At 36.4% G+C, this 72,089-nt stretch overlaps 1 protein-coding gene and 5 long non-coding RNA genes across 8 annotated transcripts; 1 reads left to right on the top strand and 5 right to left on the bottom strand.

The window, feature by feature from the left end:
• Positions 1-4,078: 4,078 nt before the first annotated feature.
• LOC106180407 (putative DMBT1-like protein) lies at positions 4,079-9,831 on the bottom strand. The gene is made up of 3 exons (XM_087003424.1): positions 9,251-9,831; positions 8,729-8,944; positions 4,079-5,810 (listed from the first exon to the last, which is right to left on the bottom strand). The coding sequence occupies exons 1-3, from the start codon at positions 9,660-9,662 to the stop codon at positions 5,767-5,769; spliced, it is 672 nt and encodes a 223-aa protein (XP_086859550.1). The 5' UTR covers positions 9,663-9,831; the 3' UTR covers positions 4,079-5,766.
• A 5,979-nt stretch (positions 9,832-15,810) lies between these two features.
• Positions 15,811-16,685, top strand: LOC106177188 (uncharacterized). 2 transcript variants are annotated; one of them, XR_015332706.1, is made up of 3 exons: positions 15,811-15,969; positions 16,150-16,254; positions 16,425-16,685. It is a non-coding gene; the product is annotated as an uncharacterized LOC106177188 (long non-coding RNA). The 2 variants fall into 2 exon arrangements; XR_015332705.1 differs by having other exon boundaries at positions 15,819-15,969; positions 16,150-16,246.
• A 10,261-nt stretch (positions 16,686-26,946) lies between these two features.
• Positions 26,947-27,990, bottom strand: LOC147763561 (uncharacterized). Its single transcript, XR_015333203.1, has 2 exons — positions 27,716-27,990; positions 26,947-27,216 (listed from the first exon to the last, which is right to left on the bottom strand). It is a non-coding gene; the product is annotated as an uncharacterized LOC147763561 (long non-coding RNA).
• A 4,847-nt stretch (positions 27,991-32,837) lies between these two features.
• Positions 32,838-57,343, bottom strand: LOC147763559 (uncharacterized). 2 transcript variants are annotated; one of them, XR_015333047.1, is made up of 5 exons: positions 57,091-57,343; positions 44,281-44,497; positions 39,330-39,468; positions 35,170-35,329; positions 32,838-34,920 (listed from the first exon to the last, which is right to left on the bottom strand). It is a non-coding gene; the product is annotated as an uncharacterized LOC147763559 (long non-coding RNA). The 2 variants fall into 2 exon arrangements; XR_015333048.1 differs by lacking the exon at positions 39,330-39,468 and having other exon boundaries at positions 32,839-34,920.
• LOC147763560 (uncharacterized) lies at positions 40,746-43,112 on the bottom strand. The gene is made up of 3 exons (XR_015333046.1): positions 42,967-43,112; positions 42,160-42,234; positions 40,746-41,456 (listed from the first exon to the last, which is right to left on the bottom strand). It is a non-coding gene; the product is annotated as an uncharacterized LOC147763560 (long non-coding RNA).
• Positions 57,344-68,239: 10,896 nt separating the features above from the next.
• Positions 68,240-69,370, bottom strand: LOC147763558 (uncharacterized). Its single transcript, XR_015333176.1, has 2 exons — positions 69,162-69,370; positions 68,240-68,844 (listed from the first exon to the last, which is right to left on the bottom strand). It is a non-coding gene; the product is annotated as an uncharacterized LOC147763558 (long non-coding RNA).
• Between the last annotated feature and the right edge of the window lie 2,719 nt (positions 69,371-72,089).

Raw genomic sequence — 72,089 nt, 5'->3', positions numbered from 1 at the left:
CCAAAATAGGTTTTTTTCAAATTTTGATGCAATATTACATAATGTTTAACAGCATAATGACCATCAATTTTTAATAATAAAATATTAGTATCATGGATATTCAGAAAATGTGACTAGCAAAGGTCTTCAGGCCCATGGAACTTCAAAGTCACAACTTGAAAATGCCAAAATGTAAACAAGACAGCACTGTTTTGAAATGTTTTTATTTTTCCATTTTTAACACTTTTTTAACATAAAACAAAATTAACAGTTTACTGCCATTTTTATATGATCAACTAAGAAAATTGATGAGATGTGAAAAATATCAATAGAGCAGTGTTAAATGTCCAATTTCTTCCATTCTGAGATTCAGAACATAGTGAATGATTGAATCTGACAAATTGCAATGATATGAGTTTATTTCCATTTTTGAAACTTTATTACACAATACACGATAACATGTTTACCATCATTTTTACAAAATCAACTAACAATGTTGTAAAGATGCAGGAAATGTCAAACAAACACTTTCACGTATCTTATTAGTTTAATAATGAGACTGTTAACATGCCTAAAAATTGAATCTGAGGAAATGTGAAAAAACAGCATACCTTCTAAAATAATGGCACGATTATGCTGATTTACGAACTCATCCTGCATTTTAGTAAAATTGACCACTCCTGTGACTTTCATGACAATTGGCCCATCTGTTTTTCTTATATTGTGTTAGCAGTGTTGCATATATGCTGAAAAGTGTAAAAAACAGCATAACTAGTAAAATGGTGGCCCGATCATGCCGATTTTCGAACTTGATCTGCGTTTTAGTAAGACTGATTACTCCTGTGAGTTTCATGACAACAGGCCTATCGGTTTTCCTTGAAATGTGTTAACAGTGTTGCATATATGCTAAAAAGTGAAAAAACAGCATATATTCTACAATAATGGCCCGATCATGCTGATTTGCGAACTTAACCTGCGTTTTATGAATATTAGTCAGCTCTGTAAATATAAAGCCAAAAAGTAAAACTGTCTTCCACTTATGGTGTTAACGCTGAAAGTGAACGGCGACGGCGATGGCGACGGCGACGGCGACATGATCGGCGATGGCGACGGCGACGACAGACACAGGTGATGGCAATATGTACAGACACATCTGTGTCTGTACATAAAAAATGGGAAGGACCTAAGTGCAAGTGTAATCTCTGCAACGTCATGGAATGATGTCTCAATGTAAACTTAATTAATTACCCACTATAATTATGTATCATACTATGTCAGCTGCTTGGCCTTATTTTCCTGTTGTAATTTCAATCAACAGAAGTAGTTAGAAACAATAGTAGTAAACACTGTATCATTATTTAATTTATTCTGTCCGTGAATAGCTACTCAGCTAATGTTTGTACATTTATTCTTTCCGACATGATATAAACTGTATTGTATTGTATTGTATTGTATTGGAATGGGGGATGTATAAAAACACTATATCAGTAATTAAAGCTAAACATTGTAAAGCATAACTGGGGCAACAAGCAAAATAAAACAAATGTCAATTCTATGTATCTTTTTTATAAGTTTCAAAATGAGTCACACTGTTTTCCTTTTATTGCATTTATGGTGACAAGCTGTATTTCAGTCCTACCATTCTTTTCTGTAGGTTTGAGAATTGTAAGTATCTGGTTTACTTTAAATTACTGCAGCAGTGCCCAAAATAGGGTTTTCTTCAAGTTTGATGCAATACTACATACATAATGCTTATAATCACCACCAATTTTAATGTTGTACTGCAGATGATAGGTAATTAGAAATGAGACTAGCAAAAGTCTTCAGGCCCATTGAAGTTCAAAGGCATACTTTGAAAATATCATGATGAAAAAAAATTGAATTTTCCACACACATACACACAAACTCTTTAATTACAACAACAAAAAAAGTACTGGTATACGATCAGACTGGTTTTAAAATGCCAGTTGTATCTAAGTCATATTTTTCAGTCCTGAAAGTTTGAAGACAGGCAATTTTTTTCCATGAAATAGGATATCTGCATTGCATATTACGTATATACGTATATTGGTAAGAATAATACATACTGAAAAAAAGTCCCATCAAGCCAGACTCATCCTGAATATTGATACTATTGATCAGTCCTTCAGTCCTGCAGGTTTGAAGGCAACAAACCTGCCAATTTTCCTTGAAATGTGTTATCTGTATAGCATATATTACAGTGGCAGATTTAGAGGGAGAGGTCATGGGGGGTCCTGACCACTCCCCCCCCCCCCCTTCGATTTCTGGTCCCCTCTTGAAATTAGAATTTTGACTAGCTGAATCATAGTTCTAAACTGTACCAAATGCATGGGACTGTTCGCCCTCTAAAATACCAGAATTTTTCAGGGCCCGCTGAAGGGCCCCAAACCCCGCACCAAGTGTGTGTGTGTGTATATATATATTTTTTTTTTGGGAGGGGGGGGGGGGGGGAAGGTCAACATTACATCTGCAGACACCCCTTCAAATAATCTTGGATCTGCCCATGTATAATAATACATGCCAATAAACAAACAAACAAAACCAACCAACCAACCAACAAAAAAAAAAACACACATATCAATAATACTGATCACTCTTGAAGGTTTGAAAACAAAAAGCCTATTGGTTTTCCTTGAAATGTGTTGCCTGTATTGCATACATGCTGATAAAAGTGAAAAAAAAAAAAAAAAGATTAACCTTTGAGAAAGAAATTGGTGGGATCATGCCAATTTTTGAATTTTGCCAGTATATCATGAATGTTCATCAGTTCTGCCAGTTTGAAGACAACAGATCTACCAGTTTTCAACTTATTAACAATGAAAGTGCACAGCGACAACAGAAATGTTGGGGACAACAACAACAGCAACAACAGATGCAGGTGATGGCTACATATACAGGCACAGTGTGTCTGTACATAAAACAGTAAAAATAATAAATTCAAAGAAACAATATGATTGAATAATATAATATAATATAATATAATATAATATAATATAATATAATATAATAAGCAAGTGAAAAAAGCAATGTATTCTCAATAATCTAACACCACTTGCTGATGTCACAACGTTCAATCTCTTACCAAAATACAGCAGCAGCTGTTGATGTTAAAATGCTCAATGTATTCCCATAATGCAGTTGCAATTGTTGATGTCACAATGTTCAATGTAATTTCCATAATGCAGTTGCAATTGTTGATGTCACAATCCTTAATGTATTACCATAATGCAACTGCAATTGTTGATGTCACAATACTCAATGTATTCCCATAATACAACAGCAATTGTTGATGTCACAATGCTCAATGTATTCCAATAATGTAACCACAATTGTTGATGTCACAATGTTCAATGTATTCCAATAATGTAACCACAATTGTTGATGTCACAATGTTGATGTCACAATGCTCAATGTATTCCCATAATGCAGTTGCAATTGTTGATGTCACAATGTTCAATGTATTCCCATAATGCAGTTGCAATTGTAGATGTCACAATGTTCAATGTATTCCAATAATGTAACCACAATTGTTGATGTCACAATGCTCAATGTATTCCCATAATGCAGTTGCAATTGTTGATGTCACAATGTTGATGTCACAATGCTCAATGTATTCCCATAATGCAGTTGCAATTGTTGATGTCACAATGTTCAATGTATTCCCATAATGCAGTTGCAATTGTTGATGTCACAATGTTCAATGTATTCCCATAATGCAGTTGCAATTGTTGATGTCACAATGTTCAATGTATTCCAATAATGTAACCACAATTGTTGATGTCACAATGTTCAATGTATTCCAATAATGTAACCACAATTGTTGATGTCACAATGTTGATGTCACAATGCTCAATGTATTCCCATAATGCAGTTGCAATTGTTGATGTCACAATGTTCAATGTATTCCCATAATGCAGTTGCAATTGTAGATGTCACAATGTTCAATGTATTCCAATAATGTAACCACAATTGTTGATGTCACAATGCTCAATGTATTCCCATAATGCAGTTGCAATTGTTGATGTCACAATGTTCAATGTGTTCCAATAATGTAACCACAATTGTTGATGTCACAATGTTCAATGTATTCCAATAATGTAACCACAATTGTTGATGTCACAATGTTGATGTCACAATGCTCAATGTATTCCCATAATGCAGTTGCAATTGTTGATGTCACAATGTTCAATGTATTCCCATAATGCAGTTGCAATTGTTGATGTCACAATGCTCAATGTATTCCCATAATGCAGTTGCAATTGTTGATGTCACAATGTTCAATGTATTCCCATAATGCAGTTGCAATTGTAGATGTCACAATGTTCAATGTAATTTCCATAATGCAGTTGCAATTGTTGATGTCACAATCCTTAATGTATTACCATAATGCAACTGCAATTGTTGATGTCACAATACTCAATGTATTCCCATAATACAACAGCAATTGTTGATGTCACAATGCTCAATGTATTCCAATAATGTAACCACAATTGTTGATGTCACAATGTTCAATGTATTCCAATAATGTAACCACAATTGTTGATGTCACAATGTTCAATGTATTCCAATAATGTAACCACAATTGTTGATGTCACAATGTTGATGTCACAATGCTCAATGTATTCCCATAATGCAGTTGCAATTGTTGATGTCACAATGTTCAATGTATTCCCATAATGCAGTTGCAATTGTTGATGTCACAATGTTCAATGTATTCCCATAATGCAGTTGCAATTGTTGATGTCACAATGTTCAATGTATTCCAATAATGTAACCACAATTGTTGATGTCACAATGTTCAATGTATTCCAATAATGTAACCACAATTGTTGATGTCACAATGTTGATGTCACAATGCTCAATGTATTCCCATAATGCAGTTGCAATTGTTGATGTCACAATGTTCAATGTATTCCCATAATGCAGTTGCAATTGTTGATGTCACAATGTTCAATGTATTCCCATAATGCAGTTGCAATTGTTGATGTCACAATGTTCAATGTATTCCAATAATGTAACCACAATTGTTGATGTCACAATGTTCAATGTATTCCAATAATGTAACCACAATTGTTGATGTCACAATGTTCAATGTATTCCAATAATGTAACCACAATTGTTGATGTCACAATGTTGATGTCACAATGCTCAATGTATTCCCATAATGCAGTTGCAATTGTTGATGTCACAATGTTCAATGTATTCCCATAATGCAGTTGCAATTGTTGATGTCACAATGCTCAATGTATTCCCATAATGCAGTTGCAATTGTTGATGTCACAATGCTCAATGTATTCCCATAATGCAGTTGCAATTGCTGATGTCACAATGCTCAATGTATTCCCATAATGCAGTTGCAATTGCTGATGTCACAATGCTCAATGTATTCCCATAATGCAGTTGCAATTGTTGATGTCACAATGCTCAATGTATTCCCATAATGCAGTTGCAATTGTTGACGTCACAATGCTCAATGTATTCCCATAATGCAAATGCAATTGTTGATGACACAATGCTCAATGTATTCCCATAATGCAACTGCAATTATTGATGTCACAATGTTCAATGTCTTCCCATAATGCAAATGCAATTGTTGATGACACAATGCTCAATGTATTCCCATAAAGCAACTGCAACTGGTTGAATTGAACCGAGATTAAATTACTGTGGCCCTGCTGAAACGATGTGTAGGGAGGCATTTAAGAGGTGGAGAGACTATAACAGGATGAAGCAGTCTTCCTTTCATGTAGGTCCGCCATATTTAGGTCATGGTCTGGCTAGCACTGGGCTCTTCTCGTTCTGAATGGTCCCTATGTATAATACAACATCAATTAAACTGTCATCAAGTAAGCAACAGTTGAAATCACAATTTCCAATGTCTTTCCATTAAAAACAGCAATTATTGTTATTTAAATGTTCATTCTTTTAACACAACAAGAGAAACCAATGTGAGGCAAAGTTCTATCTGGTGTTATGCGGTGGTAAAGTTACCAAAATGATTTTCTTCGATCCCTCATAACTTTGACCCATTCATTGTATGTATGTTGCATTATATGTTGTGTAATGTATGTATATGACAAACATTAAAATAGGATATATGAACTGCAGAGGTTTAATTAGCAAGAACCAAGTTCAAAGAAGAGATATTTGATTTTTGTTTGAGAAAGTATAACATTGCTTAACTGAATGACAAGCATTATGAAAACAAGGCAGCAAAGCTGTTAAATATACTGCCATAAAGCAGATAATAATAATAATTCAACAATGTACAAAACAGGTTTGTTGTCAATTTTCATGTAATATTACTTTGTTTGCCAGCAAAATCACAATCACTTTTCCACAATGTGCACAAGTAAATAAAGGGATAACCATGCTTATACCACACTAGACAATGGTTCACCTATCCTTTCCAACATGTAAAGTTACCTGGTGGTCCACTGACTAAGGTCATTAACAGCGTCAGTAATTGGAGTGGATACCACATTGGTGTCAAAACACCAATGATGGTCATCCACGAAAACCTGAACCAGATCAAATAAAGGATTAATCTGGGAACCACTTGACTATCATTTGATAGGGGGCACCTTAGGAACAATTTCAGGTTGCACAGTGAAATTGCCGATACACACAGAGCACTTTTAATAGCAGGTTACTTACAGAACCAAGGGGATGAGCAGCTACCTTGGTACATGTAATCAAAATCGCCATATTTGAACCACATAGACAATATGTGGGTAGGCCATTACTCGCCAAATCAATGGCCTACATGTCCTACCACAGATTGGACAGATTTTGACCGATGGCTGGAATGTTATTCCAGATTGAACTCTAAAAACCTAACCCAAGGAATGCCTTGCCACTTGAGTGCGCTGGTAGCAGACAGAAGAGGTCAAGCGTAACAGCGATCGTTACTGTGACTAGACACTGACATGGGGGTTCTTTGTGAGGCATGTTACTCTTTTACAGAAAAAATTTGGAAAATATGGAGATCCAAAATATCTCTTTTAATTGTTGTCGTATGACGTAGAATAGGCAATGTGTTTTTGTTTGCTTCTCTGGTGAATTCCATTAATGAACTGATGTCACAATGATATCAAAGAGATAATTAAAAGTTATTAAAACACGATTTTAATCCTTATTTTCATTTATCAGTCAGCAAAATAGGAAAAAACTGATGAAAAGTGATTTGGAAAAGAATATTCCATATTAAATGTCAAGTCTGTATTTAAAAGACGATAATTTGGAAAATGGGGAGATCTAAATTCTCGTTTTTAATGTTTGTCGTGTGACATAGAATAGGCAATGCATTTTTAATTGCTTCACTGGCAAATTCAATTAATGAACTGATGTCACAATGACATAAAAGATATTAAAAGTTATAAAAACAGATTTTAATCCTTGTTTCCATTTATCAGTCAGCAAAAATAGGAAAAAACTGTGTGGCAGGAATGGTGGTCCTATAGGAATGGAAGTCCATATTATTAGTACAGGTTATGGTTAGTCGTCGTATAAGGGTAAGTATATGGGACGAATGTCACCTGTACAAAATAACGGGGAGAGGACTACGGTTCCTAACGGACTTCCATTCCTGTCAGGCCGGTACAAACTGACATTCAGCTCCTCTATATTGTTCTAACTGTAAATTGATATTACATTATCTCCATTCCTTAACTATAGATTACTAACAACAGAAAGACAGACAATAACTGTATGATACTTTATCATTTTGGTTTCCATGCAAAGACATACCCAAGGACAGGGTCACCAGCAGCTAAGGTGAACAGGGCAGGCCTTTCTTAAAGCATGTTCCATATCTGCACGGTATATATGACAGTAATATTACCTCAACCTAACATTGAATATTGCCACGAGAAACCAGGCAGAATTTATTGATACTTGTGTTGACGCCCTCTCTGCTGTTAGCAACATCCTGGATCTGCCACTATACATATTATAACAGAGCAGTATAGAAATCATGATAACCTTTTACAAACTACCTGATAAAAAATCAAATGGTCAAACTCTTACATTTCACATCGGTATATAGCTTCATGTCCTCATTGTAAGTAATGTTTAAGAACGTACCAACAACAGCTATTTGAAACCAGAATGAGTGCATGTCGCACGTGGAGTAAATGGTCCAAATTCCATCATCGGTACAACACAATACTGGTAAAACAGAAAATGATTTGTGTTGTTTTCCTTTCTAGCAGACTTGTGACCACAGTTCACTTTTTGTCTTTTTTGGTAAAAAGTTCTGTCTGACTGTCTAACTAATTAAGTTTGTCTAACTTCCCCTAGTTGTCAAGAATGTATCAAATACTGCACAAAGAGAACTTTTGCAATCACTTAAAGACACTTGTACTAGTGATATTAATACCTGAACTTACATTATATTCCATCTAATACATGTGCAAACTTTCATGTTCGAAATAAAATTGACAAATAAACAAACAAAAAAATTAGGTTAAAATAAATGTTCACATGATGTAGACACAGTCGTCTGTAAAAGTGTCGAGTTTATCTTTTCTGTGGTTAGCAGTGAAAAAATGGACCTGATTATTATAAGTTTAATTTTTTCGTGATAGATCACTCTGACAATCACCAAACAAAGAAACATCCCTGACATTGGCCTTAGGCTATTATAAAAGATAACACAATTGCAATATCATGGTTCTCAAAAGTGGTAAATACATGAATAAAGATAACAGGTAAGTAAGATACTCACAACAATTGTGTACACGGACCCCATCGTGAGGACAGTCCCAGAGGGAGCTCTCATGTCCATTGCATCTCACGTTGTTCAGAAGAATACTTCCAGTGCCACTGCCTCTGTTATATACTTTGGTACACGTTTGATATCCCAACATCCTAGCAACAACTCTGTTGTTGTTGTTGTAGTAGGAACTACCCCAGCCATTTTGACAAACGGTGCCAAAACTACCTGAAAGGAAAAAATGTTACGTACTCTTTAACAAATTTTTGTGAAAATGAATATTCCGGTTAGTAGAAAGTCAGATGGGGGCTAATAATTCAAAAAGATTAAAGAATAACGCCTGTCTGTGGTCATGGGAGGAGGGAGGGTGAGACTCTTGCATTTATAACTGATGTATTTAAATATGTGAGAAGGGATAGTAATTTCGCTTTGGCCCCTTCCCATTAGGCTCCTATGATAATTACAAAAAGAAAAAAGAAAACAAGAAAGAAAGAAATGCTCCAAAAACACAAAGACTTTCTAGACTGCAGATACCTTGGTATAAAAGTTCCAGGCGTCCATGATGAGTTTCCGTGAAGTCCCCGGCCAATCGTGCACCATCGAACCAAACGGGTGACTGCTTATCATACCTTTCAACATTGCCTGGGTCTGCAGCCGTGAAAAGTATACGTTTGTCCGGTTGTCCCACTGCCAAAAACCGTCCCTCAACGCGCACACCGACAGCCGGGCCGAATTTAACGGTAACGCCAGGTTCTACATTCAGCGTTACCCCCTGTGGTACTGTGATGGAATTGTTGACGTGGAACGGTTGCTCTGATAAACGTAACGTCATATCCGTGGTAGGCGAGATGTCTATGACAGTATAAGCATTTGAAAGCGCCGAACGAGTCCCGAAAATTATGAAAAAGACGGAGAGTACTATCCCTCCAACTCCTGTCGATTCCATGTTTCACCTTCGAGTGAGGTTATTTAATCATGCATATAGTTTATCGTTAAGGGTATACTTCCAATGAAAAGCATATCTTATCAACAAGAAGAGTTTGAAGATCAACTCTTCTTTCTTGTTCAAACGTTGGCTGACTTAGGGATCGACGCTCTGCAAATATTTAGTCAAATTTGAAACGAGACATTTCAGGAGAGTAGTTTAAAATATAGCTTTACAAGCATTGTTTTTTCCTAATGCGAAAAGGACAAACCGTTCTCTTTCAATCAGTTTAGTTGTTTTCTTCCAACCAAATGTTTTTACTTTGCCATAGCGACCTTTATATGTGTTTGCAAATGTGCACAAAATACCAACTTCCTTCTCGTTGTGCTACTGGTGTGTGTATCAGTGTATGATTATAATTTTAATTTCAATCATCAACACTCACGCCACTTAGACTTTTCTTGGCCACCCTACTCGCCAGATCTCAAAAAAAAAATTGAAATTAAAATTAGAGTTTTCACACGTTTATTTTTAATGGGGGAGGGGTGGGGGGGTATTCAATCAATCCGGAAAAACCTCATTGTTGTCTCCAATTTTTTAGGGTGATCAAAGGAATTTTCTTCTCCCCTTCCTTCTCCGGTCCCGGTCCCTTAGTGATGTATTAATCTATACTTTATAACATAATGTCCTCGGTCTAGACCAGGAAACTTGGCAGGTTCATTACTCGGTGGTTTTGATTGATAACACTAATCTAAACATAATACCCTTAATGCACTTCACCCTCCTTAAAACAGAATGATATTACAGAGGTGAAGTGTATTGTTATGATATTCGTATGAAATCCTCCTTAACGAGTGCTCAAGAACCTTTAGAGATTACATATTGAGAAATTATATTTGTACTTTGGAAGCGTTGTTTTTTTTTTCAATAAGTACACACAAAGTCCATGTATTAGCATATATTTCACTCTATCAGCCCACATAAATGTACAAGCTACATGTAGCACTTTGAAATGGGCAGTAGAGAAGATGTGTTCACAAATGGAACAAAAGCTATCTAAAATCTATCCGGGAAAGATTATCCCAAGAGTGGCTGCACGCTTCTTGGTCCATGAAAAAAATTGCTGGTCGCTTCAATTGAAGAGATTTCTTGAATTGTGGTCGGGATTTTAGCAGTACTTTAATTGTATATGACGCTCGCTCTTCAACAGAACAGGGCCCCGTAACTCGAAAGCATTGCCACCGAGCGCAAGCGTCTAGATTCCATAACTCGCCCATACTCTCCCCCTATAATACAGTGTAGCCTCTATGTGATACATGTATCGCTATTCGCAATACGCGGTGCTTTCGAGTTACGGGGCCCAGAACAGCAACCCCTCAGACCCCCCCCCCCCCCCCCCCCCCCCCCCCCCCCCCCCCCCCCCCCAAGGATGAAATTCTTCTTTTCATAATACACGAAATATATGTTGCAGGACTAACAAAACATAAATAACAACACAAACACCCCCAAAATATTTTGACATGTGTCCGCCACAACTATTCATGATGTCCCTGATAAAAAGAAGTTAATCGATAATTGAACGACGCTGCGTCCCGTTTTCACAGAAATGGAAGTCCCGGATTCCCGTATGATAATTAGTACACGTTAGGGTTAGTTGAAGTATTGGGGTTAGTATATGGGACGAATGTCACCTGTACAAAGAAATGGGGAACGGACTACTGTTCCTAGCACACTACCCATCCTGTACACTGTCATCTTTAAATAGAAATTATTTGGAAACAAGCCACTCGCATATGTTGTGCGTATAATCTTTGTAAAATTTTGTTGTAGTTTAGCGACCTCTTGTTGTGTAGATATCTGCCAAAAACTGCTGCACACTCATTTACACCAGTACATGCTGACGTATTAGTTGTAATAGGTATTAAATTGTACATAACAGGTAATCTAACTGCAGAACGCCAACTGAAGTAAATGTTATTCGTTGCACATAATACAACATTAGTCAAAAAGGTTGTCCCACCTTCAGTATCATGTGCTTTTATTCATAAATGATCACATCATAGGTGAAGATTGTTATAAATAGTGATTTTCATTCCAAATACCATAACTAACATGATTAGTCAGACAGAAAACACAAACTAGTAGTGAAGATATCAATATTTAATACCATTTATTCACATTTATTACATGTACCCCTTCAAATTCGACGTTTCACTGTTATTTTCACAGAGGTAAAGAAATGTCCACTAAATTGAAATGACACCACCAAATGTCACCAAATTTACACACATTTACCATTAGGGTGTGCTCGTTAAAGGCTCATTATTTAATAGCGTTTGTGTTTATCGCGTACTTTAATTACCTCCTGTAGGTGGCGCGGCCTGCCTTCAACAAGGGTAACAATTCTGTTTTATGGGATATTGCCCCATTCTTCCTAAAGAGCTTGGGGGAGTTGGTCCAGATTATTAAGAGGTTGGTTCTCCTTTGCATTGCACACTTCAAGTCATGCCACAGATGTTTAATAAGGGTAATAACAAGGCTCAGAGGTGGTTGTTCTATCCTCTGAACATTGGGTTTCTGCAACAAATCACTCTGCAGACGAGAGTTGTGAGCAAGTGCATTTCTACGATGACGCCTGCAGTATCCCTGAAGTCACCTCTTGCAAATGGAGTGAGATATTTGTTGAGAATGTTTCAGTGAATTGCCCCAATAACGTTCTTTTCTGGAAAGAACAATGCACTAAAACCATGGGCTTGGAATTCTTGCCAAACGTGGACTGATCTGACACCTCAGTCGATATTATCGTGCTCAAACCTTCCAAAATGCATTCTGCAACATGTCTATGGACCCTAATTTGACCATCGATGGAATACAAGAAATACATTGATTCTTCAGCAAAACCAACTTGTTCCTAGTGATGATTGACCAAGTTCTGGTAGTTCTGGGGTCACTGAACCTACCTTTCTCAACTGATACCTCATTCCATCTGCAAGAGGGTACTTCGGGGGTGATCCAGGCTTCATCATGACAGCACACTTGCACACAGTTCTCATGTGGTGAGTGATCATGATTTGTTGCAGAAACCCAATGTTCTGAGGCTGGAGAAACAATCTTTGAATCATGATAATAAACCTACTGAGCACCCGTGGCATGAATTGAAGTGTGCAATCCAAAGGAGAACCAAATCACAAATAGTCCGGACCAATTCCGCCAAGCTTTTTTAGGAAACATGGGGCAATATCCCACAAAACAGAATTGCTGCCCTTGTTGAAGGCAGTGGCGCCGTCTACAGGAGATAATTACACATGTGGCCACACATGCTAATAGACACGTGACCTTTAACGAGCATACCCTAATGCTAAATGTGTGTAAATTTGGTGACTTTCGGTGGTGTCATTTCAATTAAATGGAAATTTCTTTACCTCCTTGGAAATGACACTGGAACTTCGGATTTGAGGGGGTACATGTAATAAATGTGAATAAATGGTATTAAATATGACACGGATATCTTAACTGGTAGTTTGTATTTTCTGTACCAATAATCATGTAACTAATGGTATCTGGAATGAAAATCACTATTCATAGCAATTAACTAATGTGGTATGATCGTTTATTAATAAAAACACATAAAACTGGGGGTGGGACAACCTTTTTGACCAATGTTGTTTAGTACTACGGACTAGGCCCGACTTAAAAAACTTTATTTATCTGGGGCCTACCAAAAGTCGCATGCAGTGTATATGTGTATATAAACATCGCCATCGCCTGCGTCCGTCGTCGTCACCGTGCATATTTCACTGTTATGGCACTAAATTGATGACCATGTTTTTTTTTTTCAATTCTCAAACTTACTGGGTTATATTATGATATATTATGAGTCGCTACGAGAGAAAATAATAAAGCTTGATAAAAGCATTGATCAAATAGACCGATGATCATTAATATAAAGCGTGTTATTATAAATAGGTAAAATTTTACAGATAATTAGCTTTAGTTGTTCGGCTTCTTGATCCTAGACAACGTCTCGACGTGAATTCCCAGAGTAAAAAAATCTATCGCATGCAGGGGCTTCAAGCACAGTTATCACTGTTACATGGTACTCTTTTCTCATATAAATGAAATACAAGAAATTTGGACAGTTTTGAAATAAGTGTAACTATTTAGTACAAAAAGTTTTTAGTATTTTAAAAATTTTCTTACTATACTCCGGAGAAATTATATGAAAATGATCATATCAGCGCCCTCTATCATTTATCGTTGTCTTCACTAGCACAATATGATGATTTTCATGGACACCGTCACAATCATGATGAGACAGACTATGAGGTCAAATACTGTAGCATTAACCCTGTTGTAACTCAACTTCCTATATTCTCCCGGACCATTACATACCTGTCAATATTGACAATTGCCAGAGAGGGAGATTCCCGCGCAAGACCTACGTCCCCCACGACACACACACACACACACACACACATACACACACACAATAGTGGAAAGAAACGCCTCGGTTATAAATGTGTTGTCAGCAGTTTGCTAAAATACTTTGACTATACAAAATGATATAGAAAAATTAAATAGGCAATTAAAAAATTTATTATATTCCAATTCAAGTCTTTCAATGTTTCAAGAGTTTTACCGGCTGTTTTACAACTTGGTTGTACTAACAGCCTGTTTTAATCAATAATTAAAACAAGTCAATTTTTGCGCCCCGATATTTCAGTCGGCGTTGAGTGGCTTATTGCACACCTCAGGTAGAGGTGACACTCAGTCGTTAGCCTAACTTTTTATGTTACTGGAACATTTTTGAAATATTGTTCAGATTTCTTTGTGAAGTCCCAAATATGTCACTTCGTAACAAATTCATTTTTAATTTAAAAATAAGATAAAATTATCTTTCTGCCCTTCAAACCGTACTATTTTAGTCCATTGCCAATGTTGACAGTTCGGCAATTCGGCTCATTCATTACCACTTCTGTTTTATGTTTTCTGATGTATATATTCTGGATTGTCACGCAAATAGGTCCCAGTGCATAAATGAAAATGTGAATATTTCGTGCAAGTCGGCAAACATACTTGATGTGAAAATTAAAGCTGACAGTTTGTGTAGTTCAAAAATAGCAAACTTTGACTCCAAGTAAATTCTGTCGGCAGTTTATGTTCCATTTTTAGCCCATTTTAATTTTAGTTCCTTTCGTATCGTTCACGCTTTGCCAGTTAATTTTCCAGGGCTGCGATTTTTGAAATGGCGCTCTTTCTAAATAGACGTCATGTATTTTAAGTTCACCTTTAGGAATTACTATAGCTGAAACATACGGTGGTTACATAAATTTAAAAAATAATCTTTACAGGGATTTTTAAAGACAAAAGCTGCAAAAGTTTGAATAAACTGGTGTGTTAAAGTTAAAAGACACCAGTAAACACCCGAACGCTCTCAAAACTCAATTTCCCCGACTCTCCCAAACCTTTTATACCATCATCATACCCTCCACCCATCATTTTAGTGCCGTTTTATTTCAACATATTTCCTTTTAATCCAACTTTCTCTGCTTAAAGATTCGTCGACATCTAATTTAGCATGTTTTCATTTCCATTGATTTATTAGGTAATTTCTTTATAACCATTTCATCCCCCTCCCCGTCTCGCGTTATGTCTTCACAAACACAATTGGCTGATATTTGTGGAGTCCGTCACAATAATGGTTGAGACAGCATCAAAATCAACACACCGCAGCCTCTGGCTACCCTCTACCAGGGCCATAGATTGATTTTTCACTAGATATTAAAAGATGCATCTCTGGTTAAACAGATGGCTTATCTCTGTACTGTAAAAGCAAATAATATCCACAGCATAATAACTGCGGCCTTGGTAGAGGGAAGCCTATGGCTCATTTCCCATATTTACTGAGATTGCTCATATGAAATGTCTTCACGGTGAAAGAGAACATATTTTATGTTAGCAACAAAGTTTGTGTAAATTGATGCTCCTCTTTTCTATGTAAACTTTAAAAATGACAGTAAGACGCATTGAGTTATTGAAAAGTTATTGATTAAGAGCCCCAAAAGTCATTTAAATTGCTTTTATGTTGCTGTATGGACCCTGAGCAGTAATCATGAATATCTTCATCATTGTATGACAATGTAGTTATTTCAGCATTCATATTTTCAGAAATGAAAACTTTTTGTATGATATTACACTAAAAGAATTCACTATCTTAAAATCACTATTTCTTTTCCAGATGCTATTAAAAGACAGGCTGTCTGAACAGCATATAAAAGCAAACAAAGTGGATGAGCTAAGGCAAAAAAAATTGGAAGAGAAGAATGGGGTATGTAATACAGGAGCCTATCTAAGTTCTGTGCAAGGCTCAATCAAGTTGCCTAGCAGTAATCATGAATGCATATTTTCATCATTACTTGTAGTTATGTCATTATTCATATTTCCCTAATTGAAAACTTTTTGCATGATATTACACTCAAATAGTTCACTCTTTTTATTTCTTTACTAGGTGCCATTAAAAGATACTACAGATCTGAAAAGTAGGAGGATGTTCTAAAACAAGCAAAAGGACTGGATGAGCTGAAACAAAAAATATGGAAAAAAAAGTAAGGAGGTAAAATCTCTTTTTTAAGCCGTTTGATGGCTTTAAGTCCATAATTTGAAAATACTTCTAACATCATTATTAGACATAAAAGTTGCCCTTGTTTTTATCATATTTGATTAGCATTAAAATGAACTGTTACCCAAAACAACATTTATCATTACATGCATCCTATTTTTCAGGAGGCAAAAGGCAAAGATTTGTGCAGGCAAAGTGTTCACTTGACAGACGATTCCAGGAATACTACTCCCACGAGAGTGGGAAGTTACGCATATATAGTAGGACTAATGGAACTGGCTGAAAGTACATTTAGAGAACATTTCCTGAGCCTTTCTTGGATTATCAAAACAAGAAAATTAAATTTCCTTGGATTATCAAAAACTTTCAAAAGACAAGCACAACCTGCACAAAAATGTTATAATGGAATAAATTATTAAAATTTATACCATGTGTTGTTCTGTTTATCAATATATTATTAAATTGCCGCAATAAATATTACATTAAAATACGTAACAAAAGAAGAAAAAATACAGTCTTTTCTTAAATAAAAAGGTTTGAAAAGGTTATCTTTTGTATCTGGAAAGTTGCACAAAAGGCATCTGAAAGTTGGACTTTTTGTCAGGAAAAGGTAGAGAAAAGTGGATCATTCATATGCCATTTAGCATGCAAAAAGCTGATGAATGATGAACTTGAGAATACCTTTTCTTCAAGCAAAAGATCGTCTTTTTACATCAAAAGGTTTATGAAAGTTAATCTTTTGTGTAGAGAAAAGGTAAAGAAAAGTGGGCCATTTGTATACCTTTTCGCTTATACAAAAGTCATTCAAAAGATCGTCTTTTACACCTTTCCTAAAAAAACGAAAGGTCTAGGAAAGGTGTGAGAAGGTGAATAACAGGAGGCCTTTTGATCATCTTTCAGGATATATAAAAGCTGATTTTTCATGCAGTGTAAGCTGAGACTTCTGTCGTCCAGACACTGTATGAGCTCTGCATACGCTGTCTCGTTTTTGGAGTGAAAATCCTCTGGCGTCTCCGCTCCCGGCAGAATCGTCTGCTTTAATCCTTGAAGATGCAGATATCCTAAAAATTTGGTTTCCCATAGTTCGTACTTCTTTTTGTCTCCATTGAATAAAAGGCGTCCTCGGGGCCCATAACCTGTTGCGCTACTGACGGATGTCATTTTAATAAAGTGGATTCAAGGAGATACGAACAAACACGCCTTTTCACTTCAAAACAGCAAACCGGAAGAACAGGGAATGCTGGGATTTATTTCAGCATAATTAATTATGATAATTATGTTATCATATTCCAACACTAGCTCATTGTTAAATCTTCCCCAGCACATTGCATCTAGCACGAAAATTCATGCGTTAGTACTCCTATTGACGATTCTGATATGTACTGGCTGTACTAACACAGTGTGCTAACACAAGGTCAATAGGAGTGCTAATGCGTTTCGTACTACATTGCATCGTGATGTGAACAGTGCACAACTAACACAGTCGATACCATGTGTGTTCTTCACTTCATATGTCTTATCCTGAACTCACCGATAAAGTTTGCCAACAGAATATATAACAAAACCATCTAAGAAAAGTGCCCTGATGGAAGATGACACTCAGTGTACAGAACGTTTGATGAAAAGTCCGGCTTTTCAGCGTCGCCATTTGCACGCGCCATATGTAAACATTGTTGAGTGTAGATGGCGCTGTGCAAGAGGTGACACATTGGATTTGTAATGGACTGCGACCAAGATACTTGTGCAAGGCGGGAGGGGGGTTTGGCATCGCAACAGATATGACCAAGGTCCAGCCACTGTGATATATAAAAAATTATTGTGATACTCCGGAGAAATTATAAAAAAAGATTATCACATCAGCGCCCTCTATGCTTTATCGCTGTCTTCACTAGCACAATATGATGAAATTCATGGGCACCGTCACAATCATGTTGAGACAGACTCTGAGAATAAATACTGTAGCATTAACCCTGTTGTAACTCAACTTCCTCAATATTCTCCCGTACCATTACGTACCCTGTCAACATTGACAATTGTCAGAGAGGAAGATTCCCGTGCAAGACCCATGCCCTCCACCCCGACGCGCGCGCGCACACACACACGCACGCATACACATAGGCCTACACACACACACACATACACACACACACACACCTATTTTTATGCTTTGGAAAGTAACGCGTCGGTTAGAATTGTGTTGTTAGCCGTTTACTATTATAAAATACTCTGACTTTACAAAATGATATAGAAAAATCAAATAAGCAATTAAGAAATTTATTAAATTCCATTTAGAGTCATTCAATATTTTAAGAATTTCTACTAACAGCCTATTTTTAATCAATAATTAAAACAAGTCATATTTTGCGCTCCGATATTTCAGTCTCCGTTGTGTGGCTTGTTCAAAAATAGCAAACTTTGACTCCACGTAGATTCTGTCGGCACTTTATGTTCCATTTGTAACGTAGCGTTGATGCTTTGCCAGTTAATTTTCCAGTGCTGCGTTTTTAGTAATGGCGCTCTTTCTAAATAGACGTCATCTTTAAAGTTCATCTTTGTGAAATACTATAGTAGAAACAAACGGTAGTTATATAAGTAAAAAAGATTAATCTGTACAGTTTTTTAGAGACAAAAGTTGTAAAAGTTTGTATAACCTGGTGTGTTAAAGTTAAAGGACATCAGTAGGCCTAAACACCCCAACGCACTCAAAACTCAATTTCCCCGACTCTCCCAAACCTTTTATACCATTATCATACCCTCCCCCTCCATCATTTTTGTGCCGCTTCAACATATTTCCTTTTAATCTAATTTTCTCTATTGAATGGTTCGTCGACATCTAATTTAAACTAAAATAGCATATTGTCATTTACTGAATGGTTCATCGACATCTAATTTAAACTAAAATAGCATACTGTCATTTCCAATGACTTATTAGGTAATTTCTTTGTAAACCTTTCATCCCCCTCCCCGTCTCGCGTTATGTCTTCACTAACACAATTGACTGATATTTGTGGAGTCCGTCACAATCATGGTTGAGACAGCATCAAAATCAACACACCGCAGCCTCTGGCTACCCTCTACCAGGGCCATAGATTGATTTTTTACTAGATATTAAAAGATGCGTCCCTGGTTAAATAGATGCCCAGACAGCCTCAGTGATCTGGCCCACGTCTGGCCCAGATCTGGCAACGTCTGGCAATGTCTGGCAAAAGGTATGGCCCACGTATGGCTTGCCACATGTGGGCCAGATGTGGCAATGTTTGGGCCAGATCTGGCCCAGACATTGCCACATCTGGCCCAGTCCACATTTGCTCATATGGCCAGATGTCGGCCCAGATCTGGCAATATCTGGCAAAGGTATGGCATGCCAGATGTGGACCAGATGTGGGCCAGATCATATTCAAATGGGCCAGATTAGGGCCAGACATGGACCACATATGGCCCAGATTGTTTTTTTTTTTTATTATTTCACATTTGCTCATGTGGCCAGATGTTGGCCCAGATCTGGCAATATCTGGCAAAGGTATGGCATGCCGGATGTGGACCAGATGTGGGCCAGATTAGGGCCGGACATGGACCACATATGGCCCAGATTGTTTTTTTTTTTTCTTTTTTTAAATTATTTTTAATTATTCAATAAGATTACTATAAAAAAAGACATACAAGATTCAAGATTCAAGTATTTATTCTGTGCTAAAACCCTAAAAAAAAATTATTACACATTATATAACCTTGCTGGCAACTAACATGTAACAAATAAAGGGTCACTCCTTGTCTTTTTGTACAAAACAATGTATGTTTGAAAAAAAAAACTACACTGCAAAAAGGCAAATATACAGACACTTAACAGGAGGAAATGTCACTTACATACATGTAAAGAAAACAGTTATAACAATTTTTTTCAACACAAAGCTGCTCATCGAATCTGAATTAACACAAATTACAAAAATTGTAATTAATTATGCATGTACATGGGGGGAGGGGTTTGAGGGGGAAATATTTTTGCACACCTCAACCTAAATAATATTATACATTGTCATTTTTAAACTAATTCAAACATATCATTAATAATAATAATCACTAATGAATATAGTTTTGTAATGAATAAATCTTGAAAAATGAATGAAAAAACATTGTTTTTTAGATGATGGAGAGTTATAACAAAATTATAAATAACCATGCAGTAACTGTTTCGATTCAACTTGCATGCTGGCTACAGTACTGTACATACATGTAAATTCTGAAAAAAAAATATGTATACTCCAGCACAGATATAGATGTACAATTAAAAGAGAATTACATGTGCACAAAAACAAACCCCAGTATCAATTTTTTAATTAAATCACATCACGAATCAAATCACTCAATGAATTGAACCAGTTTGCAATGCTTGCGCTTTTTTTCAAATCCATAACACTAAGAAATGATTCACCCGGCTCCTTGACAAGCTTATAATTATTAAAGGAATCAACAATTGAACAAGTAACTCTACCAAGTTAACAACAGTTCATTCAAATGTCAAGTCAAAACACAACATCCCTTCCTTTCTTGGAGAGAAACGGTCCTTTCAAAACATGTTAATTGACAGTTCAGTCTTTAAAATGTCTTTTCAAACATTTGCAGAATAGCATATGAACTCCAACTTTTATTCCTTAAACCACAGTGAAAATTCTCAAAACTAATCAACTCATATCAAATCCCATCAAATACTACTGGTCTCTTCCTTTGCTTGCCTTTACGTCACATTCAAATGTTCCCTTCACTTTTAAAGGTTTCTCAGACGTGTATGAATAATACTGTTTGTTTTCTGGTCCTCCACAAGAGCCACATTTATTTTTCTTGGATTTCAGCATTCTCCGTGTATTTTCATCAATGATATTACAATATTATATGCATCTGAATCTGGTAATACACTGAGATAAACACCTCCTCTATTTCCTCCATGTTTTCCGTGTATATTGCATTGGTTCCCACACCAAATGTATATGCACTCCTGGATTATCATGTTCAAAGCTGTCATTTACATGAATAATAGTTTCAGTTTTGCAGACTTTTGCAAAGTGATCCAACGTTCCATGTTTTCTCAGTCAGGGAGTTTCTACTTCGTTTTTCATGTCTAAACTCGTAATGTTTAGACTGGCTTGGTTTGTCAAATGACTTCGGTTTCATCATCCTCACAGTTTCTGGTGTTCCAATTTCATTCAAAGCGTTAACTGTTTTATGTATATTCATGTTTATAACCTGTGTTATGGAGAGTCCTGAAAATATCTTGTACACCTGTCCCTGCTGAATACAACGTAAGCGCGTCTCCTCTGTCATGTATTTTTAATTTTCTATCTTTGTTCATTATTCATGCCGTCCGTTGGTTTTGAAAAGATCAATCTTTTCCGTCAGCGAAGAGTTTAAACTGTCTAGCCATCGCGTCGAGCGTGACCCTAATGTCTCCGGACTTCTGTACGGTTCGAATTCCGTAATTTCACATTTTTCCTCCATTTTTTTCAAAGAAAGTTGGCTCACAGTTTTGCACTAGTGTTTATCCTCGTCGCCAGTGTTTATGTCTTCGAAATAAATCGCACCACGAATCAAATCACTCAACGAATTGTATCAGTTTAATACGCTTGTGCTTTTTTCATATCCATAACTCTAAGAAACGCTACATCCGGGTCCTTGACCGGCTTAGCATAAAAAGCGGAATCTTACAACAGCGGAACGAGTAGTCCAAAAAAGTTTTAGATCAGTGAATTCATTCAAATGTCAAGTCAAATTAAACAAATAGCACACTTATGAGGGGACTTTGAAGAAAAGAGAGAGAGATAAATTAAATCAAAATTTATCAAATGACGTCAGTTCAATGCATTCAGCTCAGTGGTCAATAAAAAATAAATAAATAGAAAATAAAAATTGAAAATGAAAGTACCATATCTGGCCCAAGTCTGGGCAGCATCTGGCAAAATGTGGCATAAATGCCAGACTTTGCCAGACTTGGCCCAGATCTGGCAAGTGTCTGGCAAAATGTGGCATAAATGCCAGACTTTGCCAGACTTGGCCCAGATCTGGCAAGTGTCTGGCAAAATCTGGCCCAGATATTGCCAGACGTTGCCAGATCTGGGCCAGACGTGGGCCAGATTACTGAGGCTGTCTGGGTGGCTAATCTATGTACTGTAAAACAGGGCCGTAGCCTCCGAGGGGGCAGGGGGGGGCAGCTGCCCAACCTGGGATTTGAGGTGCAAAAAAAAAATAATAATAATAAATAATCGCAAAGGTAAAAAGAAAATAATTGCAAAGTTGGTATCAATTCTGTGAGAAAATGCACTCATGGCCACTAGACAATCAATCAACAATCTGTTTACAAAGGTGTACTGATTTTAGCCAACTCAGTTCATGCCAAAAAGTCCAATTGGCGAGTTGTGTTGAAAAAATGACTGTACTTATGGCAAAGTGAACCCACAATTTCTGACTTCTGATTGAGCAATAAATAACAGTTAAAATGCACCAGAATGCAGTATTATACATACAGTTTTTTAAAATTTTCCACACCGTGGGAGGGGGACACCCCTTCCCACTCCCTCCCCCCTTGGGGGGTTCGCCCCCTCGTGTCCCCTCACTGCCCCCCTGACATTTTGCTCAGGCTACGGCCCTGTAAAAGCAAATAATACCCACAGCATAATAACTGCGGAATATGGCTCATTTGAAATATCCACTCATATTTTGGGTTACATGTAGCAAGAAAGATTAAGAGGTTTAAAACGCGTGCGAAAGAGGGAAAAAAGTTAAAATAGGTCTAATTGAGACATTTATAAAATCGAAAACCAAATTAATTCAAATACAAGCAGGAACATTTTGGTGGACCATATTAAATTACACACAAGCATCTAGAACTAAAGTCGGAAATCACCTCTGGAGAGATTATCATTATCAGCGTTCTTATCATTATCAGCCAAGGCTACATTTTTCACAGACGCAGTACGATGAAATCGAAATCAAATTTTTCGTATATTTTGTACTGTAGTTGTATATGGGCTAGCATGCTTACGTTCGGTACAGGCGACGTACAATTTTCCCCACATGACCTTGAAGTTAAGTGGCGGACGCTCCACGAGTAGGGGCATATGGGCAATACATGGACACCATAGGACATCGTATACGACAAGTGAAACCTAGGATCGGATATGTGGTAAATTTTTAATATATTTTGTTTGGAATTATGCGTACAATTTTTGAAATGTTTGCGTGCGCACCTGAAAGAAATTTCAGTCTCATATTTTTTTTTTATTATCAAAAGCTGTTTGTGCGCGCGCGTGTTTGCGTGTGTGGGGGGGGGGGGAAGAGGGGGTTTATAAGGATAATGAAACCAGATCCGCTCATTGCTCAATCGATTGGTTTCCTAGATTTAATTGTATTGTCATCACAGCCACGTGCAGTGAGTATTACTATCGTATTTACTATCGAATTTATTTGAAGAGAGGGTGTATATCGTAATGAAAATGATTAAAAGTACAGATACAAAGTTGTGATCGTAATGAATACATTGTACCTTTCATAACTGATACAATATACATTTGTTAAGAGGTTAAACAGTGTAAGTAAGAGAGTTAAAAGTGCATGTGTTGTTCAATAATAACAAAAGAATAAGGGAGTATAGTTATCATTCCTTCAGGATGATACAATGAAAAATCCGTAGAAATGGCGACCCAAGGTCAAGTAACATACCATTACCTAATAAGAGAATGATTATATTTTGGTAATGACGTAATGATGGAAAGTTACGGAAAAAGGGATAATCATAGACATTGTGTAAGAGCTGAGGAATTATTACATTACCAAAATATAATCATTCTCTTATTAGGTAATGGTATGTTACTTGACCTTAGTATTATCGCCATTGTTGGTTTCCCAAGACCATCTAAAACAGATTATTATTCAAATTGAAAAGGAAGCACAGAAATCGATCAATCCGCTACATGTTATTTATTTAAATCCTAAATATTATTTCAATGAAGGACAATTTACATATGGAAAACACAAAAATTCATTATTCATTAACCTACAAATTCCTATTTCTGCCTATCCCCATACATTAGAGGTTTATGAAGTAAAAACATTCCCCGTTCCTTTAAATCAATCTACAAACCACGCTTCACAAATACTGGATCTACCAAAATATTTGGCTATTTCTCACGATAAACAACATTATTTTCCCATGAATAATCCTACCTGGAAGAAATGTCATGGAGATCATGTCAAATTATGTCCTTTCGTGTATCCTTTCAGGACTGCGACGCATTTCTCCTGTGTTACAGCATTATTTTTTGACTTGTCACCTTCAGACGTTACCACTGAAACTTGTAATTTCCGTTTTCTGCATAATGTCGTTCAACCCAACGTGCGCGAATTATCAATAGGAAAATTGTTGTTATATAATATCACTGATATAACAGTGGAGTGCCCTACAAGTACTACTTCCCAACCAGGCTGTCAATATTGTGTGATACATTACTCATGTTTTTGCGGTTTAACCTTAGATAGTTTTTATTTGCCTCCGCGTGTTTATGATTTCAAGAATGATACATCAATTACAAAATTACACCCTGTTAATCTTGGTTTACAGCAATATTTTTATTCCAATAAAGAAATATCAACGTAATGATTTCTTTTCTCAACCCCTTGATACTAATTCTTCCAGATTACACATGTACCAACAAGATTTTTCGAAATTTTTAGCGCAGGATATGAAAGACCATTTGAATTTAAGAAAACTAGCTTAAGCAGCAAAACACAATGAAAGAATGTATTCTTCAATGGCAGATGCTATTGCAGCAAATGAGATTTTGCTTCCATCAAATTCAAAACAATTTTTAGTTTGGATTTCCTTAGCAGTTTCGAGTGCGATTATGCTCGTTGTGATCTACTTATGTATCAAGATTCGCATTTTAACGTTAACAGTGATGACCCTTAAAAATGTTAATACAGGTGAAACGATGCCAACTGTACTAACATGGATATTGGGTACAACTACAAAAATTAATTATGAAGTACAAACAACTTGTGATGATCCATATTCCTTCATAACATTTCTAATTGCATGTGTTTGTGTAATTTTGGCTATAGTTTGGATACGAGATAAAATTATTAAGAAATTATGCATCTTCCACAAGGCACTTCTTATTTTAGAAATTGCCAATGACCAACGATGCATTACCATTCCTATTATTCAACTGAATGGCAGTCCTCATTCCTGGCATTTTCATATGACGCAGATCTCTGATATTTTGCAAATTGAAGGTAAAATTAGATCAAATTTATTGATTGATTGGCACGATTTGGTGATAACAAACTACGTAACTGGTCAGACAATACAACTACCAGCACGTGTTCCGATTTCGTTTATAAAAGCAATACAATTAAACAAAACTATTGATCGCGAATTTTACAAATTTTTAGCCATTAAACATGCTGGAATGTTATCCTACATTCGATATTGTCCACCAACGTGCACCGGATCGAAATTAGAATCTTAAATATAACTTGATATTCTCAAACCATCAAATTTTAAAAGAACGGCAAAGTAAAATTACGGAGCATAGCAATTGCATTCATGATGTGTGTACGACAGTTTGTATTTAGAAATATTATTTATGTTAAATGTGTTTATGTGTATGGAATGTACCAATAATTAATAAATTCAGATGGACATATGACATTGAAATGAAATGAACTGATTTTACATGAAATGTAATGAACTCTGTTCCAGAGACAAAATGTTGGAACAAATGAACATTGACTTTTAATGTACATACATATACGTATATTATATTCTTAATATTGTCACAATGAATTATTCAGTGAATGAATATGACATAATTTCATATTTAATTGACATTTATGAATGATTTATAATGGAAATATAAGTGGAGATGTCCAATTGGATATTAGTGAATGTACAGGAAACTGTGGACATTTATTCACAATAATAGTCACAAACACGGACTAGACGTTTATTTTGTTGTAAATGATGCAGAATAAACATTATTTTCATTGAATGAACTTTAATTTAATTATTCAAATTATAAAACATTATATCCTTGACAAATGGTTAATGATTTAAATGTCATTGACATATTGCGTAATATGTTAAGGATTACTATTAAATAATATACATGTAAGTATATTGTTGTTACCTTAGACTTTATCTGTCATTCTTTGCTAGTGGTTACAAAATGTTGAATTTGACCGAAAATTTCAAACTTTCTCTGGGAAGCTGTAATTTTGCGATGTGATAGCTACACCATCACAGTTTATCATTTCATAAAAAGGGAAACAGCAGCTGCCCTTTTTAGGGCACACAGGAGAGTTGAACAGCTATACCCACCAAATCCAAGACGCGTTACCCTGGGTAATATATTTTGCACAAACTAATGAAAGTCTAATGGAATGTTTTCAGTTTTAGTTTAAATCATAAGGGGGTGTTGTCTCAATGCTTCAAAACTGGTTTTGAAGAATTTAATCCACATTTCATAATTAATAAAAATGGTGAATATGTGGGTCATGGTAACGTTATTGACGCGGGTCGAAAACTTTTTATAATCATGTAAATAATAACAATATTTTTGCTATTATCCATACACACTTCATTCATGAGGGGCACACCACTTTCACATGCTTTTAAAACGGAATTGACAAACACAGAGGAATAATTCACATATTTTATTTACTGTAACTCTGTCATATGGGACACACACTGAACAAAGTTGATCTAAAGAATGTTCCAGATTGTAGTTTTTTATCAGAACTATTATTTTTTTATTATTATTTTAACACAATAAAGTTCAGTTAAATACAAAATTTAACAAAATGAAGTTCAGTGTAACACAAAGTTCATAATTATAACATTCTTCCTGACATATGTAGACCAATGGTGATATCTGTTCTGTGCTCACTAAGGCATCCACTCTTGGGATTCTGAAAAAAAATCACACAAAGAATCTGTTAACTCTGATAACGAACAATGGATAACCTAAGATCACAAATAGTTTATTGCTTATTCAAACAAAGTACAGTGCATTATGAGTGGCAAACACGCATTACTGAGACACATTTAATTTCTTCACCCATTTTCGGTGCTTCATTGCGTAACGTAAGTGTTGCTAGTAATCCATTATTGCTGTTTTTACAGACGGTTAAATTTTAAACGCACGGAATACAGTGTAGCAGCTTAATTTAAGACAAAACTAAAAAAAAGTAATTCAATTTCAATGATTGAGTTTTCGAGAACAAGAGAACATGAATACGGTATCACCGCGTCACCATGTTCAATATGACCTTTAGTCCCCCATGTGAAACAGACGCAAAACGAAAGTTCAGACGAAGTCACCCTACTTATAGAATGGTAAAAATCAATCGGTACACAAATATGTTGAAACAATTGAAGAAAAATGAAACGAAACTCATTATTTCTCACCTTCATACAAAGAAGATCCCAATAAACAATCCTGTGACGGTTAAATCGAGGGAATTACACCTGTGCCCTGCATCCTATCTCGACAGCGTCATTGCGTTATGCGTTATCAGAATGGGCCACCCGCCAGTTTGAGCTGGTTTTTTTAGTGTGCAAAAGAAGCCATTCGTGTGTAAGACGTCATCAGTTAGTGAGTATGGAAGAAGATCGCTATCGATGTATAATTTTCACGCGGCATTTTAAAGTCGTCTGATAAAAATCGATCTCTGAAGTTTCAGCGTTGCAAACGTTATATTGGGACGCGGTGAAGAAAAATCGACCTTGCTGAGCAATAAATGTGAAATTCTTAAGAAAACTGATATTATCTTGGATTTCGTGACACAAACTAACCGACATACTACTTTGGACGATTGAACAGTTTTAATACGGAAAGATAGGATTAGATGAAATTTTCATCGGGGTGGGACACCGCATGTATCGTAAGTTAAGCTAATTTTGTGATCATTTTTCAGTGACTTCAAATAAATTTTTATTTAAATAACAATTTGCACATTCTGTTTATTATATCTTCTTGCAGTAGATGTATTTCCTGCTTCAATAATCCATTCAAACCCTAAACAAACTGTTCTTAAATAGAGGTAGGGTCAAAATTCCACAAAAAAGGACGCCATTTTGAGGGTTATTTCGATATATTTTCTGCTTTTTCTATTTTTTTTCTTTTATAACAACATCCTCCTTGCTCATGCAGCTTCTTTGATTTGTTATTGAAACATACACAACGATGTCATGAGAATTTGGTTAACTATCTAAATTTAAATAACATTCTTGTTATGGCCCCCCTGCAGTGCACCACTAGCAAAGAATGACTGTTATACACTTTATAACGATATATTATTAGCAGTAGACTAAATTGCATGCAAATTAATGTATTGGAATTAAGATGACATGGAACAACAAACATAAATTTTTAAAGGAATTATTGTTTTTGAATATCAACAAATTGTGGATGTACGTAAATGTATTATAAATAGTGGTTATTCACAACCATAAAGGAAAACACTACAGTATGGATGATAATAACAAACGAAATGCAGATTTTCACCACGGACAATGTGCTGGTCACAATGATGGTGATGATGGCTGTATATTCGAAGAGGAGTCATGACCCTATAATCCAACGTAGTGTATTTAAGAAGATATTATAAAAATGTGTCAGAGCCATAATAAGAGAATTACATGTTAAAGTTACACAAAATTATTAATAAAGTTCAGCATGTGTATTCTTGGGCCGCACATTAAAGACAATATCCTTTCTAATATATTCATTGTTTCATGTCAACTATATAACTATATATATCTATATTATACCATATTATTAAGTCTAATGACAGTATTTTAAAAATTTAAAATAGTTTTTTAGTTATGCAATGCTTGTGCTTCTACATTCAATAAAATAGAGAGAATGTATATCGTAATAAAAAAAAAAGGGAATTCGAGGACGAATTTATTTGAAGAGAGGGTGTATATCGTAATGAAAATGATTAAAAGTACAGATACAAAGTTGTGATCGTAATGAATACATTGTACCTTTCATAACTGATACAATATACATTTATTAAGAGGTTAAACAGTGTAAGTAAGAGAGTTAAAAAGTGCATGTGTTGTTCAATAATAACAAAAGAATAAGGGAGTATAGTTATCATTCCTTCAGGATGATACAATGAAAAATCCGTATTAATAGAAATGGCGACCTAAGGTCAAGTAACATACCATTACCTAATAAGAGAATGATTATATTTTGGTAATGACGTAATGATGGAAAGTTATGGAAAAAGGGATAATCATAGACATTGTGTAAGAGCTGAGGAATTATTACATTACCAAATAAGGTAATGTAGGAGAAAGACTTTGTGATACATCATGACATTGGAATGATGATCTATAGGATAAAAGAGAATACATTGTAACTGGAAAATAAGAATATACGAATAAATCTTTTAGGTTCCCATTCATTTATAGTACTGGCGAAATAGCGGTACTATATTACTTATATACAACCTATGCCAGTAATAAATTGCCTTCTATACTACTACTCTTATACTACTACTCTCACTACTACTACATCATCTTGTAGGCCTACTACTACATGCACTGGTAGTACTACTTACACTGCCACAGGTATGCTGAGGTGAGTTTTTAGAAGTCTTTAATTAGATGCTGTCGGGGACAACATGAAAATATCTGTTCCCCGTGAGTTAGTACGACTGCTGTAACGAACTGATATTTTAATATGTCTCCCTTCCTCTCTCCTACATCCATCCCCGTTATCCCAACCCCCACCCCCACCACATTCCCCTTCAAACACTCCAATCATTGCAATACATGTACATGCTATCTCCCTCCCCTCCCCGTCTCACGTTATGTCTTCACTAACACAATGGGGTGATGTCTGTGGAATCCGTCACAATCATGGTTGAGACGGCATCGGAATCGGCTGGAATCTTATCTCGATTGTATTGTTGAAAGGACAGGGCCACACGGAGTATTGTTCTTTAATGTCACAGATATTTTTCTGGCCAATTCTGCACCAGTTTTTGTGTTGTCCAGCAAGAAACTTTGAAAACAAAAATAATAAAACGCCACCCGTCCCACAGCCTAACCCTGGAGGAGAGTAGAAGGACTGCCTATTGGTCATATTGGCTGTCCTCCTCACACTTCGGCTCCCTGGCCATGGTAGAATATAGCATATTTGTATTGTATGATCTATTAGTGTATTCATTACGGACAGGAGCGGTGCATAACTTATATATGATTTTCTTGGCTATGCAGTGATTTAGTTTCGAAGTTTTAAAGCCAATATGTGATACATGTATGTGAGTTGCCAGTTTACGAACTTTTTATCTGTGACAGTTCCCAAAGATTGTAAACTGAGATGACAGGTTAGAGTTATCGATTAAGTCTGAAGTAATTGAGGTCGGCTTCTGAAGAGTGGTGCCTTTTACTGGACCGGTTCATTTTAAGAGACAATTCAATGGCTTGGAATGTACGTAAGAGTGTTACCTAAAGGGACACCCTCCCTCCTCTCTCAACACGGTTGGGTGATACACTTGGCAGCTTTAAAGCGGGAAGCAAAGTTCAGAAGAACTTGCAAAAAGTAGTAAAAGCCTCTTCAGAGTACTTACGTGTTATAAGACCTCACAAAGAGTTCCAGTTTTAACTTAAAAAATATACCTCTCAGTGCGAACGAAGTTTTGCCTGACATTACGAATGTATTGATATTTTAAAGGTGTATCAACTGCAGAAGCGTGTCAACAACTCATCAGAATTTGGTGCAATTATATATGTGCAGGCGGATTGTTTTTAACTTCTGACTGGGTAGGGGTAATGGAGTATGGGTCGCTCAACGAAGCTAAATGTTTACCTGAGGAGATTTTAGTCTTGCAGTACTACCAGAGCGGATGAATGTTAGTGCTAGATATCGTTTTGTTGGTGCTAAATAAGTGTGTGGTGTGTTGGTTAATTTGTCAATTTTGTGGTTAAATATGAGCGTTAGTGCTGAAAGATCTGCGGCTAGTGTCAGTAAACGCCTAATCCGTATACTTGCATTTTACTCACTTTTCCTCATTAGAATTCTTTACATCACCCATTTATACCGTAGATCAGATATAAGGAAAATTACCACAAAATACTTTTATTTTAATATTCTTTAAATAGATTGTGAATTTGAACACACGCACACACAAACCCATTCAGCAAATTCTCTTTTTATTTCTCACCGACGATATTAGATTTCTGATTTTAAGGGGATAAACGTTTTAAGTAGTTTTTTCTCTCTAAGTATCTAATATTAATTCCACTTTTAAGCCTATAGCTTATAAATATTATAATATTCAGTTCTTTATTTAGTTTTATGTCTCAAATGAAAAAAATCCGATATTTAGATTTCCAATATTTTTATTGGTTGAATTAATTTTTATCTTATTTCACTAGTTTAAAAAAAAAACAAGGTAAACATAAAACGCCCTAATCTGGACTTATAGGAAATGACCAAAACAAAATCCATTGAACGGCCCTACTGTTAGAGATCTCAGTAATCTATTGGTAGACATATTGTCCATAGCTGCCGTAAGCTTAAAATTTCTTCCCTGGAAAGTAGATGATGTAAAGAATAGTACATTTCTCAAGACAGAAGCCAGTCTGATGTTTTCCAAATGTGTCGGGAATCTAATCCGCGAAGCAGGCGACCACTGTACCCCTAAACCACAGAGACGTACACTTAAGCTATAGGCATGGCGAGATGGGCCTCGAACTCTATACCCCCCCCTCGACCCACCACCAAATAAAACCACCCTGGCAGTCGTGCACTTTTCTACAAGTGTGTGCAAACATTTCCTTTATTTTGAATAAGTTACACATACAAATTTCATGAAAAGTAACAATCTGCAGATTCGTTTAAATTACACTTCTCGTTCCCATGACCTGCTACTTACAGATGCTTGTGATGAGTTTAATTACAGACGCGTACGCTCTCTAAAAATTGTATGTATATTTTCTTTAATTAGACTGTAGAAATAAACATTACAGTGTACAATACAATACAATACAAATCACTTCTCACATACACATTTCTCAAAAACATACGCATACTGTACATACATACCTGTATGCGTGCCACGTGTAACTACTGTATAAAATAAATACATATAAAGACAGGCAAAGCATTATTTTTTAGTTCAGAAAACATTCGATGTCCCTGTATTACGGATGCCCTCCATATTTTGATTTTCTGTAAATGTATTATTTTACCTGAAAAATAAGTAGATTTATTTTCTTATCATCATTTCCGAGAATAATATCCGATGCGTAAATCTGAACATTAGCTCCCTCTCCTTCACTTTTAATCCAGTTTTCGAGTTGTTTCCGCATGTTTTAAACAGCATCAAATTTAGTTACCGATATGTATATTATCTTTTATTTTGAAGAATTATACGTATCGGACTTTACTTGATTTCGACTGACGTGAAGGTCACTACATTGTATATAAAATTTAGTTTTGGGGTAATTAAAAAAGATAAATGGAATCATGTGGAAATTATCACAAGGAAGGGCGTGGTCTCGTGTAAAATCATGAATAAATAGAACAGTGAGTTTCCAGGCGGGAGTTTCAAGATTATTATAATTTATTCACATTGCTTGAGACGTTACGACGTTTAACGAGCGTGATTGATATCAATTTGAAACTATCGTGGTGGGCGTCAACTTATCAATATTTTAAGCCAACGATACGCGCACAATCGTTGTTTAAGGTTTCTCTCTGACCATAGGTGCGCTAGAAGTCTGTTACAAAATTGTTGAAAGGGACTGTATACTATTGTATATTATTTTAGAGGTCCTGATATCACAGGGCGGGTTAACGTTAATATACAATGTAGTGAAACGTAGAATTCTGACGTAAGGGGATATCTAAAATGGGAGTATGATAAAAGCTAAGCAATAAATTCAACTTTTTCCATCATTATTCAAGGACTTGCATTTCGTCTGAAATCAGTTCAATCTTTCCCCACACCAGAGGTGTATCGTGGTCCCGGTCCGTCACGTGAAGATACTAGGCCACTGCTTTCATAAACTACGCTACTTATAAAAGGATAATAATTCTTCGTTTTGGCCAAAAAAATGAATTTTCCTGGAGTAAACAATTTTCCCGTACTTACCAGAGGTTAATGAATCCACTTTTACATTCAAAGTTAGTCCCTGTTTTTTTTCTAAAAAGTTTTTTTTTTTTTGTTAAAATCTCTTAAGAGATAATAACAGAGTACAGCCATCAGTGGAGGTCACGTGATCTGAACACAATCTCAGATATCAGAATAATAGCTATAACTGCTGTTTTTGTCGTAAAACAGAATATATTTTATTTCTACGAGTTGTTCACAATGTTTTTATTGTGAAATATAGATCTCATATGAAGAGTTTTTACCCTTTAACCCAGAAAACGAACGGAATGTGTTAGGTGTGATTTAGGTAGAGCAACCAAACATGTTAGAATTTGTTTTCACCAATTTATTCAGATGTTATGCGGAACAAATGCTTTATAAAAAGTAATATCTGAAAACAGTTTTAATTCAACTAGAAAATATATGAAAGCCGTTCAGAACGCCCCTCCGTGAAAAGATAAATATAATTCTTTTAAACCTACACAACAGCTTAAAATGTAATTTATATATTATTATTATACTGCCATACAATGTACACATTCTAGGTAAACCAATAATCCATATTTCAAACAACGTTACGTCTTCAGCTTCACAAAAAATAAAGGAAATTTATGTTCTTAATTATTAACATCAACACAGATTTAAAACAATGTAATTGATAGAAATTTAGACATTCTACAAAGTTTAATCAAATCAAACCAATTCAATGTGGTGTTCACAACTTAAGCCTCACAAAAACAATTTCATCAAATCATTGTAATATTGCTCATAAGCAAACAGAATGGAAATTTTATCACTTGGTTGTCTCAGTTAGTGGGTCAATGTTTAAACAAACAATATAGCCCCACATATTTTGATATTTAATTTTGAAAGAAAAGGCTGAAAAACAAAAGCAAGTTTTACATCAGTATCTTGTGATAACACATGAATCATCCAATGGGACTATCATAAAAGTTGGAAAAAAAAAAGAATGAAAATATATTAATGCTTAATATCAGTGTTGCCTGATATAAAACTGATCTAACACCAGAAAGCTGTGGAGCTTGATGTGCTACACTCTAATTATTTCTCTGATCCAAATTACTGCCAAGTTTTAAGACACTTGAAAAGAAAAACATGTCTCAGGCCCTATTCCCGTACCTAGATCGATCTAGCAGGATCGACCCATCTCCAAAGGGTTTCTCACTAAAGTACATTCAGCTTAAGTGGCTCTGACATCTGGCACTCCTACTGTAGCTGTTAGAGGGTAATTAACTATCATCTAGCAGATTCAGTAGGTGTGACAGACATCTAAGCTGCTTAATCGAATGTAATTTAATGAGAACCCAGAGAATAGAATACAGAGATGGGTCGATCCTGCCAGATGGATCTTGGTACGGAAACAGGTCTAAGTAAATCAACTGGTCAAGATTTGTATATGATGAACTGAACCAGATTTGTCCTTGCTGTCACACTGATAAGAATGTGGGCCCCCAGGCTGCTTTTCTGTTGATGAATCTGGAATAATTTTACAATATTCTTTCAGAAGATATCCATTTCTTTAATTGATCAATATGTCTTTAAATAAATATATTATTACACTGTAAAAAAATATATTAAATACCCAACTGCAGGAATCATTTTAGTAAGCAAAATGTGATGCTTTTTATCTTTATATTGTTTACTATGCAGATGATGGAACTGTTGCTGTTATAGGTCTTTAATTGTTTTAATAAAAATTAATAAAACCACAGGGAGCAGTTTTACCTCAGCTGTCAGCTGTGGTACCATATGGTCTGGAGTTTGTCTGTTACCCTGATCTCCATGACAACAGGTGCTGATGATCAACGATGGCGTCCAGAGTCTCAGTAACCACCCATAATTTCTGCTCCTTGCTCACTTCTTCCACAAGAAATGTGCCAAAATTCTGAAGTGAAAAATGAACTAAACAACAAATCTGACATCAATCGTAGGTTTGCAGGAACTCTTGCTGAGTGCAAACAGCTGAAGTGAATGACATGCCTCCTCTTGTTTTCAATATTCTTACATAATCAGCAGCTATTTTGTATTCTATTCAATGCCTGTGGAGGCGCTTCAGTCAATTAAGCTGATTGCACTTTGCGAGAGTCTAGGCACAGAGTTGGTTCACTCTAAGTAGACCTATGGTGTCTGTAGGAGCCCAAAGAGATCAGAATATATACACAAATTCACACATCAAACAAATATCTTCTGTGCTATATGAAACCAATTCAATGGCATCTATAGGCAAGAGAGGTGACACAAGAATAGTAAAATTCTTTGAAAAAATCAGATATTTTCACTGTAACAGGTATGGTCTGTCCATAATAGAAGTGAATTGTTGTTTTTCATTGTTCCAAATCTTTTGCTTTAGTTTGGTTTTCTGCCTAGCCATCAATACTACTGTGTCTGTACTCTTTCAATATTTTAATCTATCAACTGAACACAACCATTCATTAACACTGGCATTATGAGTAAACCATCATCATATTTATATAAAACCCAAATAGGTTATATAATACTGATTCATATAATATTAATTCACGTTATAGAATAAAATGATATCTATTAGTACATCAACCTTTAGACATAGCAAATATTAAGACTTTTTTGAAATTTTTGAAAATACTGTTTATTTCAGAGCCTGAAATATTTTGTCTATTTTCCCTAAAGAAAATTGTACCTGTTAAAAAAATATTTTTCAGGGTGATGTGACTTTCATTTCTACAATGGGAACTCCTGGCATGTTTATCTTGGAGATGGTCAGCGCTACACTATATTAGTTTTGGCTCATATAATAATCAAACATAAAGTGCACATGATGTAATCAGAAACTCTGCAAAAACTCATCCCATTGAGTTCCTGTTTACTCTGTGCCTCAGCAACCAGGAGATTGCACTCTTTCATCCAAAAGAAGGCTATAGATGAACATTATCAGTATCAGAGGTTTTTTTAGGTAATTTTCTTGATATTGACTAAGACCCCATTCCCAGAGATTAGATCCATCCAAACTAGATCAACCTAACTCCCTGGGGGTTCATGCTACATTGCTGTCAGCCGAGCGGGCACCATAGTTAATTACCCCCTTACAGTTTGTAGTAGGCGGGACAGACATTTAAGCCGGATTATCTGACAGTAATCTAGTGAGACTCCCCATGGGGATAGATCGATCTAAAATCTCTGGGAATACACTCTTATACAGTACAAATGGCAATGACGCTAGACAGCTGTTAATAGTAAATGTAAATCGGCAGTGTGTGCATGTATACATAAAAAAATCATAAAATTCTTGAAAGAAAAATCAGAACCAAATCAGTAAAATGTACGTGACTGATTTATGGCTTCAGTCAGTTTGAGATACATGTATGTTTACAGTTATCCAAACTCAACAGTTATCCAACTCAAAAAAAGTGTCCTACCCTACCCTTTAAAAAAAAGACATGCATGTATTTTTTATACCCCCCCCAAAAAAAGTTGTTAAGTATTATAATATTATAATATAATAATGAACAACTGAGGATTAGTTATGCCTGACCACATATAATGTTTTATCTTTTATGTACTCTGTGTGAGGTAAAACGTTGTGAACTTTGTTGTGATTTTTAGGAGTGAAAATTCAGAACGTCTCTCTGGTGGCTGGTTTGAAACTTTGTGAGGTCTGTCTCAGTAGTTTTCCGAAAAGATGCCTTAATAACTTATAAACAACAGATTGAGTGAATGCAACGTACCAAAAAACTTTCAAAAACACCACCATCTGCACTGAAGAAAAAAAACTGTGGTAGAAAATTTACTAAGTTCTGTTGAAAAGTTTAAAGTTAAGCAAAAATACTGTTGAAAATGCATCTTCCACCAAAGAATCTAAAGCTCGTAGATGTTTGATGTCGGTCATCAATGAACCTGAAGATAAAACTTTACCTTCTACATGCTTATATATATATAATTACCAGACCATGGTTACACTAGATCCCAAGGAGGGGTTGAAAGTGCATGTAATTATGGTGATTTTAAGGTTCAACTGGATCACGACTACAGTTCGACCACTGAGGAATCAGAGATGAAAAACAGTGATGAGCTTTTGAGATCCATATCTGCTTTTCATTCTTATGCATTATCTGATGAACTACTGAAGCTGGACACACAATTGAAAAAACTGTGTCACACTGGGGCTAGTGTATCATGGCAACGAAACCCAGAAGTTTTGATGAATGATAATCATAATGAGTTGGAGTGTAACTGTCCTTTTCTGTTGCATGTGTTGGCTACCTGTCTGTCTTAAAAAAAGTGAATTTTAAATTATTTTTACATCAATCTGACTTGAAAAAAATGCATTTAATTAAAGGGATAATAAATCTTCGTTTTGGCCAAAAAATGAATTTTCCTGGAGTACACAACAATTTTCCCATACTTACCAATGGTTAATGAATCCATTTTTACATTCAAAGTTAGTCCTTGTTTTTTTATCTAAAAAGTTTGGTTTTTTGTTCAAATCTCTTAAGAGATTATAACAGAGTATAGCTGTCAATGGAAGTCACATGGTCTGAAGACCAACTCAGATATCAGAATAATAGCTATAACTGCCGTTTTTGTGGTAAAACAATATATTATATTTCTGTGAGTTATTCACAATGTTTATATTGTGAAATATAAATCTCATACGAAGAGTTATTATCCCTTTAATATCTATGTAAATTAGATGCCTTTTATTTTTTCTAACAAAGTCTTGCACCCAATTTTTTAGACTACATATGTACATTCACATTCTCTGTAAAAGCTGCTGTAGTAAATTTTAGATTGCTGTTATAAACACTATAAAAATTAGTCAAGGCAGGGCCACTAAGCAATTTGCCCACTTGCCAACCAACAACTTGTGTTTTGAAGCTTAGGGAAGGAATCGAACCTTCTACCTTGACAAATGTTTTAGTATATATGATTGAATCTAAATTTTGATTATTCAGTCAAATAAAAAATATTGTTTCTGGAAACATGCCAAAAATTTTTTGGTCATATATATATATATATATATATATATATATATATATATATATATTTGAATAAACAAACAAAACGTGTACTATAAAACACTTGGATAGGCACTTTTTTTTACAGCATCTGACACATGCATTTTAATGGCTGTGCTATTAAAAAAATTACTAGTTTTAAAATACGACTTTGGAATAAAAAGAAGGGTCAATGGGTAAAATTAGAGTTGGTCAGACTACCGGAAATGCATATTTTTTGTAACTTTACTTATATTTGCTTACCATTCTGAAATGATGTGAACCTCATCTACAACAACGGTACAGACTCTTTCTTGGTATAATTTACTTTTGAGTCCTTCTTTCCACAAAAGTCTCAGGATGTGCATATATCAAACAAAATTTACCATTCTTTACATCTTGTAATAGGGCACATGAAATTAAGAGATTGTCAACTCTTTCGGAGTCACCACCTTTAAAACTGTAATTGGATTGCTTTTAGGTGAACTTCTAGTAAATATGAGAGGCTTACAAGTTTTTTTCTTCAATTCTTTTAATGTGCTTTACAACTATTCCTTAGTCAAGTTTATGATTATTGACCAATATTGCGACATAATTTTAAGGTAAAAATGAGGAAAATGTGTTTTAAATACCCAATGAAATATGAAGACAGCCAGATATACATTTCCAGCCTTGTACTAACATGAACCTATAATATATATATAGTACGTTAGTAGATACGTCCCTGTTAGTACAAGGATTTTTTTTATCCTATATATACTGTATTTTCATGTTAACTATAAATAAATAAATATTTTAATATATAAAAGTCTTCTTGCAAATTGTTTAGACGTTTTATAACTAAGAAATATATATATATATAAATTTGAACTCTTGTTGATTTTTATTCAGAAGACCTCAAAACTCACATACCTTTGACACCCATTCCTTCAATATTCATAAAACAAGCAGGTATACCATGCTTCGATAAAGATTAGACTTGATCCTGCATAATCGAATTTAACGGCATAACTATTAAACAAATCATTTGTTGCTGTCGTCCAAGTTTCCTCTGAAATAGGAAGGGAAGGAAATGGAAAATTATACTTTTACCAAAGCCCGTGGGTAAAACTGCCAAAGTATCATATCCGTCATACAAAGATTTCAATGTTTGGATCTGCTATGAGTACATTATTTAGAAAATTGCAAAGCTTCATAAAAATCAGGGGTAATGGAAAAGTCACTATTGGCAGCCATCTTCATGAGCGGAACACTTGAGTGAAAAGGCAGTTCCAACAGAAAAATGTATCGATTTGATGCATATTCCTACACCTATCACGTCCGAGGTTTGTATAGAGCTTGCGGAGTCAGTCGAGGATTGCCAATAATACAACAGCAATTGTCCATGTCATAATGTTCAATGTCTTTCCATAATACAACAGCAATTGTTGATGTTACAATGTTCTATGTCTTCCCAAAATAAAAGAGCAATTGTTGATGTCACTATTTACAATGTCTTCACATAATATAACAACAATTGTTGACATCACAATGTTCAATGCCTTCCCATAATACAACAGCAATTGTTGACGTCACAATGTTCAATGTCTTCCCTTAATATGACCAATCGGCAATCCTCGGCCAATTCCGCAAGCTCCAAACTAACCTCGGATGTGATAGGCAGAGAAATATGCACCAAATCCATGCATTTTGTTCGCCGGAAATGCCTTCTTACTCAATTCGGATTTTCCGCTCATAAAGATGGCTGTTAATCCCAGATAGCAAAGAGTGGTCGCGCCAACGTTGGCCCGACGACTTTGCCTTCGTCGGGCCAACGTTGGCAGACGACGTCGGTTCGAAGTCGGCGTGTCCGGCGGCCCGCCGTCGGCCCACCGGTGGTCTGCCACCCTTTTGCCAACGTCGCACCGACGCTGGGCCAACGTCATTATGGATAAACGGCGGTCAGCCGCTGTCATGCCGACAATTTGCCAACTTCGCGCCAACGTCGGGCCAACGTCGTTATGAGCTATTACTATCGGCGGTTAGCCGCTGTTATGCCGACTTTTTGCCGACGTCGCGCCAATGTCGTTATGAGCTATTACTATCGGCGGTTAGCCCCCTTCTTGCCAACTTCGCGCCAACGTCGTTAGCCATCGTTTTACCACCGTTATGCAAATAATGCCGTTCTTTAATTAGCCAATGTTATTATGGACTCTCCATGGTCAGCCAGCTATGACTCAATTGGCGAACGTTGGCAATAGGGTAGCAGCGGCGTTTCTTCGTAATAACCCTCTCACTGAAGTGAAAAAGTCCCGTTGGCCTAAAAGATAATAATAATAACAACGTGAATCATGTTTTGTGAAGAAACATCTTTATAAATCTGAGTGAGTTAATAACGATAATTCAATTAGTTATTGAAAATAAATATTATTACTGATGCATCTCTAAAGATCTACTTTACAGATGTCATATATAATCCCAGCTTTCGGTCCCTAGGCCTTCTTCAGAGACATTAAAAAAATGGTGAAGAAAATCTCCTGGGGTATGTGGCGTCGATGATGAGTTAAAGGCACGCGATGCTGCAAAAGCGTCCTAAACGCTAAACGTAACATATAAAAAATCAATATTCATTTAAGAAACTATTGTCCTACTGAGTCCATTATTCAAGGTGTCTAGTGTTCTTATACATTTCTGTACGACGATCTGTCTTTGCCTAGTGTCGTTTCCTTTTAAGACGGTGACGGTGATGCCTTTAGCTGAGTGTTGTGTTGTCCCACAGGCACGAAGAGGTTTTTGTTGTTTATAGGGCAGCGGTGGTGTCTGATTCTGTCTTTTAATTTCTGCCTCGTTTCCCCGACATACATTTGATGGCATTGTTAACATCATATCAAATAGATGACGCTCTGTGAGTCGCAAGATTTGCAGCATATCTTTGACTACGACACTACGCTGGAAAGAAGTGACTGTGGCCTTAATTCCCACACGGGACGAAGAGGAATGATGATGATGACTAAGATTCATCTGAGGAACTCTGCTGCGGCGCCTGGGCTGCTTCTCTCTCTGTGAAGAGAATAGAAAAAATATAAAAACTCACACTTCATCTAATAAAACATACAAAATTCACCTTTAATATCATATGTTATTTCACTGATATGCAAAATAAAAAACGGCTAAGAAGACAACTGAAACCAAGCTTAAGGAATCTAGCATGATACTGATCCACGTTTCTCTAACTATTATTTTTTCTATTTGCGATGTGAAATGTTCTAAACTTTATGAGTTCAGGGACAGACAGGTTAGTTTTGTACGCTCGATTTTGGCCGCAACAAATCAACAATCCATGTTTCTCTATCGTATTATTGAACCGTTGGTTTCAGTTGTCTTCTAATGACTTATTTCCTAGTTCGCATCCAATCCACCCGCGCTTATTCGTAATGTTGCATATTGAAATGAAGTTGTAAATGTATACTTTGAAATGTAGACGAAATAATGTAATTATTTTCCAGGGAAGTGGTTACTCTGCTTAATATATTACCCTTCTTCTTCTCCAGCCTCCTCCTCCTACCCCCATCCCTGTCACTTACATATATTTTAAGAAGAATAATGTACTAAATTCCAGAAGAGAGTCGCAGGCAAGAAGTAGGCTAAATTAATTTCTTAGTTGTTTACTACTTAATCCATTGATAGGGATGATATAAGTTAAACTACTGCATCTTACCATGGCAATGACACACTGAAGCACTTGAACTATATACACACATACCTTTCAAGTGTATTTTCTTGTGAGGATTGACTGCTCAACACAGGCGACAAATAGGTAGTAATGCATGATGGAAGACTATAAGAGAAATATGAGATACATATAAGTGTGGCTTTGTAATGTGCACAAAATGCCTTGTCTAATTATGAGCCTAAACCAAAAAAAGAAACATTATTATATCATGCCCTGTGGGTATTTGACTAAACATCTAGAAAAAAATTCAATTTAAACTTGCCCCCCCCCCCCTCCCTAAAAGAACCACCTCTGGATATTTTAGGTTAGCCTACTGAGGTCCAATTTTGAACAGAAAACCTGTAAAAATCTGAGTGGACATTATACCCCTTAATGCTAAACTCAGTACGTTTGGAATGTATGCCATAAGGTTTATCCAGTGTTAAACCCATGCTGACATTATAAGTTTACATGTTAGTATCATGCAGCCTTGCTATATACCCCTATTATATAAGCATTTCAAATTCAACTAGAGAAAATATAAACCATATATACCCCTAAGTACAAAAAAAGTACTAGAACGTTGCTCATTCACATTTATAAATTGTCTATACATGAAATGTGGTAATTGAAATGTCTTTCAAAGCATAAAAGAATTTGAGCGGGAAAATCTTTTTGGCCGCCGGAAACCCAACGTCGCCCCGACGTTGGTTCAAAGGTGGCATGCAGCGCGCCAACTGCCTGCAGCTACGACTAACAAATTATTGACAGATTTACTTGTTTTCGTTAATTCATCTACAACAAATAAACCTCCACCTATAGTACGAAAAACATAAACACTTTAAAGTAAATACTTACCTAACAATTTGGTGCAAAATACGGAAAATATGAAATAACCGTCAAGTGCACTTGCAACGATCTATGGCCGCTTAGTGTGGGTGACCTCGATTTGAAATTGGCCGCTTAGTGCAAATCGAGCACAGCTGGTAAGCCACCGTTATACCGACGTCGGGCCGACGGCGTGAAGCAGTCGTCGGCCCGACGTCGGGTCACCAGTAGTGGCCCGACGCACAGCTGATGAGCCACCGTTATACCGACGTCGGGCCGACGGCGTGAAGCAGTCGTCGGCCCGACGTCGGGTCACTAATAGTGGCCCGACGTCGGCCCGACAACGACTGCCGACCGCGACTGTGCCGACCAATGCCGACGTCGGCCCGACCGCTCATTGCTATCTGGGATACCACTGCTTTTTATGATGATTTACAGTTTGCCAAACAATGCACTAAGATTGACTTTGATTTAAAGGATAAATAGATACAGGCGTTGAAATAATTAGGTTTAAATTAGCGTGAGGTTGAAAGTAGTTCCTTCCCAACAATTAACAATCAAATATGGCTGCCTCCGTATTACGTCCGAGGTTATTGTCGAGTGCGGAGACATCCAAGTAGTTCCGAGTGTAATATGACAGCAATTGCTGATGTCACAATGTGTTCCCATAATACAACAGCAATTGTTGATGTCCCAATGTTCAATGTCTTCCCACAATACAACAGCAATTGTTGATGTCCCAATGTTCAATGTCTTCCCATAATATGACAGCAATTGTTGATGTCCCAATGTTCAATGTTTTCCCATAATACAATAGCAATTGTTGTTGTCACAATCTTCAATGTTTTCCCATAATACAACAGCAATTGTTGATGTCACAATGTTCAATGTCTTCCCATCATACAACAGCAATTGTTGACGTCACAATGTTCAATGTCTTCCCATAATACAACAGCAATTGTTGATGTCACAATGTTCAATGTCTTCCCATAATACAACAGCAATTTTGTCACAATGTTCAATGTTTTCCCATAATACAAGAGCAATTGTTGACTTCACAATGTTCAATGTCTTTCCATAATACAACAGCAATTGTTGATGTCACAATGTCAATGTCTTCCCATAATACAACAGCAATTGTTGACTTCACAATGTTCAATGTCTTCCCATAATATAACAGCAATTGTTGATGTCACAATGTTCAATGTCTTTCCGGCAATTGTTGTTGTTTAAATGCTCAATAAATTTTCATAATACAACAAGAGATACCAAATTGATTACAATATGCAGCAAAGTTTTATCTGGCATTATAAGGTGGTAAAGTGACCAAAATGATTTTCTTACCTGCCTTCCCTCATGACCTTGAACTATTCTACAGGTTATACAGTGGTTTGGGATGGTTTGGGCAGCCACATTTTGTAAAGCACATCAGATAACAGTAGTATGGGGTGACTGCATGAAGCTGCAATCTTCCTGGATAGCACATCTTACAGTGTATCATATCAGTTCTCTAAGTCCATCTTCTCCTTTTTTGACAATATACCATATCTATTTCCTAACACTAAAATTCAAAGAAATAAAATAATTAAAAACTTATTTGTCATGAAAGAAAATAATTAAAACTAGAGAACAAAGCTGATAAATATACAAACACCAAAATTCTTTTCAACAATGCTAAAACAAGGCAGCAAAATTGTCAAATGTACAGACAACAAGAGATAACTATACTGAAATGAGTTTTCAACACTTTTTTACATAAAACAAAATAATTAATTAACAGTCATTTTTATATGATCATTAAGAAAATTGCTGAGATAGGAATAGTACAGAATGGTGCTCTGCAGACAATACTGAGACATTCTGAACTGGTTTTCACAATCTATGCTCTGCAATAACTCACTATCTACCCATTAGAATGCTACAAATTCTACATACAGTGGTTCATCTTACGGTAATGTGCCATGAATTTCGAACAGCTCTTAAATTTGTAACAATTTTAAAATCGGTCGTCTGGAGTTTTTTATGGACCATGAATTTCGACCAGAAAGCAAGTTTGTGCGATCTTGATTTTCGTGAATTACGTACACATTAAAATCAGCCATCGGGCTATTATAGCGCTCATAAAGATCTAACAGTCAACAATGTTGCCCTAGCGTACCTTTACCTGAGTACTACGTGTGTAGCCCCAGGTGCAAGATAACGATCGGTACAGTTAGCTTAGGATGCTAAACAACTTCGTCATCACCATTCATTAAGATAACAGGAGAATCAATTATGAGTTGCACTGTCACAGTCTATTCTTTACCCGAGTACTCCGTGTGAGATAGCAATCAGTAGTTTTGCTGAGGCGCACAATAGCATTGTCAACAGTAGGCACTTCTGTAACAGAACAAAAGAAGCAATTAAGAACTGCAAGATTACCACTATTGTTTTCTTGTCTCGCTGGGATCGTTCACGATCTCCCGCTTATGAAGTCCCTTGAACAAATATGAAAACTGCCTTCTCGTTTCGCTCAAATCGCTGTTGATCTCCTGGTGACGATCTTCCGCTAACAAAGTCCTTGGAACAAATATAAAAATTGCCTTCTCGTTGCTAGGATCGCTAACCATTTCCCACTGACTATATGAAAATTGCCTTCTAGCATGGACAAAATGTCCAAACTTATAGTCTTGCTCAGAATGTTGATGATCTCTTGCAAACAAATACAATAACGAAGTCCCTTGAACTAGTATGGAAATTGCCTTATCATCACACTCAGATCGCTCACAATCTCCCATTAACGATCTTCCAGTCTCTTGAATGAATATGAAAATGGCCTTTCTGTCTTGCTTGGATTGGTAACAAATATGAAAATTGCCTTTTGGGTTTCATCTAGATTACCTATCACTCACGTGTTTGTTTGAAGATGGTTTAAATGACAAAACGTACAGACTTTTCAAATGTGTACATTGACGCATCTACAAGGTATGTGCCAGGAAATCAGTTGTGTTGTCGGACAGCTGCTGGTCAAGATTGGGTTGCCTGAGCAAAAAAAATAAAAGTGGTTGTAAAAGGCAACCACACAACCATGGATATCGAGGCCTGCACCTAGAGGTACCCCCCCCCCCCCCCCCGACCAAGTATATTTGATTGTAGACAACAATCAGCAGTTATCTTGGTTGCAGTGCATGGTGGAGAGAGACTGTAATACACAGTTTGACTGCTGTGGTAAAGGCTACCTCTGCACTGTACATATCGATCTGCGGTCATAGTGGCCTCCCTGCACAGCAGAGAGAGGCCGTAATGCTGAGGCCAGCTTCTGCAGTGAAGGCAGAACCTGACCTCAAAGCTGACTTCGAAGACACCGACCGGCGCACAGTAAGGTGAGGACGCTAATCGCCAATAAAGGCTATCTGCGCCATAGACACCAATCGGTTGTTAATTGTTACGGCTTCAGCGCATGGAAAGGAGCAATGGTAATACTAAGCCCAGCTTCCACAGTGAAAGTTATCTGGACAGGGTAAACACCAATCTCCGGCTGTCTCTTCCTCCGTCCACTCCTGTTCTGAGCACAAGGATCATTCTCAAAATGATACTATAGTTTCCGGCTGCCAGTTTCGCTTTTGAAAAAGGACACTACTGATAATGATGCTGATTTGCGTCCCTAGCCAACAGTACCACCTTCGGACATACAGAGTGATGGGGTGAAAGTATATATATCCCTTGGGTCGCAATTACCGACACTCACCCATCATTCATCATGGTAACTCTAAATAGATCATTGAGAGAAGGTAACATAAGGCCTAGGTCAAAATTGACAGAATTCCATGAAATTTTAACGTTTGGAGGTTCTGAGCACCTCCATTTCATGAATTACGACCAAAACGATCTTTTCCCAAATTTAATTATTTTCTACTGTACAAAATTCATGGCACATTACCGTAATTCCAGTTTATCCACAAACTGAACAACTACTATCCTAGTCAAAAGTAGTAGGAAGGTACTTCAGTGTTATACCGGTACATTATACAAAGTATCCAACTGTAACTTATCTGGATTGAAAGAAAACAGCAAAATAGTGTAATAACCAAAGATTTTTGAAATGAACCTATTATAAAGTCCAATTTGGACAAGCTTTGAAAAAATCATCCAGAAACTACCAGATCTGCCCCAATCTTCTGGGAGTGGCAAACACTGTTTTACACCACCACCAGACATTTGAACGGTTTAAATGATGGCATAATTTAGGCTACAGTTTTACCTAACCTCTGTTGCTAAGATAATAAAATTAACTCTTACTCTGGTAAAATATATGGAATGTGAATTCTACAGATGCAGCAATCAACATATTGGCCATGAAATGTATCCAGTAGTGATAATGGTATTTATGTAGTTCCTTTAAAAGCAAACATAACACCCACTGTAACCATTTGCCATTTGTTGATTTGAATAAACATCTTTTATTAATTTTTCTATCTTATTATGTGACATTTGTCATATCTGTAATACTACAAATCCTGAATTCAGCTTCTGAAGTTTACTTTTGACTTTAAAAAATCTAAACAAATACTGTTGCTTTTGACCTAACCTCCATTACCAAATTGTTCATTTTTTATTTGCACATTGGATATTTGTGTGCTGATTGATCTATATTACAACAGATGGATAGCACTTTGTTCATAAACAACTAGTATGATATAAAAGCAAGACTGTTCCCAGTGACTTTTAAAATATTTAAATTGGAATACCTCAGGCTTTGTATTTATAGAAAACATGTGACTTAACTAGAGGATCAGAGAGGCGATACCGCCTCCAAATATTGTACCACCAGCTGGAGCAAACGCATTCGTATAGACCCCCACATACACAAAATAAGGGACACAGCCACCAGTTTTGTGCTTGACAAGCTGTAAAAATGCAATCAACAAGAATTTTTTAACTATTGCAAAAAATATATATGGTACAATCAAATTTAAGTTCTTCGTAAGGTAGGTCAAGGGTCAATTTCAAGGTCACAGTAAATTGCCAGTATATGACTTCCTATTCAAGTTCAAGAGTAACTATGGACCTATCTCTGTCAAGTTTGAAGTTAAAAGAGAAAGAAATTAGCAGAGTTCAGTTCATGATAAAAAGTCGGTCAAAGGTCAATTTCAAGGTCACACTTAGATTGCCAGTATAGGACTTCCTATTCAACTTCAATAGTAACTATGGACCTATCTCAGCCAGAAGAGATAAAAGGGAAGCAAAATTTGCAAAATTCAGTTCATGGTGAAAAGTAGGTCAAAGGTCAATTTTAAGGTCACATTTAGATTGCCAGTATATGACTTCCTATTCAACTTCAATAGTAACTATGGACCTATCTCTGCCAGTTTTGGAGATAAAAGGGAAGAAAAATTTGCAAAGTTCAGTTCATGGTGAAAAGTAGGTCAAAGGTCAATTTCAAGGTCATAGTAAGATTGCCAGTATATGACTTCCTATTCAACTTCAATAGTAACTATGGACCTATCTCTGCCAGTTTTGGAGATATAAGGGACTAGATGTTATAATTTTGGAGTTACCATAATGTGCCTTAAATTTCGTACAGAAAAAATTAATTAAAATAAAGAAAATGTCATTTTGGTCAAAATTCTTGAAATAGGAGGTGCTCTGAAGTTTCAGAAGTTCAAATTTGATGAAATAATGTCATTTTTGAACACAAGTTGTCTGCTTTGCCAAGCCTTATGTTTTATTTTTCCAGAGTTCAAAATTTATTATCCATTACCGTACTGCACATTTTGCTTTTACCACCAATATGTACTTTTTGATACAGAGTAACTCGAAAACCGTATGGAATACAAAAAAACCGAGACCACTTCCAGTGTTGGGCTTTACATGCTCTACAAAATGCAAAAAAGAATGGGTCTCTAGCATTAACGGTTCCCGAATTAGAGACAGTTTTCAGTTTCGGTATCTTATGGCCGCTACTCCCGTGAAAATGCACCGATTGACCCCAAATTCATGGAGATGAAAGATGACCTGAAGGGTAACACTTTCCAATAATATTATTGGTTAAGTCTGTGTGGTGTCTGAATAACAGGGCAAAAAAAATTTTTTTCGTAAAAAATTTCATTTTTTTGAAAATTTTGGCCCATTTGACCTTGAAGTAGAGGTCAAAGGTCAAATCCAAGGGTATATTTGAAATCTACACATATGACTTTTGGAAAGCCGTCTATAGAAATTTTTCCCATAACTCCTTCCGTAGGGTAGATAATTAGCATTTAATTTTGCCATTTTTAGACAAGGGTGCATTGTAATGAGTGCCACACCCAGACCCCAATACAGACAAAGCCCAAATTTTACGTGGAACGAGTTGAGATTATAGGTGACCTAAATCCATGAGATGGGTACGGGGGCCCTTACTGTCTAGGAGGAGAAGCGGTAACGGTAGCCGTCCGGCGGAGCCGGCGGAGCTGGCGGAGCCGGCGGAACGATCCGGACGGGACCGAAACCATGTGTACCGCCAGCGCTAACGCTGGTGGTACAATTATTTCCAAAGTGTTAGCCCCGCATTTTCTGTAATTGAAGAGAAATGTTAAATAGGTAACAATATTTTTAAATACATACAAAATCTTGGTAATTGAATCAAAAATGGAACCTATGACGTATGGAATGATTGAAATATAACCTAATTTAGATGTTACCTAACCTCCATAACAAAAAAATATTGTATTATGTTTACACGTGCATATTTCTTGAAATACAGTAACAGAGTGGGTTAAAATTCTTCTGCCACTCTCTGAATACCTCTTCATTAAAATAATGTAAAAAGTTTTCCAGTTTTGCAAAGTTCATATTTCTGCATTTCTCATTTTGGAATTGTACCCTTTCTTCTGGAATGACCAAGAAGCTATCAAATGTTAATTAGCATTGTTCACCACCTCCCCTTCTCTTTATATTATAACAGCAAACTTTTTATCCAATTACATCTAGCTCAGCATGCACTCCTTATTTAAATACTTTCATGATTTACTATTAATAGATGTGAGAGAAGTCTTTATTGTAACACAACAAAAAATAAAACTTGTTTTAAACTTATCAAGGAAATATTCACAACCACTTCAAAAACTTATGCTTAACCTCAAAGCCACAAAATACCCAAAAGCTTGTGTTAGTCTGAATGAAGTAAAAACAATGATTAAAAAAAAAATGGGAAGGACCTAAGTGCAAGTGTAATCTCTGCAATGCCATGGATGTCTCAATGTAAACTTAATTATTACTCACTATAATAATGTATCATACTATGTCAGCTGCTTGGCCTTATTTTCCTGTTGTAATTTCAATCAACAGAAGTAGTTAGAAACAACAGTAGTAAACGCTGTATCATTATTTAATTTATTCTGTCCATGAATAGCTACTCAGCTACTTTCATTCTTTCCGACATGAAATAAACTGTATTGTATTGTATTGTATTGGGATGGGGCATGTCTTCAAACACCATTACAGTAATTAAAGCTTAACATTGTATTTAAAGCATAACTGGGGCAACAAACAAAATAAAACAAACACGTCAATTCTACATATCTTTTTTATAAGCTCCAAAATGAGTCACACTGTTTTCCTTTTATTGCATTTATGGTGGCAAGCTGTATTTTACTTGTACCATATTTTTCTGTAGGTTTGAGAATTATAAGTATCTGGTTTACTTTAAATGGCCACTACTGTGGCAGTGCCCAAAATAGGGTTTTGTTCAAGTCCGATGCAATACTATGTACATAATGTTTATAATCACCACCAGTTTTAATTATATACTGCAGATGACAGATATTTAGAAATGATACTAGCTAAAGTCTTCAGGCCCATTGAAGTTCATAGTCACACTATGAAAATACAATAATGAAAAAAATTGAATTTTCCATACACATACACACAAACACACACACTCCTTTAATTACAACAACAATACTAGAAAAGCACTCAGAGAGCACAGACCTCTGCCAAGGCAGCAAAGTCTCCATCCAATGCAGTTTCACCCCTAAATTTTCAATATTTCTGATTATTGATCCACCATCAAAAACTAGTCATGTGTTCCTTGGCCCACTTCTGACAGTTCCTGAAAATTTCATCAAAATCGGTCCATAACTTTTTGAGTTATATTGATGACAGACAGACAGACAAACAGGGGTGAAAACATAACCTCCTTGGCAGAGGTAAAAAGTACCAGTATATATGCGATCAGGCTGGTTTTAAAACACCAGCTGTATCTAAGTCATATTTGTCAGTCATGTGAGTTTGAAGACAGGCAAATTGTTTTCCATGAAATAGGGTATCTGCACATATATATATATATATATATATATATATATATTGGTAAGAATAATACATACTGAAAAAAAAAAACAGCACGAAGGGCCCCAAACCCCGCACACCAAGTGTGTATGTGTGTGTGTGTGTGTGTGTGTTTTGGAGGGGGGAGGATGGACTTTGCATCTGCGGACCCCCCTTCAAATAATCTTGGATCCCCCCTGTATAATAATATATGCCAAAATGCAAACAAAAAAACAGCATAACAATAATATTGATCACTCCTGAAGGTTTGAAAAAAAAAGGCCTATCAGTTTTCCTTGAATACAAGCTGATAAAAGGTTAACTAATGAAAAAAATTGGTGGGATCATGTTCATCAGTTCTGCCAGTTTGAAGACAACAGATCTAACAGTTTTCAACGTATTAACAATGAAGGTGCACAGCTAAAACAGAAATGTTGGGGACAACAACAACAACAGCAACAAGAGGATCAGAGGCGATACCGCCTCCGGATATTGTACCACCAGCTGGAGTAAGCGCATTCGTATGGACCCCCCCCTCCAAAAAGGGACATCCTCACCAGTCTTGTGCTTGACAAGCTCTATAAAATGCAATCAACAAGAGTTCTCAAAATATGCAAAAAAATATAACTAAAAATGGTACAATCAAGCAGATTTTCAAATTGACTTGCATTTTCCTACCCTTGATCACTCCTGTATTCTCTAGACAAAAGGCCTATTGGTTTACCTTGAAATGTGTTGTCAGTGGTGCATATATGCTGTCAAAAGAGAAAACCTAGGGGAAACAATGGGCACATCTCTGCTAGTTTTAAAGATATGAGAGGCAAGAAAATATGCAAGGCTCAGTTCATGATGAAAAAGTAGGTCAAAGGTCAATTTCAATATCATAGTATATGAATTTCTGTTCAAGTTCAATAGCAACCATGGGCATTTCTTTGCCAATTTTGCAGATTTAAAGGCCAGAAAACATGCAAAAAGCAGTTCATCATAAAAAGTAGGTCAAAGGTCAATTTCAAGGTCACAGATTGCTAGTGTATTACTTCCTATTTAAGTTCAATAGTAACTATGGACCTATCTCTGTCAGTTTTGGAGATAAAGGAGAACGAAAATTTGCAAAATTCAGTTCATAGTAAAAAGTAGGTCAAAGGTCAATTTCAAGGTCACACTTAGATTGCCAGTATATGACTTCCCATTCAAGTTCAATAGTAACTATGGACCTATCTCTGTCAGTTTTGGAGATAAAAGGGAATGAAAATTTGCAAAGTTCAGTTCATGGTGAAAAGTAGGTCAAAAGTCAATTTAAAGGTTGAAGTAAATTGCCTCTAATGACTTTCTATTCAAATTCAATAGTAAACTATGGGCGCATCTTTGCCAGTTTTGGAGATAAAAGGGAACAAAAATGTGCAAAGTTCAGTTCATGGTAAAAAGTAGGTCAAAGGTCAATTTCAAGGTCACAGTAAATTGCCAATATATGACTTCCTATTCAAGTTCAATAGTAACTATGGACCTATCTCTGCCAGTTTGGGAGATAAAAGAGAACAAAAACTTGCAAAGTTCAATTCATTGGTAAAAGTAGGTCAAAGGTCAATTTTAAGGTCACTGTTAAATTGCCAGTATGTGACTTCCTATTCAACTTTAATAGTAACTATGGACCTATCTCTGCCACTTTTGGAGATATAAGGAAACAAAAATTTGCAAAGTTCAGTTCATAGTTAAAAGTAGGTCAAAGGTCAATTTTAAGGTCACATTTAGATTGCCACTATATGACTTCTCATTCAAGTTCAATAGTAACTATGGACCTATCTCTGCCAGTTTTGGAGATAAAAGGGAACTAAAATTTGCAAAATTCAATTCATGGTGAAAAGTAGGTCAAAGGTCAATTTCAAGGTCACATTTAGATTGCCAATATGTGACTTCCTATTCAAGTTCAATAGTAACTATGGACCTATCTCTGCCAGTTTGGGAGATAAAAGAGAACAAAAACTTGCAAAGTTCAATTCATTGGTAAAAGTAGGTCAAAGGTCAATTTTAAGGTCACTGTTAAATTGCCAGTATGTGACTTCCTATTCAACTTTAATAGTAACTATGGACATATCTCTGCCACTTTTGGAGATATAAGGGAACAAACATTTGCAAAGTTCAGTTCATAGTTAAAAGTAGGCCAAAGGTCAATTTCAAGGTCATATTTAGATTGCCACTATATGACTTCCTATTCAACTCCAATAGTAACTACGGACCTATCTCTGCCAGTTTTGGAGATATAAGGGACTAAATGTTATAATTTTGGAGTTACAATAATGTGCCATAAATTTCGTACAGAAAAAATTAATTAAAATAAAGAAAAGGTCATTTGGGTTGAAATTCTTGAAATGGGAGGTGCTCAGAAGTTCCAGATGTTCAAATTTCATGAAATAATGTCATTTTTGACCAGAAGTTGTCTGCCTCGCCAAGCCTTATGTTTTATTTTCCCGGGGTTCAAAATTTATTATCCATTACCGTACTGCACATTTTGCTTTCACCACCAATATGTACTTTTTGATACAGCATAACTTGAAAACCATATGGAATACAAAAAAACGGAGACCACCTTCAGTGTTGGGCTTTACATGCTCTACAAAATGCAAAAAAGAATAGGTCTCTAGCATAAACGGTTCCCGAATTAGAGACAGTTTTCAGTTTCAGTATCTTATGGCCGCTACTCCCGTGAAAATGCACCGATTGACCCCAAATTCAAGGAGATGAAAGATGACCCGAAGGGTAACACTTTCAAATAATATTATTGGTTAAGTCTGTGTGGTGTCTGAATAACAGGGCAAAAAAAATTTTTTTCATAAAAAATTTCATTTTTTTGAAAATTTTGGCCCGTTTGACCTTGAAATAAAGGTCAAAGGTCAAATCCAAGGGCATATTTGAAATCTACACATATGACTTTTGGAAAGCTGTCTGTAGAAATTTTTCCCATAACTCCTTCCGTAGGGTAGATAATTAGCATTTAATTTTGCCATTTTTAGACAAGGGTGCATTGCAATGAGTGCCACACCTAGACCCCAATACCGACAAAGCCCAAATTTTATGTGGAACGAGTTGAGATTATAGGTGACCTAAATCCAAGAGATGGGTACAGGGGCCCTTACTGTCTAGGAGGAGAAGCGGTAACGGTGACTTGCCGGCGGAGCCGCAGGAGCCGGCGGAGCCGGCGGAACATACGGGTCGGGACTAAAACCATGGGTACCGCCAGCGCCTACGCTGGTGGTACAATAATGCAACTGCAACTGTTGATGTCAGAATGTTCAATGTATTCCCATAATGCAACTGCAATTGTTGATGTCACAATGCTTAAGATGTATTCCCATAATGCAACTGCAATTGTTGTTGTCACAATGCTCAATGTATTCCCATAATGCAACTGCAACTGGTTGAATTGAACCGAGATTAAATTACTGTGGCCCTGCAGAGACGATGCGCGGGGAGGCTTGTAAGAGGTGGAGAGACCATTACAGGATTAAGCGGTCTTCCTTTCATGTAGGTTTGCCATATTTAGGTCATATGGCCTGGCTAGCACTTGGCTCTTCTCATTCTGAATGGTCCCTATGTATAATACAACAGCAAGTTATCAACAGTTGAAATCACAATTTCCACGGTCTTCCCATTACAAAACAGCAATAGTTGTTATTTATAAATGCTCATTCTTTTAACACAACAAGAGAAACCAATGTGAGGCAAAGTTCTATCTGGTGTAATACAGTGGTAAAGTGACCAAAATGATTAAATTTCTTCGATCTCTCATAACTTTTGTATATATGTTGCATTGTATGTTATGTAATGTATATGACAAACATTTAAATAGGGTGTATGAACAGCAGAGGTTTAATTAGCAAGAACCAAGTTCAAAGAAGGGACATTGGATTTTTGTTTGAAAAATTATGACCCTGTTTAACTGAATGACAAGCATTGTGAAAACAAGGCAGCAAAACTGTTAAATATAATAATAATAATAATAATAATAATAATAATAATAATAATAAATTTATTTTGAGTCTAAAATCCATTATAACATGTTCAGAGGACTTCACATATACATAAAACAATTACTTAAGAAATCAATTATTAGGAATAGATAAAAGAAAAATTACAGAACTTAACGACAAAAAAAAATAAATAAATAAAAAAAATAAAAATAATAATAAGAGTATTCTAGATAAAACATACAGATTCTCACATAAAAGTATTTATAGTACATAACTAAAACATATTTGTTAAGAAAAAAATAATCAATTCTAGATAAAAAAAAAAAAAACAGCCTTATTTGCACACATCAAGGATTATAGGTAGAGCAGCCTTATTTCTTATAGTGCAAAAATGCAATTACTGTAAAATTTGTAAAATCAATTTAAAAGACGATTAATCAAAAAATTTCCTGAATAGGTATGTCTTCAATTCTTTTTTAAAATGTCTGGTAGACTCAATTGATTGGATTTCCAGTGGTAATAAATTCCATTCCTTTGGACCTGCTGATTTAAAAGAAATGTCACCATAAGTTTTTAGGTGGATTTTTACCAGCTTAAGTAACAATTTGTCTACAAACCGCAGGTTTCTTGCTGGAACATAGTGAGTGACTAATTCACTTAGGTAGATCGGTGCAACTTTGTAATAAGCATCATGAACAAAGACTAGAAATTTAAATAAAATCCTGGCTTGCAGAGGTACCTGTAGCCAATGTGACTTTTTTAAAACTGGGGTGATATGGTAACTCATGGATGTACGGGTTAACAATCTAGCTGAGATGTTCTAAATATGCTGTAGTCTTTTAATCTGGTTTTTTGGACAAGCATATAAAATAGAATTACAATAATCCAATCTAGATGTTACTAAACAATTTGCAACTGTAGCTGCAGCAGAGTCAGATAGGTGATTACGAATTGCGCCTATGTTCCTAATGTTATATGCTGCTGACTTGCATATGCTAGCAATAAGCTTATTCATAGAAAGTGTTCTATCTAAAAAACACCAAGATTCTTAGCATGGGGCATTGGCTTTATGATACTGGATCCAATTTTGAGTTCAATTTTTTCTGATATTTTCTGATTATTTGGCTGGGTTACAACTAAACGTTCAGATTTTCCATCATTGATTTTCAACTTAGTTCTCATCAACCACCCTTGTAGATCATCAATACACCTAGACAGATTTTCAATTGATTCATTAGGATTTTCTACATTACAGCATGTAAAAATTTGTGTATCGTCAGCATAGATGTGATTGCCAAATGCTAATCTGTGTACAGTCGTAAAGCAGATAATAATTATTATAATAGTCTACAAAACAGGTTTGTTGTCAGTTTTAATGCAATATTACTTTGTTTACCAGTAAAATCACAATCACTTTTCCATAATGTGTATTACTACATAAAGGGATAACAACTTTTTGACAGAAATCTGGTGACAGAAACCCCATGCCTGATCCCAGAAAGATATGGATATACATAAACATAGCATTGATACCAAATAGATCTATATATAATAATAATAATATCAAGTAACAGTGGCAGGTTTAGAGGGGGGGGGGGTCATGGGGGTCCTGCCCCCCCCCCCCCCCACCCCACCCCACTACGATTTCTGGTTCCCTCTTGAAATTAGAATTATGACTAGCTAAATCAATAATCATGAATCATAGTTCTAATCTGTATCAAATGGCAACGTTCGCTCTCTAAAATACAAATTTTTTTCGGGGCCCGATGCCCACGCCAAGGGAGGGGGAGGCTTTGCAACTGCGGTCCCCCTTCAACTAATCCTGATGTATCCCACTGGCAGTGACAGTAATACATACTGACCATTGCATTGAGTTCACTGCTGACCACATCTCTAATCAGTTTACCTGAGTGTCCCTAGGGCTGTCTTCCTGACGTGTTGACCACTGTCCACTACGAGTGACCAAGTCATTGTTCTCAAGTAGAGACTTCGGTTTACGGGTAGAAAATGTGATGCCAGCACATACTGTAGCTCTACTTCTGCATTTACTCCCTCGAGCTGAGGGAAAGTATATAATGTTAGTCCACCAAACTCTCTCCGCTGAGAACTGACGTGGTTGGAAATTGTATGTGTGTTTGTGTGTGTGTGTGTGTGTGTGGGGGGGGGGGGGGGGGGGGGAGGGGGGGTTAACCCCCTCCTAACCCACCCCAGCTACTGTGTGCACGTATCCGGTATCGTTGTCGGGTCTTATGCTGCCACTTGGCGCTGGATTCTCTGCGTTTCCCGGGAGCGGAAGAGTTAACGCGGTCAGCGCCATTTTAGGGAGAGGCAGTTGAAACACAAAGATCTCATAATATCTGTAAACTTGTACTCGCTGAAATTGAATGAATGGGTCTTGTTTTTAACACCCTTTCTAATTTTTTTGCAGTATATTCTGCTTTAAGTGATTCCATGCATGCCGAATATTTTTGGTAATTTGATCCTCTCTCTCCGTGTCCTCCCCCTAAAATGTTCCACGTTAGAAAAAATCAATAATCGCATGGGAGAATAACACAGGCAATTGACCTACTTCACCAGTCATCGCTATTTTACTACTTTTATGACTTGGGAGAGATTACGTCATGCACGTCTGGAATGTGTCTTTTTTATGATTATATAATTAATAAATTACACATATTGATAAAATATTTATAAATGTGTCAGTAAAAAAAGGAACATTGCTTTTTAGAAATAATGAAAAAATATGTTAAAGACCCAACATAAGATAAAAACGACTTTTTTCTTTTATATGCAAATTAGATTGTCTTTAGTAATAAAGCTGACAGGAAGTGATGCTCAAACCTGAGATTTCAAGGGTGGTGATCTTGATTAATCTGTATTTTGATATTTAATAAATTTGATAATATCAATAAAAGTAAAATATAATTGAAGCTACCAAATCAAGTATTCCTCAAGAGTTTTTTTTTCTAATTACGAACCAATGCTCGACTCGCTCCTGGGATGAATTTAGTAACAGCCAGAAGGGCCTGAGAGTACTCCCCCCCCCCCCCCCATACTCCAATGTGTTGTACATGTATGCCCTATCCAGACAACGTTTACCTTCTACACACTGTTACTTTACTTTACTTATATCTATTCTGTATCCTTTTCCTTTTTATGAATTAATGATTCCTAATATTGAGGTGCTTATAAAAAGTAACTGCTATATATCTTTATTGAGAGACTGATCATAAAGTACGGGGCGGAGAAAGTAGGGGTGGGTCACATTTTTTGACTACTAAAAGGGGTGGGCCCATAAAAATTAAGCCATTCATTAAGGGTGGGGCACAAGCTAACTAAGCTTTATTTTTGGCACCTACTATGTTATTGCACCTACTATGCAAATTTTGAGAACAACTATACTATACTTGAAGGAAAACAGTCTGAAAGAGGTCTGTTTCTAGTTCTTCTTTTTGTTTCCAAGCATTTTAAAAAACAAACAACAAAAAATTCTTGTAGTTATTAAAGAACAGCTATATAAGCATATCATTGAGAAGGTGCGTCATTCAGTAATTCATTTAAAAACATATCCGTGGCAGAGGCGGATCCAGGATTATATGAAGGGGGAGGGGGGTCCAGAACGATAGATCTTGGATGCGAAACCGACTATCGCCCCCTTGACGTAGGGTTCGGGGCCTGCTTAAGGGCCCCGAAAAAATTTTGGTGTTATGGAGGGCAAATGGTTTTAGACTTTTTACCGGCTTAAATGTATGCCCCGCCTACTAAAAGCTGTAAGGGGATAATTAACTATTGTGCGCTCGGCTGACAGCAATTTAGCGTGAACCCCCAGGGATTTAGGTCGATCCAGATGGATCGATCTAAATCTGTGGGAATGCAGTCTTAATCAGGTTCTCTACATGAAAGGAAATAAATCCAAATACCAGATTTTGACCGTCAGTTCTGAACTCTCGATATGAGGCAGAGTCTATTTATAATGGTGCTGATTACTGGGTATTATAGAGTGGGGGGGGGGGGGGGGGAGGGGGGGGGAGACGTCCAGGGCCCCGTAACTCGAAAGCATCGCGCATTGCGACCGAGCGCAAGCGTCTAGATTTGCCCATACTCACCACATTCATGTACATGTTTAATACATTGTAGCCATCTCGGCCTATTCGCAATACGCGATGCTTTCGAGTTACGGAGCCCAGATGTCTTGGAGACGACTTTTTCTCTTTGCTCCAGATCTCGCTTTCATGAACTTGGATGATTCATGATTTTTATTTATATTATTGAGTCACTGAACATTCATCTTCATCTTTGTTGTTTTGTTATAACGAATAACGACATGAAAAATATTTTTTTCACAAATAATTAAGCTTTGCGCTCATTTGCAGTTTAACTTTATGTAGAAATACTCTCTCTCTCTCTCTCTCTCTCTCTCTCTCTCTCTCTCTCTCTCTCTGTGTGTGTGTGTGTGTGTGTGTGTGTGTAGTAGTAGTAGTAGTTACGAAGTAATAATTCATATTCTGACAGAGGTACAAAGAAAATGTAAGCACTACAAAGATGAAGCAAGTAAATTCATCATTTGTCTTCGTCATGATTTCAGAACTTTCATCTTCTCCGAAATCACATTAATCTGCAAAAGTTTACCCAATTTTGATAATTATTCGAGACCTTTTACTTTGGGCCAGCGAGTTGTTAAGTAGGCCACTTTCAGGAAAGTTTCAGAAGAATGACTGTACCCTTTCTTAAAGTTATTGATATACCCGCGTGTGTATTTAGGAGTGATCTTCTGTGCCAGCAAAAAATCTATCATTTGTCTGTACAAATCCCAGGAAAGGTTGCCATAGTTACTGTAGATGCACAGGGATTAGATGCAGTCTGTCTGTGAAGCGGCTGATGCGAAGCCGACCCCACCTCCCCCCTTAGCGTGGGGTCGAGGCCCTATGAAGGACCCCTAAAATTTCGGTATTTCAGAAGGCAAACGGTGCCTTTTGATTCAAAATTTTAATTTCAAGAGGAGACCATTGGTGTTATTTTTTTTTTCAGAAATCGAAGGGGGTCAGGACCCCTTGACACCCCTCCCCCCTAAATCCGCCACTGGTATTAAACTATACAATGTAATTTCTTTGGCTCTCATTTGAAAAAGGATGTCCTTTTTGAATGTGGTAGACATCATGTTTGTAAAATTTGACGTCATTTACAATGACTAGTTAGAAAACAAGTCTAAATTGACAAGGTTTGAAATTTATAGTTGTAGAAAATAAAAAAAAACTGTCAAATTCATATAGGTGACTGCATGTTTTAATTTTTTTCTGCAATCCAAATGCAGTAAATTACCAGTTGACTTTATTTTTACTTTTTAACTAAGAGCATATTCATTTATCTCGTTTCTAAAAAATTAACTGCATGATATATATTTGTCATTTTTATTGCAGACTAAACTGTTATCCGAAAATTATTTTTTCTGTGAACACATGAAATGAATAATCAAGAAAATTCAGATGCAACACTCGTGATAAACATATTTGGTTAAAAATATAATCATGGTTGTCGTGAGGTACCAGCTAACATCACTGTGAGTTCCAGTCTTTAGTGAAGTAGAATGTACCTCGACGAAGAGAGATTTTTATCATGTCACCAAAACCTATAAGTATTTCACTCGGGGATCTAAGACTTTGTGTTGAAAGGTTTGTGGTAGACGTCACAACCATGTTAAGACAAGACAAACGTCAGAATATTACCGCGTATAAAAAGTAATCGGGAATAGGTGTAGTCTGTCTGTGTTTCTGAAAAATAAATCACACCTGTCCTCGCCCCTTCACCTAACCCCAGCAGCTGAAGTCGCATAAACAAGGGCACTGTGAGGGCGTTTTGAACTATTTTATCCACGCTTTACTGCAGTAAAATAAACCAACAAAATAGTTACAAGAGCAAAGTAGCGGTTTGTTTGTTAAATAGGATAGTAATATTTTTGTTAACAATTATATTTTTCTTTCCCATCCACTTATCTTATTATCACAGGTCCTTGCTGACAATTACCCCCACAAAAATTAAACCACTTACCTCAACCACAACACGAATGTCACCTTTAATGAAGATGAATTAGTATCGTTTAATTAATTAATTTATTTATTTGCAGAAAGTCTTTGATAGTAAAAGAACCTGTCAATATTCCACACATAATGCAAAAACATTTATTCTTCCTTCTTCCACGCACATACTGGGGTACATAGTTGAACTAATTTTGAAATGACCCATGCGCTACCTCCAGAATAACGTCAAATGTCATATTTCTTTACTTGAATCTGCTTTTTAAATTGGATGCTTTTGCTAAATTCTTCTTTTTACAAAATAGTTTGTAATCTAGAGTGTCGTATTAGAGACGCTGAAGGGTTCAAAAAGAGAACTAGTTTTGGAAACATGTTGCACATATTCTCTTGAAATATTTTGCAATTTAATTACTAACTTCAGATTTTAGCGCTCTCTTTCGGCGTACTCACTGTTTCACAGCGAGAGAAATCACAGTGCGCGATGATTGACGTTTGTTTATATAACCTGCCAATCGATCTGTTATTTTTTGACAGCAACTATCAAAACTAACTGAATTTGATTGGCACCTTGTCAATCAAAGGGTGTAGGAAGCTTGAACTAAATGTGTTCGACGACTATAGTGATCCACCGTGTAATGATTGTGATTGACGTTTGTTTATATAACCTGCCAATCAAGCTGTTATTATTTGACAGCAGCTATTAAAACTAATGAATTTGATTGGCATCTTGTCAATCAAAGGATATAGGGGGTTTTACATGTTCGGAGAGAAGAGTGTAGTAATTGTGTTTGACGTTGTTTAAAAAAAAACTGTCATTCATAGTCGTGTGCGATTAACACTTTTCATCAAAGCTGAATTAGCCTGTTTGAATTTGACACATTCCTGTCTATATCAATATATGTCGTAACATTCTGAAGGTGTAGCGCATTTTCTTTTCTTTTTTTTTTTCTTGCAGCGCGTTAAAAAACATCGGTTTTTTTTATTTCAACCGAGAGACTGAAATTTAACAACGTGAAAGAGTCCCGGGTTCTTTCACAGGTGTTTTTAATTGTACTAAAAATCAGTTGTCATTCTTTTTCTGGATATGATGTAAAATGACTATACATGAATTAACGTTGTTGTCGATGTTTGTTGCTCCATGATCCTTTCTTTGGTGCTCGTACGAAATCGGAACTTCGTATACGAACTGAACATATTACTTTAATCATACTCATGTTCTTTTACACCCGATGAATATTTTTGGGTCATTTTTAGAGAACGAATGGTATAAAAAGTAAAACCTTGCCATCTTTTTCATGAGCTACGGAGAGAGAAATGCCGAGATAATGATGTTAGTGACCAGGTAAAATTAAAAACTACCGGTTTTGTTCGTTCCTTATAAAGGGCCGGGGCAATAAGTAGCCCGTCTCTGTATATTGACAGGAGCGTGCGTGAAAACTGTTGTTTTCAATTAAACTACACAATTAAAACTGACAAATTAAAACTGAAAACAATTTTATGCAATGCGTTAACAATCTTTCGAGCTTAAATATGCGATATATTTTTAGTAGTATAAAATTAAGTATAAAAACTCCAGATTTCAATTACGTGTGAATAGGAATAAGTCGGGCTGGTCTAATCAAAGACTTGAAATTCTTGGTTTAATTTAATGAAGTTGTTTTTTAAAGCCCCCTGCCCACTTTTTTCCCGTCAACACAGGAAGGGACAGGCTTCTATTTCTTCTTCTCCTTCTTCTTCTTTTTTTTGTGGGAGCGCAAACTGGTCGAAATTTAACACTTTTTGAGACCTTTCCTGCCATCCGTAATCACAACGCATGGATTTGTGCTAGTCGTCGCAATGAGGCCGAGACCGCAGCACAGGCAGCCTGAGCAGTGGCTTGTTTAGGGGGGTCTCAGGGGGGTCCTGCCCCCCCCCCCCCTTCAGTTTCTGGATATTAAACCACACCAATACTCCTCTCTTGACCAGCTTAATCATAGTTCTAGACCGTAGCAAATGGCACTGTTCGCCCTCTAAAATACCAAAAATTATCGGTACCCTTCAGCGGGCCCCGAACCCCACGTCAAAGGGGATGGAGGAGGGGGGCGAGGGTCAGTTTCGCATCTGAGGCCTGTCATCCGCCCCTGAGTAAACTGTTACCATTCGTGCATGATAACTGGTTATTCACTGGTACATGGAAGTATTGGCAAGTGCGACCGCCCATCACATAACCCCAGCAGTCGAGTTAAAACTGGCGGCGAATGAAAATGTGTTCGAATTTTACATTCTTTCCTCCCATTCTAACTGGCATGGTTGATCAACTTTATTCAGGTGTAGATAAGGTGAGCTGAAAACCTGGTTTTTAATTTCTTTTTCAGACAGCTCTCAGTCAAATTTATACTTCCGGGGCCGTGGCTCTCTTCGACGTATTTCCTCTTCGACAGCTTTTACAGGGGCGGATCCAGGGTTATTTGAAGGTGGTGGTGGTGGTGGGCGGGGGGGGGGGGGGGGGGGGGGGGGGGGGGGGGGGGGAGGGGGGTGGGGTCCGCGGATGCGAAATCAACACCCACCCCCTTTTACATGGCGTGGGGTTCTACCGGTGAAGGGCCCTAAAACTTTTGGTATTTTTAGAGGGCGAACGGTGCCATTTGGTATTTGGTACGATTTAGCACCATAAATCAGCTAGTCAATATTCTAAATCCAAGAGGGGAATATTAGTGTGATTTTTTTCAGACCCACCCCCCTCCAAATCCGCCACTGCTTTTACTAACACTACCCGCTGATCTTTTAGCTCTAACACCCATTTTAACCACAAAACATACAGATTATCCAACACTACCAGAGCGGATGAATGTTAGTGCTATAGGTTTTGCTTCGTTGGTGTTAAATAACTGTGTGGTGCGTTGGCTAATCCGTGGGTTTTGTGGTTAATATAGGCGTTAGTACTAAAGATTTGCAGCTAGTGTCAGTAAACGCCTGATCCGTTTATAAGGCCTGGAAGTCCCAAACAAAATTTTATTGAAACTGCTGCCATAAATGATAACTTGATAAGTCAACTTACATTTCTTGATCCTCTTCCCAAAGCAATTTCGTTGATGTATAATTAAAAAAAGCTTCAAATTTTCTTATTCATCTTGGTCTTTAGATAATCTAAGAGATCAAATATCTATCCAGGTATCAGGACGCCCCCCCCCCCCGCCCCGGACAACCCCCCTGTAATGAATATAATAATGAAAATGAAAATGCCATATTGAGAAAAATTATAAATGCCTGCTTTTAATAAAACTCTATCTCCAGGTGATGGGTAAGCAGATAACCTCACTCTACAGGTATCTCTTTGATGAAATTACTGGAAGTTTTAATTGTTTTACCACTGCCCCATGACAGAAATAAACAAGCTCCGAAATTGATCATCTTTTTTTCTAATTTCATTTTTGCCCCCCATCCACGGCCTTCTCCACATCCCTTCCCCTCCCCACGGCCTTTTCCACTCCCCTGCCCCTCCCCACGGCCTTTTCCACTTCGCTGCCCCTCCCCACGCCCTTCTCCACGTCCCTGCCCCTCCACACGGCCTTCTCCACATCCCTGCCCCTCCCCACGACCTTCTCCACGTCCCTGCCCCTCCCCACGGCCTTCTCCACATTCCTGCCCCTCCCCACGGCCTTCTCCACGTCCCTGCCCCTCCCCACGGCCTTCTCCACATCCCTGCCCCTCCCCACGGCCTTCTCCACATTCCTGCCCCTCCCCACGGCCTTCTCCACGTCCCTGCCCCTCCCCACGGCCTTCTCCACATCCCTGCCCCTCCCCACGGCCTTCTCCACGTCTCTACCCCTCCACGCGGCCTTCCCCACGGATTTACACCTCCCTGCAGCCCCCCCCCCCCCCCCCCCCACGGCCTTCTCCACGTGAGGTACATAGTTGTATTTCATGTGCCATTTCTACACTAGGCGAGTACAGCTGTGTAACATGAATGGAGAAAGTTCGGCTATTGCCTGCTGGATTTTTTTTTTTTTTTTTTTTTGTATTACCGCCAAATTCTATAAAAATTTCTTAATTTTCTGAAGCAGATGTTTTTTTGTTTTGTTTGCTTTTTAATTTAGGAAAATGCAACGATTGGCTAGAGAGCCGATTGTTCTCGTCTGCTGAACGTTATTGATATTTGATGGCCTTGTTATAAGCTCTCCAGGCTCCACCCTTAGTTTAGAAATGACCTAGAACATTGAGGGCCACATTCCGTCTTCCTTTTCTTATCTAACCAAATTAAATCAAGACAATATCAAATTGAGAGGTAGAATGGGGTTTAATAATTCTGCCAAACTGCCGTACACTAGTCCTTGGAGGGTGTCAACTACCAGAGTATAATAATAATAATAATAATTTATTAAGCCAATAAAATACAAATGTATAAAATCGGGAATCTTTTGCCCTGTAGTAGCGCCATTGAAATATAAAAAAAAAAAAAAAAAAAAAAAAAAATGAAAATTAAAATTACATGTTAGAGTTAAAAATAGTTACTGCCGAAGGATAAAAGCTATTTAAAAATCGCTTACTACCCTTAAAAGCTAAGAGTCTCGAATTGCTAGGTAAAAATTTAAAAAGGGTATGGGCTGGATGGGAACTGTCTGTCATTATTGATAATGAGGGGGGGGGGGGGAACTCAAACAAGACAGATAGGGCCTACATATAGGCCTACCGTTTTCAAAAAACTTCCTTCCTTTTAAATAATGAACAATGCTTATAAAATCAAATTCTTTTCAACCAATATATCATCAATTTATATTTGAATGCGCCTGATGTGCCCCGATTCTCCTCCGATATAGTGTGTTAGTTGTGACAGATATGTTGATTGCGTTTTCACTGCGGGTCTTTTTTTTCATCAACAGACTTGTTCTTTCGGATCGGGATACTATTTTCAAGCATTTCGCACGTTATGGAATATATCTAGGATTATTTACTACGTAACAAAATGCCATCTTCTCCCATTCAATCGCCACTGGCACCTTGCCTTACATATTCAAAGATTCAGTGAAGATTTTTCGGGATTGGAAAGCGCGGAATACATTTAGTTTTGCAAGTTAACACAATCGAAAAGGAGTGCATTTTAGTTTATTGGGTAAGTATAAAGACTTACCCAATAGACATTCATTTGGGCTTGTTGTATACATGTCGACTCTCCCGGATAATCTGGGAGTCTCCCGGATACAGAACGAATCTACCCGTCACCCGTACATGTAACCAAATCTCCCGGATAAAAGCGACTTTTACAAATTTTCACCACTGTCAGCTAACGCCCTGTCGATTTATTTTCAGAATAGTTGGGTGATCTCTTGAAAACTTCTCTTTTAATTGTTTGAGATAGGGGTCCCCCCCCCCCCCGACTTTTACAAATATTCACCACTGTCAGCTAACGCCCTGTCGATTTATTTTCAGAATAGTTGGGTGATCTCTTGAAAACTTCTCTTCTAATTGTTTGAGATAGGGGTCCCCCCCCCCCCACTGAGCACCTGAGCACCCCCCCCCCCCCCCCCCCCCCCCTTATTGAGCAAAATTTTAGAATCTCCAGATTTTAGATTTCCAGAGGTGGGCATCTCTGTTATTTGACACCTGGCAGGATCAGGTATACAATATATATGTGAGTAGAAAAGTAGAAAATTTCATGCCTAGAAAACTTTGATTATATCTGGTTTTCTTAGAATGTGTTTCCATAGTAACAAAGCTTCCATGGATACCCATCTGTTGCTGCATGATTGTCAAATATGGCCTTATGGGCCATTTTAAAATTTTTGAATGAAATTTAAGACATTTTGTAAAAACTGCTGCAATGTAAAACTTATAACACTGTTTTATCTCCCCACAAGGTTGTTCGTAACTGCAAAAAAAAAAAGTTTAAAGTATTAAAAAAAAGTAAAAGTGAAAAGCTGAAAATATAGCCAAAATGTCATGAGCATAACACTGTTTAGCTGCAATTGATTCAAACTTTTTAAAGGTCACATTATTTAAAAACTGTACATGGCATTTGTTCAACTTATTGCTTGTAGTTAAACAAGTTATCCACTGGATCTAACCCTAACCCTCCTCCCCCCCCCCCCCCCCCCCCCCCAATGATTTTTCCTGGGGTAAGGAGCAATTTTCTCCTACTCACTAACTGCTTGACCCATGGATTCTATGTTTATTCCATTTTTAGTTTAAAATGACTGGCCAGTGAAATAGATCATCTACGGTCACACACATTGCCTAGTTTTCACACAAGAAAATAGGTTGTTCAGTATTGCAGCCCTGTGCCATGTATAATTATAGACCTTGCAAGCTGGCACTGGCTAGGTGCTAAGAAAATAATAATGACACTAGGTATGCACCAGATAGGTGACTTTTGATCTATTTTTTTTTTTTTTGTTCAATATAACTGTTATATGATGATTCTAAAGAAAAAATGTGACAAAACCCGTGTCTTGTTATTACAAATATTAATGCAGAAGGTGAAAATGTGTAGTTTATTCAAAAATTTACTTGGACCTCAGTAAATCCAGTAGATTTTAGGAAACTGGTGGTCCAATTGGCCAGAAAACTGAAAAGTTTATGGCAAAGATTGTACTAATAAAGGAGCCTTTTTTCAAATTTAAAGATCAATATCAAATTTACCAAAATATAGCTTAGATAATTTTTTTTCTATTGTGTTACACGTATAAGATTTTCGTAAATTTATACTTTTTAAACCATCAGTTAACATCACAAGTGCCTTTGGGTGGCAGAGGGTTAATGCTGCCCTTCCATTATAGTCCTCATGTCAAATATATACATATGTGAGGAGTGTAACTATGCTAAATGCAGGGATATTTTATCCCACTGGAAATGAAGCAGTGGGATTTTTGCCTATGAGTGGGATTTTTTTGGTAATCATGTTTTAATACATTTGATGGTCATCAATATTGTAATACTAGAGGTAAATTACATATTGATTTGGTGCTTTATTCTTTTTTTTTTATTCAATCTGATTTTTTTTCTCTTTAATAACAATAAAACCTGTAGTGATGTTTTAAACCACATCCATATCAGGAGGGCCTGTTTTATTGACAGAAACAACAGTTTAATTCTCATGCACTGTCTCATAAAAGCAAAGTCAGTTTACTTATGATTACAAGTGGAAAATCACCCTCTGCTTTTTTGCCTCCATTTTTTTTAGACAACTAACAAAATCAAAGTAATCCCTTCCTTCTATTTTTATTCTCATGAGTGCATCAATTTTCTCTGGATTGAGTCTATTTCTTAGTGCAGTTGTAATTAATTTTTTTTCCAATCCGCTGTGTGCACTGGATGTGCCAGTGCCAAAGAGGCTAACATTATGAGATTTGGAAATTGATCCTTATGATCAGTAGCTATCAGTTCCCAGAGTTTTGCAGTTGAATGCCTTGGGTAACACTGAGTAAGAAGATCATTTTTTTACAATTCTCCATTCTTTCTTCACCTCTTGAGCATCAATAAGGGTCTTGGACACAGATTCCTTTGAATTCATTGTGTGCATTTTCTCCCCAAAGTGAGATGTCAGCATTTCCATGGATTCATCCCCCCAACACTGCAGCTCATCCTGACTGAGTAGAGAAATGGGCTTCATCCCCAAAACACAGAAAGAGGACATCAGCTCCTGGTCAGGGAATCTGGGAATAATACAATACAGAACTAAATTCTAAGATGCACACAAAGTAAAAACTTCTTTTTAATAAAAAGAAAAATTAAATTATTGATTTAAAAATAATTATAAATAATAATATTTGGCTATAATTGAAAAAGTCATTAAATTTGTTATAAATCAAAGCGAGTACTTAAAAAGGAATGAATAATTTAAGAAAACTCATAATCTTTAATGGCACAACTTGTAATGTATTGGGGAAATCAATTAATATCATATGGGTTTAAAATCAAAATATTAATTAAGATTATCAAGCATAGCTTGGATGGAATCCCTTTTAATAACCTCAGTCTTGTACTTTGAGTGTGCAACCACATGGTTCACTTTGAAAGTAGCTCCAATAAGGTGCTCCTCTAATTGTTTGCTAAAGGTCTAGATGCACAGATCCATCTTTAATGACCTTCAAGTCCATTTTGCAGCTATCCACAACTGGCTGGAAGTCATGTTTAATTTGCATAAATTAATAACAGAAAACTATTTTTGTCAACCTAAAACTGAAAGCTGTACTTCTTGTTTGTTTCAGTATGTTATAGCAAAAACTTAAAACTTTTGAAAAGTACCGTAAGTTAAATCATTAGCACTAAATTTAATAAGTGACATAGTTATCATAAATAAACTTAAAGAGCCTGACTTTTACCTTTACAGTTCCTATGTCAATGACTTTCATTTGGAAAAATAAACTCAGCTGATGATCAATTGTTTGTACCAATTTTCAGAAACTACACAGACCTAAGCTGTCATATTATAGTGAGGGATTACAATCAGCAACTCCTTTCATCTTTGGGAGTATGGGGTTAATCGGTGCATTTTCATGGGAGAAGCAATCATTAGATACCGAAACTGAAAACTCTCTCTAATTCTGGAACCGTAAAAGCTAGAGACCTTCTGTTTTTTGCATTTTTTGTAGAACTTGTCAAATGTAATACTGGAGGTGGTGTCCTTTTTTTTTTTTTTTTTGTTTTCGACGTGGTTTTTCCATTGCACTATATAAAAAAATACAATGTTGCAATATTCAGTGGTGAAAATGAAATGTGAATTATTCCAAAATTAGCAGAGATATGCCCATAGTTACTATTGAACTAAGGACGTCATATACTGGTAATCTAACTGTGACCTTAAAATTGACCTTTGACCTACTTTTCATTATGAACTGCACTTTGCAAGTTTTCCAATCTTCATGTCTCCAAAACTGGCAAAGATACAACCATAATTAATACCTTTTGTGTTACACGTGACTGGCCTTATTTTTCGAGTGTGGTACATTATTGGAGCGCAATATTCTGCGTGAAACGTGATTCAGGAACTTCTTTGTTCCGCGTTATTAATTGGTATGAATTCATCAACGTGAGTCGTAAAAATGTTTAATTAGCATTAGAGGAATTTGTTCTAGATAGTCCCAAACTTTGTATCATGATTGTAGGGCGATCATTCACTGGAGATAAATTCAACAAACTCTTCAAACAAGGCAGGTAGAAAAGTGGAAATGTGAGTAGTTTGTTACTTTCCTGTTCTATTCGTATATCATCGCCTTAGTCTCTGTCACGGGAATCCTGACCAATAAGAATGGCTGAATATCTCTAAACAGACGATTCATGTCATTCAACATACGAAATTAATTATTCTGGGAATGTTATGAATTCTTTGCATTCCTGCAAGTATAGCAATTTTCTATCTTGATGAATGGTGATAGCTTTCAAATCCTCGTGATTGGTGATTGACCTGAATATATCTTCGTGATTGGTGATTGCCCTGTTTTAATTCTTCGTGATTGGTGATTAAGGGGGAGTATTTCTTACCCTCATTGAACTTGAATATGATGTCATATGCTGCCAATCTAACTGTGATCCTGAAATTGACCTTTGACCTAATTTTCACCATGAACTGAGCTTTGCAAATTTTCTATCCCTTATATCTCAAAAACTGGCGATATTTTCACTTTTTTCCAAACTTGCTGTTCTTTTTCCAGATAAGCCTTTCCATTAGACACAACTTTTAAATCCAACTTAATCAAAATTATTAATGTTTAGCTATTTTAGTCTGATATATCACTTTTTAAAATTGAATTTCCATTTTTTAAAAAATACATTGTACATTTCTCTTCCAGGTGACCTTTTCCATACAGCGTGGGGGCTTTTTTGGTGAACTGATACTTCCTGTCTGGTCATGGCCAATTCCTATAGAAAAAACAGGCAGCAAAAGACAGCAGCAATAGCAATGGATTGTGTCATCCATGTCTACAATAGGTGGTAGGCAAGCTTTGGGACATTGTCAAAAGGTGTGCTAAACCCCAATTCCAAAAACAAATTGTAAGGAGGAATCTGCATCTGGTATTGGTAGTAAGGAGAAGTCTTGAATGGGTATGTATTGTTTTCCAGAAGACAATTATGGGTAATTTGTCACCTCTTACACAAACAAACTCAAATCATAACATTTGATGTTTAATATGAAGCTAATTAGATGTTGTGAAATTGAAAAAAAAATGTTTTTGATAATTCTCAGTCTTCTCATACAAATTGTCAATAAGCTACACTTCTATTACACACAGTCAGCTGATAAGCTTATCACAGATTTTTATTATTGTTAAGTATCATTTGTCCAAATTCCACAAATAATGGACAAGATTTGTCAAAATTATTAACGTTTAACTATTTTATACCTTGGAATTTGGCAGTCTTTTCAGTGATATTTTCAGTTTTCTCAAATATATTGTCCAAAAAAAAAAAAAAATCTTTTTCATTGAACCCAGTCAACTGATGAGCTTATCGCAGATTTTTATTGATCTAAGGAATTATTTGTACAAATTTCACAAATATTGGACTAGATTTGTGAAAATATTAACGTTTAACTATTTTAATCCATGGAATTTGGCAGTCTTTTCAATGTCATTTTCAGTTTTCTCAAATTTATATGCTCTGAAAAAATTTTTTTCATTGGACATTGTCAACTATTGTGCTTTTTTCAGATTTTTATTGATGTTAAGCATGATATATACAAATTTCACAAATATTGGACAAGATTTGTCAAAATTGTTAATATTTAACTATTTTATGCCATGGAATTTGCCGGTCTTTTTAATGTAATTTTTAGTTTTCTCCAAATTATTTGCTCTGAAAAAATCTTTTCCATGAGACACAATCAAGTGATGAGCTTATCACAGATTTTTATTGCTGTTATGCATCATCTATCCAAATTTCACAAATATTGGACAAGATT

This window comes from Lingula anatina, chromosome 2 (genome assembly GCF_051362555.1).
Source record: "Lingula anatina isolate TDL-2025a chromosome 2, LinAna3.0, whole genome shotgun sequence".
In the NCBI taxonomy this organism is placed as follows: domain Eukaryota; kingdom Metazoa; phylum Brachiopoda; class Lingulata; order Lingulida; family Lingulidae; genus Lingula; species Lingula anatina.
The sequence above is the reverse complement of the archived record's forward strand: the minus strand, read 5'-3'. Positions and strand labels throughout refer to the sequence as shown.

What these genes read in the sequence shown, in the direction of transcription:
- LOC106180407 (XM_087003424.1), bottom strand. Translation starts at nt 9,662, where the DNA reads ATGGAATCGACAGGAGTTGGAGGGATAGTACTCTCCGTCTTTTTCATA. An exon ending in CCTGGAACTTTTATACCAAG is followed by an intron (nt 8,945 to 9,250) that starts GTATCTGCAGTC and finishes TTTTCCTTTCAG; the next exon opens with GTAGTTTTGGCACCGTTTGT. An exon ending in GGTCCGTGTACACAATTGTT is followed by an intron (nt 5,811 to 8,728) that starts GTGAGTATCTTA and finishes TATTATACATAG; the next exon opens with GGACCATTCAGAACGAGAAG.